The following is a 71,625-nucleotide window of genomic DNA, read 5'->3' on the forward strand; positions in this document are numbered from 1 at the left end:
AGGCTAAGCTGGGGTGAAGCCCATGCGGGGACAGCGTGGTCTTGATGAAGTTCTAGAACATAGGTGAGGTTCAGTGGAGTGAGGTCTGGAGCTGATGACCAAGAAGGAATTCTTGAGACATCTTTGGTGCAAAATGGTGGTTTATTAAAGCACGAGGAGAGGACCCATGGGCAGGAAGAGCTGCTGCCCCACTATCCTGAGGAGTGGCTGATTATATACACAGGAGTTGGGTAGGTGAGGACAAAGAGGGTGTTCAGAAGGGCTGTCACAGTAAAGAAGACTGTCAGGATACTGGAGGCCTGGTTATTGTCAAGCCAAGGCTGTTTTTCCCTCTAATGAGGCGCTAACATGAAGACAGTTGGGAGTTTCCGGCTCGAGTGTCACATTCCTCATATCACACATCCTTGTTAATGAGCTTTAGGTTTAGAAGAAATTTAACTTTATTTACATTTCCTTTCCCCTCAGCCTCCTTCAGTTTTATGGAGGGGAGGGCGATGTTAGGGCTTTAGGAACTGAGTTACTTGTCTCTGGAAGTTAGGCTACTGATAAGATAGCTTCTTTGTTGTAAATCACTAGGACATTTGTAAACTGAAGGAGACTCCTGTCTTGCAGACAAGTTAACTATTTGTTTTTCTTTTAGGGCAGCCAGGAGTGCCTGAGAAAGCCAGCTACAGAGACGGAGATGAGGAGTGAGCTCTCAAGTTGGGGTTACCTTAAATTGTGGTCCATGGCACAGGCCACTGCTCTGTGAGTAGGGTCCCCACAAGATCCAGGGAGACACCCCTGGAAGAGCTCAGGAATCTGCGGGGTTGGGAGACTCCAGGCGGAGCTGTGTGCCAGAGACAGAGTGGCTTGGTCACAGGCTGGGTGAGCTCGGAGCGCAGCTGGAGGCCAGGGAGATGGGAGTGATTGAGCGCTTTTCTCCGATGGCGCACTGCAGAGTGCGGCCCGAGCTTTCGGCCCCCCAGGGCCGGAGATTGGAAGGTCGCCATTTTCATTCCTGTCCTCTGGAACTCTACGGAAAGCATTCAGGGAACAAAAGCTCCCAAAAGCAAACCCCAGCGGATTACTTAGCTGGGCGGTAAGGGCGGTGCAGTTCCACCTCGGGCAAACACTTGAGAATCACAACAGGCCCCTCCCCAGAAGATCAGCAAGAAATCCAGCCAAGACCAAGTTCACTTACCAAGAAGGTTGGAATTCCAGAGAAGGAGAAAGCAAAGCATGGAATTCATGGCTTTCTCCCCATGATTATTTAGTCTTGCAAAGTTAATTAATTTTTTTTAATTTTTTCTTCTGCTAATTATTTCTAACTTTTACCCGTTCCTCTTTTAACATTTTTTTAACTAGTTTATCTTAATACCTTTCATTTAAAAAAATCTTTTTTGAACCTTCATTATTACAGTCATAGTTTATCCTTCATTGTATCTAACTTTATTTTTTGTATACACATAGGGTTTTTTTCTTCTAAAAAATTTGGGATACAACTTCTTCTAATAGATCAAAATATACCCTAAATCTAGCACAGGGCTTTGATCTAGTCTGCAGCCTGAGCAAATTCTCTCCACTTTCTTTTTCTTTACTCTCCCAACCAGCTTATTTTATCAAATCCTTTTTTAGAAATTAAAAAAATTTCATCTTTATAGTCATATTCCATCCCTTCATTGTGTTTATCCTTATAATAATGTTTTTAAAATTTTGGGAGGTAGTTTCTTCTAAGAGACCAAAATACTCCCCAAATTAAGTGGGTGACCCTGTTCTATCTACCAGTCTAATATATATATATATATATATATATATATATATATATATATATATATGGTTTTTTTTCTTTTTTATATCTTTTCCTTTATTTTTTAAAAATTTTTTTTTCTGAACTTTTTACCCCCTTTCTTCCCCCCATGATTTGGGGTCTCTTCTGATTTGGCTAAAGCACATTTTCCTGGGGTCTTTGCCACCCTTTTAGTATTTTATTCTCTCCTTCATATACTTTTTTTTTTTTAAAGATTTTTATTTATTTTGACAGAGAGAGAGAAATCACAAGTAGGGAGAGAGGCAGGCAGAGAGAGAGGAGGAAGCAGGCTCTCCTCGGAGCAGAGAGCCTGACGTGGGGCTCGATCCCAGGATCCTGGGATCATGACCCGAGCCGAAGGCAGAGGCTTTAACCCACTGAGCCACCCAGGCGCCCCATCTCCTTCATACACTCTTATCTGGATAAAATACGAAGCGGAAAAACTCACTACAAAGAAAAAAAGAACAAGAGGCAGCACTGAAGGCTAGGACATTTGTAATACAGACATTGGTAATATGTCAGCTCTAGAGTTCAGAATGATGATTCTCAAGGTGCTAGCTGGGCTTGAAAAAGGCATGGAAGATATTGGAGAAACCCTGTCTGGAGAAATAAAAGAACTAAAATCTAACCAAGTTCAAATAAAAAAAAGCTATTAATGAAGTGCAATAAAAAATGGAGGCTCTTACTTCTAGGATAAATGAGGCAGAAGAGGGAATTAGTGATATAGAAGAACAAATGACAGGGAATAAAGAAGCTGAACAAAAGAGAGACAAACAACTACTGGACCATGAGGGGAGAATTCGAGAGATAAGTGATACCATAAGATGAAACAATATTAGAATAATTGGGATTCCGGAAGAAGAAGAAAGAGAAAGGGGGGCAGAAGGTATATTGGAGAAAATTATTGTACAGAATTTCCCTAATATGGCAAAGGGAACAAGCATCAAAATCCAGGAGGTGCAGAGAAACCCCCTCAAAATCAATAAGAACAGGTCCACACCCCATCATCTAATAGTAAAATTTACAAGTCTTAGCGACAAAGAGAAAATCCTGAGAGCAGCCTTGGGAAAGAAGTCTGTAACATACAATGGTAAAAATATTAGATTGACAGCAGACTTATCCACAGAGACCTGGCAGGCCAGAAAGAACTGGCATGATATATTCAGAGCACTAAACGAGAAAAACATGCAGCCAAGAATACTATATCCAGCTAGGCTATCATTGAAAATAGAAGGAGAGATAAAACAGCTTCCAGGACAAACAAAAACTAAAAGAATTTGTAAACACCAAACCATCTCTACAGGAAATATTGAAAGGGGTCCTCTAAGCAAAGAGAGAGCCTAAAAGTAGTAGATCAGAAAGGAACAGAGACAATATACAGTAATAGTCACCTTACAGGCAATACAATGGCACTAAATTCATATCTCTCAATAGTTACCCTGAATGTAAATGGGCTAAATGCCCCAATCAAAAGACACAGTGTATCAGAATGGATAAAAAAAAAAAACCATCAATATGCTGTCTAAAATTTATATGGAACCAGAAAAGACCTCGAATAGCCAGAGAAATATTGAAAAAGAAAGCCAAAGTTGGTGGCATCACAATTCCAGACTTTAAGCTCTATTACAAAGCTGTCATCATCAAGACAGTATGGTACTGGCATAAAAACAGACACATAGATCAATGGAACAGAATAGAGAGCCCAGAAATAGACCCTCAATTCTATGGTCAACTAATCTTCAACAAAGCAGGAAATAATGTCCAATGGGAAAAAGACAGTCTCTTCAACAAATGGTGTTGGGAAAATTGGACAGCCACATGCAGAAAAATGAAACGGGACCATTTCCTTACACCACACATGAAAATAGACTAAAATGGATGAAGGACCTCAATGTGAGAAAGGAATTCATCAAAATCCTTGAGGAGAACACAGGCAGCAATGTCTTCAACCTCAGCCGCAGCAGCTTCTTCCTAGGAACATTGCCAAAGGCAAGGGAAGCAAGGGCAAAAATGAACTATTGGGACTTCATCAAAATCAAAAGCGTATGCACAGCAAAGGGAACAGTTAACAAAACCAAAAGACAACTGACAGAATGGGAGAGGATATTTGCAAACAACATATAAGATAAAGGGCTAGTATCCAAAATCTATAAAGAGCCTATCAAACTCAACATCCAAAGAACAAATAATCCAATCAAGAAATGGGCAGAGGACATGAACAGACACTTCTGCAAAGACATCCAGATGGCCAACAGATACATGAAAAAGTGCTCCACATCACTCAGCATCAGGGAAATACAAATCAAAACCACAATGAGATCCCACCTCACACGAGTCAGAATGGCTAAAATTAGCAAGTCAGGAAACAATAGATATTGGTGAGAATGCAGAGAAAGGAAAACCCTCCTACACTGTTGGTGGGAATGCAAGCTGGTGCAGCCACTCTGGAAAACAGCATGAAGTTTCCTCAAAAAGTTGAAAATAGAGCTACCCTATGACCCAGTAATTGCACTACTGGGTATTTACCCTAAAGATACAAATGTGATCCAAAGGGGCACGTGCACCAAATGTTTATAGCAGCAATGTCCACAATAGCCCAACTATGGAAAGAACCTAGTTGTCCATCAACAGATGAATGGATAAAGACGACGAGGGGTGTGTTTGTGTGTGTGTATGTGTGTATATATTCATATATATATAGATATATATATGTGTAATATAGATATATATATGAATACACACACACACAGACCTATATTCCTATACACACACACACACACACACAATGCAGCCATCAAAAGAGATCTTGCCATTTGCAATGACGTGGATGGAACTAGAGGGTATTATGCTTAGCGAAATAAGTCAATCGGAGAAAGACAACTATCATATGATCTCCCTGATATGAGGAAGGGGAGATGCAACATGTGGGGTTTGGGGGTAGGAAAAGAATAAATGAAACAAGATGGGATTGGGAGGGAGACAAACCATAAGAGACTCAATCTCACAAAACAAACTGAGGGCTGCTGGGGGAAGGGGGGTAGGGTGGTGGGGTGATGGACATTGGGGAGGATATGTGCTATGATGAGTGCTGTGAAGTGTGAAAACCTGGCGATCCACAGACCTGTACCTCTGGGGCTAATAATACATTATATGTTAATAAAAAATTAAATTAAGTAAAAGCAATATAGCAACTCCTTCTTTTAGTGTCTACATGGTGTGTTCTTCTCCGTCCTTTTAATCTATTTAAATGCATCTTTTTATTTATTTATTTGTACCTTTATATTTAAATTGGGCTTCTTGGGCACCTGGGTGGCTCAATGGGTTAAAGTCTCTGCCTTCAGCTCAGGTCATGATCTCAGGGTCCTAGGATCTAGCCCCGCATCGGGCTCTCTGCTCAGCAGGGAGCCTGCTTCCCCCTCTGTCTCTGCCTGCCTCTCTGCCAACTTGTGATCTCTGTCTGACAAATAAAATCTTAAAAATAAAGTGGGCTTCTTGTAAACAACATATACTTGGGTCTTGTGTTTTGATGCACTCTAACAATCTTTCTTCAGATTGCATTTAGACATTCAAAGTAATTGATGATATAGTTGGATTACTAATCTTGCACAGTGGTTATCATTTTTTGTTACCCTTGTAATTTGTTCCTATTGTTGTCCTCAACCCTTTTCCTTCCTTTTGTAGTTTGAGCATTTTATGGATTCCATTTACTCTCCTTTTCAATGTAACAGTTATTTTTTTACTTTGTTTACTCATTACTGTATAGGTTACAGTACGTATCTACAGCTAACCCAAATCCACTTTCAAATAACACTACCATTTCACAGGTAGTGTGGGTACCTTAATATAACAAAATAATACTGATTCCTCTGTCTCTCCCTTGTGTCGTTGCTGTTATTCATTATATGTGTGTGTGTGTGTGTGTATCCACACACATATATACTTAAGTACATTATTGCTATTTATTTTTTGGACGAACTAATGTGTTAGATCAGTTGTAATGTGTTAGATCAACTGTAATGTGTTAGATCAGTTAAGAATAAGACAAATGTTAATTTGCCTTCATTTATTCCTTTTCTGATGCTTGCTTTCTTTCTTTATAGATCTGAGCTCCTGAGCTATGTCGTTTTCCTTTTCTCTACAGAACTTTTTATATATATATATTTTTGCAGGGCAGGTCTACTAGCAACAAATTCTATCCATTTTTGTTTTTCTGAGAAATCCTTTATTTCTCCTTCACTTTTGAAAGGATAATTTCACAGGGTATAGAATTCTAGGTTGGTAGGGTTCTTATCTCAACATTTTAAATATTGCCCTCCACTCATCTTGCTTGCATGGTTTCTGAAAAGTTGGATGTCATTACATTTACTCTTTTACAGGTGAAGTGTTTCCTTCCTCTGACTTCTTTCAGGATTTTTTTCTTCCATCTGTGATTATCTGTAGTTTGAAAATGATACGCCTAGGTGTAGTTTTTTCTTTTAGCATCTTTCCTGCTTGGTGTTCTCTGAGCTTCTTGGAGTGGTACCTGAATGTTTAAATTTGACTTCCTTTGGGGGAAATTCTCAGTCACTATTGTTTCAAAACTTTCTTCTGTTCCTCTCTTTCATTTCCTTCTGGTATTATTATTTATGTTACATAGTTTCAGTTGTTACATAGTCCTTGGATATTCTTTTTTTTTTTTTAGTATTTTCTGTATGTTTGCTTTTCAGTTTTGACCATTTCTACTTAAATACCCTCAAGCTCATTTCTTTTCTGTCATGTCTGTCTAGTCTACCAACAAGCCCATTAAAGGCATTTTTCATTTTTGTTAGTGCTTTTGACGCTACCCCCCACCCCCCGGCGATTTTCAATCACTTTGTTTACATTACCAATCTGTTCTTCCTGTCTAACAGAGCCCTTAGCATCTTAATGACAATTGTTTTAAATTCCTGGTCTGACAATTCCAACATCCCTGCCTTGTGTGTCTGGTTCTGATGCTCTGTTTCTTCAAATTTTGATTTTAGCCTTTTTAGTATGTATTGTAACTTTTTCTTAACACTTGGGACAGGGTGCACTGGTAAAATGAACTGCTATAAATAGAAGTTTTGCAATGTGGTGGTAACTGGTGTCATGAGAGGAAACATACTATAGGACTAGAATTAGGTCTCTTTCAGTAAGACTTTGCTTCTGGCCTATGAATTTCATACATTTTCCCCAGTTCCAGCACCCTAAGTAGGACAAGATGGCTAGAGTGGTCTGGATTTGGGTATTTCTGAGGCTCTGAAAAATCCCCAGCTGATTCTTCCAAGAGCAGTCCTGTTAAGAACAGAATGTCCAGATATTTTTCAAAATGGCTCCTTTGTCCCTCTCCCTGCACACGAGTGTTTTTCTCTGATATTCAGTGTGAGGAAAATTCCCAGATGTGTGTTGATTTAGGTTCTCCTACCACAGCACTGGGGTTCATGGAGGAGGGCGGAGGGTCAGCTCCTGGGTTTCCTTCATTCTCTGTTCCTGTTGGACTAATCTGGAGAACAGGAGTTTATCTTGCCACCTCACTTGTCTTATAGACTAAGAAGAGTTGTTGATCTTCCATTATTTTCAGCTTTTTACTTGTCAGGATCGAATGGTAATTTCCAGCTTCTTACATGCTAGAACACAAAAGTCCCTGTCTTCTCATATCTTGTTCTAGTCTCTAACTCGTTTCTTACTAAGAATTTAGAATGTGCATGTCTATAATTATCTAAAACTAGGATCATTTCAATATTTTAATATCTTCTCAATCACCCAATCTTAAAATTTTGACTAATGAGCTTTATGAAGTTTTTTTTTAAACTTCAATTTATTTACATTCTAGATAGTTAACATATACATTAAGATTTTTTTCAGGTATAGAACTTAGTGATTCATGAAACAGAAAGTGTTAAATGTAAATATAAATATAATTTTTTCATTAAATATTTTGTGCATGTTGAGATTTGACAAATATAATCAGGGAGTGGAATCGGGAATTGTTTCCCATGTCTCACTCTCCAACTGTTTTCTTTCCATTTCTTATTCTATAATGCTTGTTGCTGCACTTTCTAAATTTCTCAATGAGCCACCTGGTTTGAAGATTACATGACAAAAAGATGACCTCATGCAAGAAGAAATCCTACCAGCAGAATGTCAACACTTCGATTCCCAGCCTGTTGGCCCATCCTGCAGATTTTCTACTTGCCAAGCCATCACAAAAGCTTTAGAGAAGTCTTTAAAAAAACACATATTCCCTTCTCTCTCTACACATACACCCTGATGGTTGTTTCTCTGAGGAACCTGATATACCACAGAACTGAACACTTAGCAATAACAAGTTGATAAACTATGTGTGTTTTATACAATAACAAATGTTTTTTTTTAATACTGTAAGAATTTTTATGATACAGACATAGCTTAAAAACACTGGTAGAAAAAAGGCCAAACAAGAATTTTCTAGAAAGGTGGTTCAGATGGTTCAAAAACTTTTGAAAATGAATTAATATGAAACTGAACTTAAATTTACTTTAAACTTCACTTTCCCATTTTTTTTTTAAGATTTATTTATTTATTTGACAGAGACACAGCAAGAGAGGGAATACAAGCAGGACGAGTGGGAGAGGGAGAAGCAGGTTTCCTGCTGAGCAGGGAGCCTAATGCAAGGCTCAATCCCAGGATCCTTGGATCATGACCTGAGCGGAAGGCAAGCACTGAATGATTGAGCCCCACAGGCGCCCCTTACCCTCCCATTCTAAACAACTCTTTCACTCAGTGATGATCACCTTTGTTGTATAGACAATGTGGCTCTAACATATGCCACAGAGCCTTGCTTGTTATTGAATGCCACGCTTTTGCACACACAACATGGATAATACTAAAAATACATATATGCACTTAGTGAAAACAACTATTTAGGAGTTAACTGTTGGATACCCTTTATATAAAATTCTAGCAAATGCAAACTGAAGTGCCACCCAGGGCTGGCAAGTGGGTAGGGCTGGGAGAGAGAATAGAAATGGGGCTAATGGAAACTACAGGGCCTATGGATCAGTCATGGTGACTCCAGTGATGCTCCCACTGTGCACACATATAAGAAAATATAGTTTGGGGCACCTGGGTGGCTCAGTGGGTTAAAGCCGCTGCCTTCGGCTCAGGTCATGATCTCGGGGTCCTGGGATCGAGTCCCACATCGGGCTCTCTGCTCAGCAGGGAGCCTGCTTCTCTCTCTCTCTCTCTGCCTGCCTCTCCATCTACTTGTGATCTCTCTCTGTCAAATAAATAAATAAAATCTTAAAAAAAAAAAAAGAATATATAGTTTGCACTTTTAATAAATGTAGTTTATGTCAATACCTCCATAAAGCTGTTTAGAAATAAAGATTCCATATAAAATCTGGATCTCCTCTTCCTCTGGAAATCATATAACATCTGGCAAAGTTGTACTGACTCCATCAACACCCTTCCCTGTATCTTAGGTTTGTTAACTCTGATCCCTTCTCAAAACAGAAGGAAATGCTCAGAGAAGGAAATGCTGGATAAATGGAGAAATCCAGCCAAGAAAAACAAGCCAGTCTCAAAAAGACCAATACTGTCTGATTCCACTGACATATAGTATATGGAGCAGTCAAGTTCACAGAGACGGGGTGTAAAACCACAGCTGCCGGGGGTGGTCAGGAGGGGAAGGAGGAGCTGCTCCATGGATACAGTTTCAGTTTTGCCAGATGAAGGGAATTCTGGAAATTAGTTGCATAAATATGTGAATTTTTGAAACTACTAAACTGTGCGATTCAAAGACAGGGTAAACTGCTACATGCACTTTGCCCCAACATAAATGTGAAATGAAGTGTCTTTCAGCAGGACAGGTCAGAGCAGATATTTGGCTGAAGTCTTTCCCCCTCTGCAATGCTCTTTGGCGCACTGTGAACTTCTTGGTGAGGAACAAGGTTGGAGTTTGAGATGAACAAAGGCCTCTGTCTGCTGCACAAATAGGGTCTTTTTCCATCGTGAATTCTCTGATGTGTAATGAGGCTGGAGTTGTGCTAAGGCTACGCACTGACGGCCCTCAGAAGGTCTTCTTCCCATGACCTCTTGATGCCTAATGAGTGGCAAGCTGTACCAAAACCATGCTGCATATCCGCTGTCCTCGTAAGGCGCTCCTCCGGGTACGGAGTTTAGAGTAGTGCCTAAAGCTTCACTCTATTCTCCGCACTCCTGAGTTTGCCAATGGAATTCTCTAGTCAGTGGCTTCAAGTTGTATCTCAAGATTTCCCCATATTTAAAGTGCTCACAGACCTGTTTTCACTGTGGATTTTCTGGTGATGAACGAGGTGGGACTTTCTAATGAAGGCCTTCTGACATTTGCTGCACTCATAGGGCCTTTCCCCAGTGTGGATTTTCTGATGCTCGACAAGTATATGCTTGTGGCTGAAGGCTTTCCCACATTCGCTGCACTCGTAAGGCCTCTCTCCAGTGTGATTTCTCCAATGTTTAATGAGATTGGAGTTATACCGGAAGAATTTCCCGCAGACACTGCACTCATAAGGCCTTTCTCCGGTGTGAACTCTCTTATGTCTAATGAGTCTGCAGTGGTACCTAAAGGATTTCCCGCATTCGCTGCACTCATAAGGCCTCTCTCCAGTGTGACTCTGCCAATGCTTAATGAGCTTGGACTTGTACCTAAAGAATTCGCCACATAAGCTGCACTCATAGGGCCTTTCTCCAGTGTGAACTCTCTGATGTCTAATGAGTGTGGAGGTATACCTAAAGAATTTCCCACACTCACTGCACTCATAAGGCCTTTCTCCAGTGTGAACTCTCTGATGTTTAATGAGTGTGGAATTGTACCTAAAGAATTTTCCACATTCACTGCACTCATAAGGCTTTTCTGCAGTGTGAACTCTCTGGTGTCTAATGAATGTGGAGCTGTACCTGAAAAATTTCCCACATTCGCTGCATTCATAAGGCCTTTCTCCAGTATGAACTCTCTCATGTCGTATCAATCGATAGTTGTACCTAAAGAATTTTCCACATTCTCTGCATTCGTAAGGCCTTTCTCCATCGTGGATTCTCTGATGTTTCACGAAGTTGGCGTTGTACTTAAAGAACTCCCCACATTTGCTACACTCATAAGGGCTTAATCCAGTGTGAACTCTCTGGTGACTAATGAGTGTGGAGTTGTACCTAAAGAGTTTCCCACATTCATTGCACTTAAAAGGCCTTTCTCCGGTGTGAATTTTCTGGTGCTGAACAAGGTGAAACTTTCTAATGAAGGCCATCCCACATTTGCTGCATTCATAAGGTCTTACTCCAGTGTGGATCTTCTGGTGCTTGGCAAGGACCTGTTTTTGGCTGAAGGCTTTCCCACACTCAGTGCACTTGTAATCATTTTGTCCAGCTTCAAAGGTCTCCCCATGCTCAGTGTCCCTGTCTGGTTTCAGCGCATGGTGAGGGGTCAGGTGCTGGAGAAGGCCTTTGCTGCATGTGAAGCTACTCCCTGCCACGCGAATGCTGTCGTTCACTGGAAAGGAAGGACTCCCCTCATCCCTTCTGGAAAATCTGTCTTCAATCTGCTTCTTTTGGTGCTGGTGCAGGTCTGCCCCATGAACAGATAACTTTTGGTCAGGGTTCATTCCACCATGTTCAGCCAAGCGCAAAAGGTCTTTCCAGAGTAGGCCACACATCTCCCAGGGCTGGGACTTCTGGGTGGGTGGGCCTGGAGTTAAAGTCCTGACCTGTGACCCTCCTATAGGATCACCTTGCTCTGAAGGGGACTCCTCGTCCTGGGCTCCGTGCCAGCAACCTGTAAGCAGAGAAATGCTGGTAAATTGCCCCCTGACTTTGGTGAGAGGTGGCGGCCCCATGGGGAATATCTGTCAGACACACCCACGGAGGAGACCACGGGAACAGGGAAAGGAAGGCCTGTGGTGCAGAGCTCAGCCTGGCAAGCCCCCGTGATGGGAGAGCCCTGACTCTGGGGAAGGACACAAGGGAGGGTCCTGTCTTAGTCCATCTGGGTTGACACAACAAAATCCCACAGACTGGGAGGCTTACAAACGACAGAAATTTATTTCTCACAGTCCTGGAGGCTGGAATTCCGAGATCAGGGTGCCAGCACGGCCAGGTGAGGGCCCTCTTCCAGGCTGCCAACTTCTCACCATGTCCTCACCCAGCAGAAGGGGCTAGGGGGCTCTGTGGAGTCTCCTTTACAAGAGCACTAATCCCATTTGTGGGAGCTCTGCCTTCACGACCTAAGCACGCCTCGAAGGCACCATCTCCCAGCACCATCACACTGGGAATGAGGTTGCAACATATGCATTGGTGGTGGGTGGTAGGGCACAAACACTCAAGACAGAGCAGATGCCGTGCAGGGAGGAGACGCAGGGTTTTCGAGTCCCTGCTGTGCAAAGGGCCATAGCTGCTGGTGACCAGTGAGCCTGGTGCAGAAAACTAAACAGACCTAGAAATAATGAACCACGTGGACACACTGCAACTCCAGAACTACTTAAGGGTATGTGTGGACCAGTCCATATCCTCGGTATAGCTCAGACGTTGGTGAACCCTGCCCAGGGAGCAGTGACACAGTCAGGGGCCAAGGCCTGCAGGTGTTGGATTGTGCTAGGAGGAGGATTCAAATTCAGAGTAGACATGAAAGTGGAGAAAAAGGTGGAAATGAGGTGTGGCCCCTGACCTTGGCTTCAATCAGCGGTGAACAAAGGACAGATCCCCAACTCTGACACACCCTTCAACCGTTCCCTCGCACTAGGGCCACACACTTTTGAGTGTCTCTTGCCACTGACACAGTAATATCCACATGGTAGGTACTACTGATGTGACACCTGAGACAGGCCAGTCCTAGATGAAAGAAAGGAAAAGGCAAGGCCAGCGTGACCCCGAGCAACCCAACACAGGATATCCAACATCTTAAAATTACAAGAACTTCGCAGGAGAGGCTATAGAAACAACCCAGTGTACCCCCAAATCAGTAATTAGGTTGATGCCTGAAATTTCTGGCACAGGGAGAACCCAAGAAATGTCAGCAAGAGGAAAAGGGAAAGCCCGGGGCATTATAGTTCCATGCATCTAGACATGGTGACCCAACCAGGGACAAGGGCGGTCTGAGGGATCTCCGAGACAAACTTGAACATCTCTGACTTCTGAGCCCGATCCTGCAAGTGCTCCAAGCAGCAGGGACGGGACTGCATCAGGAGAGTGGGTGCAGGGTGCATGGCCCAGGCCTGGCACCAGTAACACAGATGCCAGGAAACCGCGACAGGAAGTAGTATCCACAGTCTCGTTGTGGAAAGGCAGAGCTGCCTCTCAACCAAAGGGGAAGAGTAGAGCCCAGTTCGGGACGTGGCAGGGGCGGTGCAGGCCTTACCCACGGAGGACAGAAGTGCACAGGTCTCCAGCATCACGGCGTGGTACAGAAAACGCTGAGCTTCATCAAGGAGGCCCCACTCTTCCTGGGAGAAACAGATGGCCACGTCCTCCAAGACCACACGGCTCTGCCGAAGTTGGAACATCTGGTTCACAAGCAGCTTCCTTTGTGAACTGTGCCTCTTGCATTCTCTAGTTAGCTATTCGCCATCCGCTAATCATACACTAAACAAACAGCCAGATGTGCTTCTCCATCTCCCTTGTAATTCGTAGCCCACACTGAACTTGTACCCCAAGCCACACTTGCCCTGCCCAAAATCAAGCAGGACTGGGTACCAGACAGCCAGGGATGCCCCTTCTACCCCACTTAGAGGGAAATTACAGAAAATAGTCGTCACCAAGCTTCTCACCCCACTCTTCCGGCATTTCTCCCAGAAAGCTCAATAAAGGCTCTGACCTTAGGCGTCCCTCTGCTGGCATATATGCCTCCTAACCAAGTCGGGCACTTGGCCACATGGCCCTGTACCTGATGTGCTCCCAACCCCTGAGAAACAGAGTAAGAACCTCCTTTCAGTATCATTGGTCTCCATGTCATCACTCATCCACCTCCATAAATTAAACTCCCGTGGGTGCAAATATGGGATACACTTCTCTCCAGGCCTTTATGTCCTTCCCGCACATATTCCCCGCCCCCGCTTGTCCTCCTCCCTGACTTCCCAGTGCAGAAGAGTTACCAGCTGCTGGTGGCACTGGTGCCTACTCTCGCCTCATTCCCACTGACCAGTTGAGTCCAGAAGGTGGTGTAAAACATGAGGAGCGAGGGGGCAGAAGAACATCATCTAGGTAAAGGGCCCAACAGCCAGTTGCCCTGGGGGTCCCCCCGGTCTTGTCTGAGAGGTGAGACTCAGACACTCAAGTCAAACTTGGACTTGTCCCTCTCCCTTGAGCACCCCGAGCTAACCACTCACACTCTGCCTCACCTGCATGTTGGTCGCTGGACTCAGCCCCTCTACACAACCCTGACTCCTCCACAGTGACAACTCCAGACACCCCCGGCCCATACCACAGGCATCTCCTTCACGAACTAATAGGCAAACACATCCCGGATCTAATTCAGCCCCGGCCCTGCCCCTGAACAACGAAGTCCTCAAGGCACCCAGCACCAGGTCCAGCCCCAAGCCTGGTTTGAAGGTCTCCCTATCGGGCCTGGCTTCCGGCGTCACCACCAGCCACCTGCCCGTGTGAGGACATCACACACTCTCAGCCCTTCCCCACTTCTGTATCACACCAGCTGTCCCCTAAGCAGTTAGAACCTTCCTCTCTCATCTGAAGGCCAGGCACCCGCAACTCCCCACGCCCACTCCACATGAGGTCCAGCACGACGTCAGGCTGGCCGGCTTCCCCTGCAACATCTGTGCAGGTGCAGTCCAGTCTCAGAAGACTTTCTCACTCCTACATCCACTGTCTTTTTCTCTCTCCCCGTGTCCCTCTCTCTCTCTTGCGCGCACACACACACACTCAGCTTCCTCAGCTTTGTGATGCCCCACCACCAACCAGGTGCCCAATCAAGACATGGCAGCTGAGTGGCTCAGTCAGTTAAGCATCTGACTCTTGGTTTCAGCTCAGGTCATGATCTCATGGGTCATGGGATGGAGGCCCTCGCTGGGCTATGCACTCAGCAGGGAGTCAGTCGGTCTGGGATTCTCTCTCCCTCTGCCCCTCCCTGCACTCAGGCACTCTCTCTCTCTCTCAAACAAATCAATCAATCTTTTTTTTTTTTTTTTAAGATTTTACTTATTTATTCAACAAAGAGATCACAAGTAGGCAGAGAGGCAGGCAGAGAGAGGGGGGAAGCAGACTCCCCGCTGAGCAGACAGCCCAATGCAGGGCTCAATCCCAGGACCCTGAGATCATGACCTGAGCCGAAGGCAGAGGCTTTAGCCCACTGAGCCACCCAGGCGCCCCCAATCAATCTTTTAAAAACAAACAAACAAAAAACCCCAGTACTCAGGCCCTTCATTCTCACTCATGCTCTTCAAATGGCGTCACCCCCATAACCTAGAGATGCTCCCTCCTCAATCTGACCCACAGCTTCCACCCAGCCCAGAACCCAGCCACCGTGCTGTGGTTGTCCCCAGCTTGACTCTATCCCCCAAACTCTGTGTTCAGGTGCCTACTTGAGGGGCACCAGGGGGTTCAGTTGGTTAAGCATCTGCCTTCATCTCAGGATATGATCCCAGGGTCCTAGGATGGAGCCCTGTGTCGGGCTCCCTGCTCAGTGCAGAGTCAGCTTCTCTCTCCCCCCTCCACATGCTCACTCTCGCTCAAATAAATATAATCTTTAAAAAGAACATAAAGCACCTACCTGACACCTTTCCTTGGAATTTCTGGGACTTCTGTGACAGACAGAAACTGACTCTTCACGTTCCCCTTGCAAATTCCTACCACGGACTTCCTCCGTTTTAGTTCAAGCATCCATCCTTTCTAACGAGGCCAAAAGCTGGGGGCATCCCTGACTCTTCCCACTAGCCCACTTCCTCATCAACCCGAGTCTCCACATCTCAAAATATGAGGAGTGCTGTTTAACACACATTCAAAAACCAACGGCTCCTTTACATGCATGGCCACTGGTCCTGGGCAGCCGCTGCCACATCGCTTACCTGGACTGCCGCCAGCATTTCACTTACAATCCCCTCCCTGCCCATCTGTCTTCCCCTCTGCAGCCAAAGGGAATTTGTTAAAATCTCCGACACAACACCTTCTCTTCTGTTTCAAACCTTCCCTACTTCCCAGCAACCACAGATTAGAGGTCCAGAGCCCCAGCTGTCACTCAAGGTCTGACACCTGTGCACCCCAGTCAAGCCCAACCTGGCTCCCCATTCTCACCAGCTATAAAAGAGACCTGCGGTTTCCTGAACATCCCAGCTAAGTCTCACCTCCAAGCGTGTGAACATTCTGAATCCTGCGGCCAGGGTTGAGTGCCGCATCTTACATCACGGGTTAGAAACGGGAACTGCTCTGCATGTAATCTAAATACATGATCCTGGACTCGGAGAAAGCACATGGTACTCAGACTTAAGAGAGTGAGAAGGGTAAGAGAAGCTTCAGGACACTATCACTCTCTGAGGGTACATATATCAGTGACAACCACGATGGCTGAAAGGAGGGACCCCCTCCACTCACCTGCACAGGGTCCATAAGCATTTCTGCCACCACCGCTGGACCCTATGGGAGGGAGGAGATCATGAGAAATGAGTAACCATGGAAGGATGAGCTGGACCACCACTTCTCCTGCCCTGCCCTGGAGCAGAGTGATCTCAGCCTGGTGGCCCAAGTCCAGCTCCTCCAGAAAATGGCTGCTTTTATCAGCAGGGTGACAACTGTTCCTGTCCAGAGGATCAATACTTTTGTACACATTTGCAGTGCAAATGAAGTACTAGGGTTTTGAAATTTGAGGTCTTCGTTTTTACCACTTTCTAAGATTTCAGAAGATATCATACATAGGGGCACCTGGGTGGCTCAGTGGGTTGGGCCTCTGCCTTCGGCTCGGGTCATGATCTCAGGGTCCTGGGATCGAGCCCCACATCAGGCTCTCTGCTTGGCAGGGAGCCTGCTTCCCCTTCTCTCTCTGCCTACTTATGATCTCTCTCTGTGCCAAATAAATAAAATCTTAAAAAAAAAAAGATATCATACATAAAATTTTACACTGTAAACAACAGGTAACTTAATGTCAAATCAATTATTAAGTGTTTGTATAAATTTAACTTGCAGAATGAGTTTGTTTGTCTACTTCTGCGTACATATTTAAAATAATATTGATTAATGAGTACTTAAGTCAATGCATTTTGTTACATGTTTTTAAGGTAACGAGTTGTAGGAAAAGGCTGAGCAGAGGGACACGCTCATAGTCCATACAGCAACAAAACCCGCCTGTTACATAATCCTCAGGGAGCTTGTTGGAGGCCCTTAACTGGACAGCAGCTCATCAGTCTTGCCCTGAGGGGTGAGGAAGCAGTCCCCTGTCTGGGACCCTGAGGCTCCATCAGCCTGGCTGACCTTTACTTTGTTCCGTTGGGAGTGGTCCTGAGGGTCAGCTGAGCCGCAAGCACACAGTCAACACTAGCACATAACACCAGCTCCACCCGAGGGAAGTTCCTCACCCCAACACCTCCCTTCCTAAAGACACGGGGACAGACCTCTCCTACAGCACATCTGCTCTTTTTACAAGGAAGCGTCAGGGATGCGGACAACTGCCTCCCATGCCTGCCCACAAACTCTCAGCCTCTGCCTCCCTCACCATCTAGAATCACCTTACGCCTCGCTCCTTGATCTTGCCTTCAGGCCCTGCTCTGCCGCAGTGCACGCCCTCTGCATCCTTGACAGGACAACCCCGCCTGTCCTCCAGACCGTTACCTGCAAGTACTCATGAGTATCTCCATCCGCGGTATCCCAGCATTGGCGAGTCCAAAACCAAACTCAGGATCTCCCGCCTCCTGCTCCCTGGACTCGCTCCCCCACCCCCACCCCCACCCTTTAGATGTTCAGGCCAAGAAGCCTGGACATGGCCCTTCGCTCGCTACCTCTGCTCACAGGTGTGGGTGATGCGGCCCGAAACCCTGTAGGTTCCGTTGTGGACTCCACGCAGGATCTCATCGCATCTCCTGCCAACGCCGCCGCCCTGGCCCAGCAGCCATCAGAACTGCCCCCGGGGGCGGGGGGCTGCAGTGTTTCCTCCGCTGTCTCTGCTCCGTCCCCATCCTGCGCTCCCCTGCCTTAAATTTGTGACTCTGCGCAGGGCCCTCTCCTATCCCCGCCCTTCCGACCTTCCGCGGACCCGGCTGCCCACGCCGCCACTGCAGGCGGCACTCCGCCTCGCCCTCCGCTCCCCGCACCCGCTAGAGGCCCGCCTCCCCCCACCCCGCGGCCCCGACTCAGGAGCACCTGCCGGGCCCTCCCCCGCCACGCCCCACCGCACCGACGGAGCCGGGACCGTACGCCGGGACGCCCTCTGCTCCCACCCCGCGGGCCCGGCTGCGGGGAGCTGCGCGGGCGCCCCTCCATCCGGCTGCTAGCGCTCGGGGCGGGGGGGCGGGCGGCTGGCGGGCCGGGGGTCGCAGCACCCACCTGAGCCGGCTTCATCGGCCCGGCCTCCGCCAACGACCGGCGGGAAGGGCGGGGAGCGGCTGACGGCCGGGCGGAGACAGGAGAGCCTCGTAGCGGCCTCCGCGACGGGGACGACGCCGCTCCCCTCGTTCTCCCGCCCCGTCACCTCCGCAACCGCCAAACGCCTTGGAAGCTTTGAATCCCCGAGACTGAGAGTAACCAACTGACACAGAGTCGGAACGCCGGAAGTCCCGCCTCCCGGCGCGCACGCATGCAGGCGTCGCGCTCTCAAGGCTTCATTGGCTCAGCCGCCGCCGCCGCCGCGCCCCGCAGACTTCTGGGTATCGTAGTTTCCGCTACCGTCGTCACCCTCCTCTCTTAGCCAAAGGTCCCCTCTCCTACCGTCGCGGATTAAGCACGTGAGGCCTCGTCTGGGCCTCTGGGAAATGGAGTCCCGTGGCCCCCAACGGGGCGGGGTCTCGCCCGCTCTTAAAGGGGACCTACAGGATATCTTGGAGAGCAGGCTGGGAAGTCACAGACCGGTGGGGCGCGGTTGCTTCGTGTGCTAAGAAGCACGGGAAGCGCCCCAAGGCCACACGTCCGAAGGGACGCACCGTATCCGGGCACCACGTCCACTCACAGCTGTCTGCGACCTTGTCCCTTTTCAAATACAATCTCTGGAGTCCGTTTTAACCAGCGGTCCGTTTGGACCAGGACGGGAAGAAAAGGCTTCCGACGGAGCTGTGGAGGGGAGACGGGGGCGGGACGACCGGCCCGAAGGAGGTGGAAAGGGTGACGCTGTGCTTCTGATTCCCGGAAAACGTCCTTCCAGCACGCAGAACCACTCAGTGACTGAAACCCCGAGAGTACTGTTTCCTCAAATGCCACGACTCCATAGCCGAACTGTCAATTCCTCCAAGGACTGGAAATCTAGGGCGCCTGGGAGGCTCAGTCATTAAGCGGCTGTCTTCGGCTCAGGTCATGATCCCGGGGTCCTGGGTCCTCCCAGGCTAAGCGGGGAGCCTGCTTCTCCCTCTCTCTCTGCCTTGCCCCTTCCCCTGCTTCTGAGAGCGCGCGCTCTCTCTCTCTCTCTCTGACAAAATTAAAAAAAAAAAAAAAAAAAAAGAAGTTATCAAACTCAACACCCAGAGAACAGACGTCTCTCCAAAGACACACAAATGGCCAACAGGTATATGAGAAAATGCTCATGGTCCCTAATCATCAGGGAAGTGCAAATCAAGACCACAATGAGACATCACCTCACACCCAACAGGAGAACTATTATCCAAAAACCAGAACATGAGTCTTGCCAATGATGTGAGAAACTGGACCCCTTTCACACTGTCGGTGGGAATGCAAAATCGTAGAGGGCTATGGAGCACACCATGGACGTTCCTCAAAAAAACTGGAAATAGAACTGCCACACGATGCAGTAATTCCATTTCCAAGCACACACACAAAAGGACCTGAAAGAGATATTAGCAAGTCCACGTCCACTGCGACACGATTCACGATAGCTAAGATGTGGAGACAAACTGAATGCCCATCAACAGGTGAATGGATGAAAACACAATATACACAAATAACAAAAATATTACTCAGTTTTTTAAAAGGAAGTTTTGCAATACGTGACAACATGATAGACCCTGAGGAGATGATGCCAAGTGAAATAAGCCAGACACAGTATAAAGACGAGTATTGCATGACTCCACTTAGGTGAGGAGGAATCTAGTCAAATTCATAAGAGTGGAATGATGGTGACAGGAGCTAGAGGGAGGGGGAAATGAGAAGTTACTAACCAACAGGCATAAAGTTTCAGTTAGGTAATACAAAATGTTATTTTAATCATTTTCTTTGCTGTTAAAGGAAATCCGACATTTCTCATGTTTAACTGTTAGTATACACTGGTTTTTTACCTGTTGGAAAACGTCACCAAAAAGATAAGACCACCAGTTGACCTGTGAGTTAGACCCCGGGCACTTCACGGCTCCTCACCCCCTCACTGTCCTTGGAATGTGGGTCCTGCTTGTCTTTCTCCCTCCCAGAGACTGCTCCGAGGACACAGCCTTGAGATCATGATGTGGTGTTGAGAACACCTGCACAATGTATGGGACTGAACCCAGTTAAGGCCTCTTCATAAACTTCTCAGATTTGACACACGGTGCAGGGATCCATTCGTCTTGTTGCTGCCCCAGACAAGCCTCATACTACATTCCCTTTGCTTATTAAAACAGCCACCTACCAATCTGGACTGGCCTCTTTCTTTGGTCTCTCCCTACCCTCTGCATACAGGAGTTGGTTTTATTTTTTATTTTTTTAAAAGGGTTTTTATTTATTTATTTGACAAAGAGAGATCACAAGTAGGTAGAGAGGCAGGCATAGAAAGAGAGAGGAGGAAGCAGGCTGGCTGCTATGTAGAGAGCTCAATGGGGCTCGATCCCAGGACCCTGGGATAATGACCTGAGCCAAAGGCAGAGGCTTTAACCCACTGAGCCACCCAGGTGCCCCCAGGAGCTGGTTTTAGACTACACTTGGGAAAGCTCCTGAGAGAAGTGTGAACTTGACTACTCATCATTTTCTTTTTTTTTTTTTAAAGATTTTATTTATTTATTGACAGAGATCACAAGTAGGCAGAGAAGCAGGCAGAGAGGGGGGGGGGGAAGCAGGCTCCCTGGGGAGCAGAGAGCCCGATGCAGGACTCGATCCCACCCTGTGATCATGACCTGAGCCGAAGGCAGAGGTTTAACCCACTGAGCCACCCAGGGGCCCCTACTCATCATTTTCAATATTGAGTGAACAATTGCATACCACCCAAATACCTTTGGAAGGGTAAAGCCAACTCTTCAGAACACTCACCACAAACTGACACATGCATTTTGGCATTTGCTATTCAGTACACATGAAAACAGCATAAACTCCTTGCCTTCTCATTTTGTTGTTTCCTTTGCTGTACAGAAACTTTTTAGTTTGATGTAGTCCCACCCATTTCCTGTGCTTTGGTGTTAATTAAAAATTCTTTTCAATACCAATGTCAGGGAACTTTCCCTTTATGTTTTCTTCTAGCTTTACTGTTTCAGGTCTAATGTCTAAGTCTTTAATTCATCTTTTTCGGGGGAGAGAATGAATGAGAAAGAAAGAAAGTATGAGAGGCAAGAGATCAGAGGGAGAAGCAGACTCCCCACCAAGCAGGGAGCCTGGGACTTGATCCCAGGACTCCAGAATCATGTCCTGAACTGAAGGCCATCGCTGAACCAACTGAGCCACCCAGGTGCCCCCTTTAATTCATCTTTAGTTGATTTTGTCTATGGTGTAAAATATGGGTCCAATTTAATTCTTTTGCATGTGGATATCCAGTTTTTCCAACACTATGTATTAAAAAGACTATCCTTTCCCCCATTGTATATTCCTGATTCCTTTGTCAAAAATTAGCTGCCTTTATATGTGTGGGTTTATTTCCAAGCTCTCTCTTTTTTCCCATTGGTCTTTGTGTCTGTTTTGACGCCAGTACTGTACTAGTTTCATTAGTACAACTTTGTAGTGTAGCTTGAAGACAGAAAGTTTGATACCTCCAGCTTTGTTTCCCTTGTTCAAGATTGAGTTATTCAGTGTCTTTTGTGGTTCCATATAAATTTTAGATTTTTTTTCTATTTCTGTGAAAAGTGTCATTGGAATTTTGACAAGGATTGCATTCAAATATCTGTAGATTATTTTGGGTAGAACAGACATTTTAACATTATTAATTATTCTAATCAATGAAAAATGTAATATCTTCACATTTATTTGTATCTTTGATTTTTTTCATCAATGTTCTATAGCTTTAAGTGTTCAGATCTTTCCCTTCTTTCCTTACATGTATTCTGAACTAATCTTTTTGTCACTGTTATCAAGCAGATTGTTTTATTTATTTTTAAAGATTTATTTATTTATTTATTTGACAGAGAGAAATCACAAGTAGATGGAGAGGCAGGCAGAGAGAGAGAGAGAGGGAAGCAGGCTCCCTGCCGAGCAGAGAGCCCAATGCGGGACTCGACCCCAGACCGAGATCATGACCTGAGCCGAAGGCAACGGCTTAATCCACTGAGCCACCCAGGCGCCCAAGCAGATTGTTTATTAATGTCTTTTCCAGAAAGCTAGTGTGTAGAAATGCAAAACTGATTTTTGTGTATTGATTTTATATTCTGAAATTTCACTGAATCGATTTACTAATTTTTACAGTTTCTTTTGGTACAACCTTTCACGTTTTCAACATGTAAGATCTGCAGACAGACATTACTTCTCCCTTTCCATTTTGGAGGCCTTTCAGTTCTTTTTCTCACCCAGTTGCTCTGGCTAGGACTTCCAGTACTATGTTGAATGAAAGTGGAGAGAATGGGCACCCTTATTCATAATCTTAGAGGAAAAGATTTTGGCTTTTCAACGTTGAGTATGATGTTAGCTATGTGCTTTTTGATATGTCTCTTATTATGCTAACGTATACCCCTCTACTTGTTACCAACTTTTTATCATAAAAGGATGTGGAAATTTGTCAAATGCTCTTTCTGCATTTATTTGAGATGATCACATGATTTTTATCCTGTTAATGTGGAGTATTACATTTATTCTTTTGCATAAGCTGAGTCATTCTTGCAGCCCAGGGAAAAAGCCGATTTCATCATAGTGTAAAACTTTTAAGGTGCCGCTGAATGTGGTTTGCTAGCATTTCTTCGAGGACTTTTGCATTTATGTTCACCAGTTTCCAAATATTTAAAATTCAGAGAAAGTTCTGCCTGCACTGTTGAAATGCTATATTGTACACCCAAAACTAGTACAACACTGTATGTTAACGACACTGGAATTAAGATATTCAAAAACTGAAAATAAAAAAAAGAAGAAGTTCTGTCTGGAAGTGGAAGATGGAAGTGAGTGTTATCAGCAGGACTGGTGTGGGAGGGCTTTATTCTTGCCAGGTTCAACCATACACAAGGGGCAAAAACTAAGGCCTGAACTCAACTGTGGAGTTAATTTTAGAAAATATCCTTTGAACCTCTGGGCATGAGTCCAAGGCATTTGCTGAAACCTCGGCATCAGTTTTGCCTCAACTTACCATACGCAATATTATTTGAAACAAAGCTCTCATGACCCTTACGAGGCTCTAGAGGGTAGGGGTAATTATAGCCAATCTTTTTTCTATACGTACTTTCTGAATAACTGCACATATCCTATAGGTGAGTTAGTAGTTAATGTTTATTTTTAAAAAGTAAACTTAAAAAAAAAAAAAGATTTTATTATTTGAGAGAGAGAGCGCAAGCATGGGTGGGAGGGGAGGGGAGGAGGCAGGGAACCTGACACAGGACTCAATCCTGGGACTCCGGATCATGACCTGAGCCGCAGACAGAGGCTTTAACCCACTGAGCCACCCAGGCGCCCCTGTCTGATAAGATTTTTAATAAAAACCATGTATATGCCTGTGCAGCTGCTGTTCTATTCTGGAGGCAGTCCTGCGCATCTGCTCAGTATTGAGTCTGAGTGTTTTACTTTCAGTGCACGGCAACAGTCAATCCCATCCTCAGCGTATGGCTGGACAGATACCCCCTAGTGGACCATGACCTCATAGGATGTATTTTAGGTACCTGAAGAGTAAAAGCATTATAAGTTTATTGTAAAAATTTAAAATAGTGTGAGTAGGGGCACCTGGGTGGCTCAGTGGGTTAAGGCCTCTGCCTTCGGCTCAAGTCATGATCTCGGGGTCCTGGGATGGAGCCCCACCATCAGGCTCCTGGCTCAGTGGGGAGCCTGCTTCCTTCTCTCCCTCTGCCTGCCTCTCTGCCTACTTGTAATCTCTCTCTCTATCAAATAAATAAAAAAAAAATCTTTAAAAATAGTTTGAGTAAAATAGTTATAAAGCATGCATATGTTTTATTAAAAACTAGAAAGAACAACATTAGAGTCATATAAGTAATGAGGATTTCAACTCAAAATAACTATAAAATACAAAACAAGTGAAAGAGTACATGGGATTGGGATGAATAACATAATGGATACAACTAGCTATGAATTAAAATGCTGTAAATTCATTTCAGAGGATGCTTTAAAAAAATCTAAAACTTTTTTTTTTAATAAGGGACATGAGCATAGAACCTATGAATGAGGAAAATTTAGTGAGACTAATACTTAGAATAATCCATTAACTAGTCACATTAAAATAAAGCACTTTATCACAGAATAAAGAAAATCTTGCAAACTGACAAGAAAAAAAACAGACCACTTTAGAACAACAATGGGACCGAGCTATACATTTTGATCAAACCCGGGGGATACAAGTCTAGAAAAATAGCTCATAAAAAATGAAGAAGTGATAAGCGTTAATTCAAGATTTTTCTGTACAATATGTTTGTAGTCAAAATGTCCAAAATGAAGCTATTATGCTAAATGAAATAAGTGACAGAAGGACAAACGTACGATTTCTCCTATATGAGGTTCTTAGAGTAGTCAAATTCATAGACAATAGAGATACAAAATAGAATGGTGGTTTTTGTGGGCCTGGGGGGAGTGAGGCTGGGAAGATTGTGTTTAATGATACAAAAACATTTCAGTTGGGGAAACTAAAAAAATTCTGAAGACGGACTGCGACGTACTTAATACCACATGTGATGGTTGATTTTGTGGGTCTACTAGGCTAGACCATGGCAACCACATTATTTGGTCAGATATTATTCTGGATGTCTCTTTCAAGTGCTTTTTGAATTAACATTTCAATCAGCAGATTACCCTCCTGTAATGAGGGTAGGCTTCATCCACTGAAAGGCATTAATAGACAAGCAGTAACTTGCATAAGTTTAGAAGGAATTTTGTCTATGACTGCTTTGGGTTTGCACTGAAATTCTTCCCTGAGTCTCCAGTCTGCCAGGTTACCCTGAAGATTCTGGACTTGCTTAGCCGACATAATAGTGTCACCCAATCTTTTTAAAATAAATCTCTCTATATACAGATGTATATGTACAGACATACACCAGTTTAGTGCTGTTTTTCTGGATAATTCTAATATGCAACAGAACCAAATACTTAAAAGTGATTAAAATAATATTTTATATTATTTTTATCACTATAAAAATGATTATTTAAAACGTTTCTAAGAAATTTTACGATGCGGGGCGCCTGGGTGGCTCAGTGGGTTAAAGCCTCTGCCTTCGGCTCAGGTCATGATCCCAACATCCTGGGATTGAGCCCCACATCGGGCTCTCTGCTCAGCAGGGAGCCTGCTTCCTCCTCTCTCTCTGCCTGCCTCTCTGCCTACTTGTGATCTCTGTCTGTCAAATAAATAAATAAAATCTTAAAAAAAAAAAGAAATTTTACGATGCAAAAGTATACTTTGAAAACACTATAAAAAAGTATTCGAGTAAAAAGAGAAAATTATAAAACAATGCCTTGGTGGACATTTGTTTAAAGGCAGATGGTTCATAAAGTTTTATTGGCAATCACTTCATATGCAGCTGAACTTAAATTTGAGTGACTTATTTTAAATTTCACTTTCTTATTCTTTGCTCAGTTATTGCCTACACTTAAAAGTACTTTTGTTGTTGGGACGCCTGGGTGGCTCAGTTGGTTAAGCAGCTGCCTTCGGCTCAGGTCATGATCCCAGCGTCCTGGGACCGAGTCCCACATCGGGCTCCTTGCTCAGTGGGGAGCCTGCTTCTCCCTCTGCCTCTGCCTGCCACTCTGTCTGCCTGTGCTCGCTCTCTCCCCCTCTCTCTCTCTGATAAATAAATAAAAAAAAATCTTAAAAAAAAAAAAAGTACTTTTGTTGTTTATACATTCATACAGCTCTAACACATAATGCAGTCTTGCTCATTTTGGGAGTACTAAAACTTTTTTGTTGGTGTTTTTTATTACAACATTATAGCCAAATGGAGAGTCCCAATGAAATCCCTCAAATTCCATGAGACAATTTATAGTTTTGTGTAATTATTCACAGCAGCCAAATTTTGCTGTATTATTTTATGTCCAGAAGGTAAGTTACTTGCTGCAGTAGAACCCATTAATAGGTGAGATCAGAGGAAATTACACATGAAGATAAGTGTCAAAAAAGCAGCAAAGTCAGTGACATCTCACCACACCACTGAGAAGGATCTGACTGCCTGGGAGGGGGGCAAGTCCGTAAGTAAATTAATTTCTCTACTTTTGAACTTTAACATGAATCCCTAAAAATGTAGTTTAGCCTTACTATAAAATATATTCTTATACAAGATTACATGCTAGGAAATATCTAGACAAGAACTGGACTGGAAAATAACCCAAGGGAGTCATTGCAACTGCTTCATGGTGATTTTGCGCCGCTTCCAGTCAGCGAATGGGAGAAGAATTACGCACAAATAAGTCATCTGCAAGAGATTGGGAGCAGGGGACAACAGTCGAAAAGACTTCTGTCCCGAGCAACTCCACAGTCTCACTTTTATAGAAACAATAGCCAACAGAAGAACCGAAGGTCACACATTAGTCACATGTCTTGTGGAAAAGTGAGAAGGATCAAGTTTATAGTTAACCAAGCACATTAAGTTTATAGTTAACCAAGCACATTCAAAGGGCTCATCTAATAACAACAGCGCTTCTGGGAAGACAAAGGAGCGACAGGAGAAAAGGGAAGCAGGCAATATTTCGGTATTTCGTTCCACCCTGAGCTGACCCGTGCTCTCTAGGTTTCCCTGAAACAGGCTGCATTCCGCCCTGGGTGGGCCAGGCATCCCCAGCTGCCCAGCTTCACGGTCAAACGGTCAAAGACGTGTTGCCAATATGTTTTTCTTAAGGGCGTATCTAAATATGCTTGGTAACTAGTTATAAATTGACTCCTAAAGTGTATCCTCGTACCTCCAGGGGTTATAGTTTAAGTAACACATTGTTCTGAGGGGCAGTTGCAATTTTGCTTTGCTATTTTGTGAAGATTTATATTTAAGAAAGATACCAACTTCTTTCCTAGTTGTAAATCCTGAAGGAATCAAACAATGCCATGAAAAGACTATGGAAGAGTATATATGGAAATAGGGAAAATATATAGAATATGTGCAATATTTTCAAAATAGAGTGAGACAGCAGTCCTCACACGGTACACAGTACCACCACCAACCGGGAACTTGTTAGAAATGTGAATTCTTGGGGCACCTCGGTAGCTTGGTGGGTTAAGCCTCTGCCTTTGACTCAGGTCACAATCTCAGGGTCCTGGGATCGAGCCCTACATCAGGCTCTCTGCCTGGCGGGGAGCCTGCACCCCCGCCCCCCTGTGCCTGCCTCTCTGCCTACTTGTGATCTCTCTCTCTGTCAAATAAATAAATAAAATATTTAAAAAAAAGAAAAGTGAATTCTCAGGGACGCCTGGGTGGCTCAGTCATTTAAGTGTCTGCTTTAGCTCAGGTCATGATGGAGTCCTTGCTTGGGAGGGGGGGCCTGCTTCTCCCTCTGCCTGCTGCTCCCCATGCTTGTGCTCCCTCTCTTTGGCAAATAAATCAAATCTAAAAAAAGAAAAAAGAAAAGAAATGTGAATTCTCCTACTTCTGACTCAATGAGAACCTTTGGGGGTGGAACCCAGCAGTCTGTGTTCATGGGATTCTGATAGAAGCTAAAGTTTGGGAAGCAGAGCAAACGAAAAACAAGGATAATATAAGGACACTGGACATAAGAAAATATTTAAGCTTAAAATTTTGGTGCTAACACTTCAATGGATCCTGAAAATTTTGAATCACCATATGATCCTTATTTCCCAGAACAATGCCAACTCTTTACATACCCACCCTCCCCGAAAGTGAATGTAGGGACTGAGATATTTGCACATCAATGCTCAGAGCATTTCTGCCAGAGGATTTCTGGCAAACGCCAAAAGAGGCCAAAAGAGGGTAACGATTCGTGTCTATCAACAGATGAGTGGAAAATCAAAAGTTGCAAATATATGCAATGAAATATTGTTCAGTCTTAGAAAGGAAGTCTCATGTATATTATTACATTAATGAACCTTGCAAATGTGCTTAAATGAGCCAGACACAAAAGGACAATTATTGTAGGATTTCACTGACATGATGCACCTAGAGTAAGAAAATCAAGGAAGTGGAAAGTATAATACAGATTACAAAGGCTGGAGATGAGGTGAGGAATGGGAATTGTTTACTGGGCAGAGTTCCTCCTTGGAATGATGAAAAGTTCTAGCAATAGTGGAGATGGTAACACAATATTGTGAATGTACTTAAGATCATTTAAATTGTACACTGAATGGGCGCCTGGGTGGCTCAGCGGGTTGGGCCGCTGCCTTCGGCTCGGGTCATGATCTCAGGGTCCTGGGATCGAGGCCCGCATCGGGTTCTCTGCTCAGCGGGGAGCCTGCTTCCCTCTCTCTCTCTCTGCCTGCCTCTCCATCTACTTGTAATTTCTCTCTGTCAAATAAATAAATAAAATCTTTAAAAAAAAAATAAATTGTACACTGAAAAATGGCTAAAAGGATAAATTTTATGTTATATATATTTTATCACATTAATAAAAAACTGTCACCTGGGTGGCACAATAGGCTGAGCGTGTGATTCCTGATTTCTGCTCAGGTGGTCATCTCAGGGTTGTAGGACTGAGCCCCCGCTGGGCTTCACACTCAGTGTGGAGTCTGTTTGGGATGCTCTCTCTACCTCTCTAGCTGCTCCTCCCCCCACTCTCTCTCTAAAATATCTTTTTTTTTTTTTAAGATTTTATTTATTTACTTGAGAGAGAGAGAAAGCATGAGGGGAGAGGGTCAGAGGGAGAAGCAGACTCCCTGGAGCCCAATGCAGGACTCAATCCTGGGACTCTAGGATCATGACCTGAGCTAAAGGCAGTCACTTAACCAACTGAGCCACTCAGGTGTCCCTTCTTTTTTCTTTAATTTAACTTTGCTTATTTATTTGAGACAGAAAGAGAACAGGAGAGAGATCATGAGCAGAGGGGAGGGGTAGAGTGAGAAGCAGGTTTCCCAATGAGCAGGGAGCCTGATACCGGACTTGATCTGAGGACTCTGGAATCATGACCTGAGCTAAAGGCAGATGCTTAACCAACTGAGCAACCCAGGCACCATAAAATAAATCTTAAAAAAACCCCAAACTGTCAAGGTTACTAAAAACAAGGAAACTGTCACAACCATGAGGAACCTAAGAAGACATGGGGGCTAAATGCAATGTGATATCTTAGAAGGAACCCCGGAACAGAAAATGGATTTTGGTAAAAACTAAGTAAATCTCAATCAAGCATGACTCCTGTTACTAATAATGTATGAATATTCATTTATCAATTGCATAAAATGTATCGATATAACATGTTAACGGTTGGGAAAACTGGGTATGGGGTAAATGAGAACTTCCTGTACTATCTTAGTAATTCTGCTTTAAATCTAAAATTGTCTGAAATTAACTGTCTACTGAAATAATTAGATAATAAAGAAGTCAATAAATTTGGACACTTTGCCAAAAGAGCAATAAAGCACATAAAAAATAGTATCACGTGGGGCACCTGGGTGGCTCAGTGGGTTAAGCCTCTGCCTTTGGCTCAGGTCATGATCTCAGGGTCCTGGGATCGAGCCCCACATCGGGCTCTCTGCTCAGCAGGGAGCCTGCTTCCCCCTCTCTCTCTGCTTGCCTCTGCCTGCTTGTGACCTCTGTCAAATAAATAAATAAAATCTTAAAAAAATAGTACCACAAATTATTATAGAATTGCAGGTTAAGTAAGACTATAACACACTTATTTTAACTTAAAAAAGACAGGCTATACCTATTGTTGACAAAGAGGTGTTCCAAATGGAACACTGATAAAGAGCTGGTGGGAGTATAAAATGGCACATTCACACTGGAAACCAATTTGGCCAATTCTTAAAAGTTAAACATTCAGCTGTGAGCGACACCCCCTTCTCAGGTATTTATGTATAACATCCATTCTGGTAGTAGGTCAGCAAGATAAACACACTGTGTCATAACACAGCCAATGGAAGACCACTCAGTGATAAAAAGGAATGGACACAACAGGGATAAATCTCAAATTAGCTGTACGAGGATACACTTTAGGAGTCCATTTATACAAAAATTGAATGAAAAGCAGCTGTGCAAAAGTAGTCTGTAGGATTCCAAGTATATAGAAAAATTAAAGAAATGCAAATTAGTGTAAAATGACATAAATCGCTAGACTCTCCCACATCCACCTCACTCTTAAGGCATTTTTCAGCTGCTGCAAACTTGACAGTGTTTAACGAGGCCAGAGCTGTGAGTGAAGATGTCCCCACATTCGCAGTTCTCGTAAGGACTCTCAAATCCGTGTGAACTCTCCGTTGTGCAGTGAGACTGGAGTCGTAGCACAGAAACTTCCCACACCTGCTACAGTAAGAAGGCCTTTCTCCATTGTGATCTGCCTGACATCCAGTGAGAGTGGAGCTGCAACTGAAGGCCTTCCTCCGTTGCTGCACTCATCAGGCCTTTCTCCAGTGGGCATTCTCTAGTGTCGAATGAGTGTGAAGCAGTACCTAAAGAATTTCCTACATTGGTGGCACTCATAAGGCCTTTCTCCAGTGTGAACTCTCTGATGAATAATGAGGAGCTGTCCATAAAGAATTCCCCACATTCTCTCCACTCAAAAGCCCTCACTCCAGTGTGGATTTTCTGGTGCTCGGCAAGTTTATGTTTGCGGCTGAAGGCTTTTCCACACTCACCGCACTTATAAGGCCTCTCTCCAGTGTGGATTTTCTGGTGTTCAACGACTTTGTCTTTGCGGCTGAAGGCTTTCCCGCATTCACTGCACTCATAAGGCTTTTCGCCACTGTGGATTTTCTGGTGCTCAGCAAGTTTATGCTTGCGGGTGAAAGCTTTCCCACATTCGCTGCACTCATGTGGCCTTTCACCAGTGTGAACTCTCTGGTGTCTAACGAGCGTGGAGCGATTCCTAAAAAATTTTCCACATTGACTACAACCATAAGGTCTTTCTCCCGTGTGGATTTTCTGGTGACCAACAAGTTGGGAAAGTCTAAGGAAACCCTTCCCACATTGGTTGCACTCAAAAGGCCTCGGACTGCTGTGAATACTCTGATGGTCACCGAGGCCAGGTTATCTGTGTGAAGAATCTTCCACATTCCGGGTTCTCATAAAGCCGATCTTCGTCATAGCCCTTCAGGTGCTGACAGGGGTAGGACTTTCGGAGGAAGGCCCTCCCACACTCCTGGTACTCATAAAGCTTTCCTCTTCTGGGGCTTTTCTCACGGTCCACAAATATATGCTTACGGCTAAAGGTTTTCCCACACGGGGTGCACTTACAATAATTCTGCTCATTCAGAAAGGCCTCTCCACCTCCTGTGTCCCAGTATGGCTTTCGTATAACATGAGGAACCTGTGGCTGGAGAAGGCCTGAGCTGGCTGGGATGGCGTTCCCACTATCCCTGCGTATAAAGCCTGTCTCTGTCACGTGACCTCTGCAGTTCTTCACAAACGGACGCCTCCCCTCACCGCTTCCGGAAAGTTTCTCTCTAATTTGTTGCTTTTGGTGCTGCAAATGCTTTCCCCCACAAGTTTGCGGGCCTCGCTCAGGGCGTGTTCCATCACGCTCAGCCCAGCGCAAAAAGTCCTTCCAGAGCAAGCTACACCGCTCCCAAGGCTGGGACTTCTGGGTGGGTGGGCCTGGCTTTGGAGTCCTGACCTGTGACCCTCCTACAGAATCACCTTGCTCCAAAGGGGCCGCCTCCTCCTGGGCTCCGTGCCAGCAACCTGTAAGCAGAGAAATGCTGGGAAAGTGCCAGCTGACTTCAGTGGCAGGAGGTGGCCCCACTGAGGCCACAGGACTGACAGGCTAGGAGGATTCAAGACAGGGAGAGGAAGCCCTGTGGTGCGGAGCTCAGCCTGGCAAGCCCCTGTGATGGGAGAGCCCTGACTCTGGGAAGGACATGAGAGAGAGGAAGTGTGGGGAGGAGAGGAAGGCTCCCCAACCTCCTCCTCTGCAGGTGACTTTCAACAAGGCCAAAGCTGCTGGGGACTGCTGAGCACTGACACAAGACTGGGTCCTACGCAGAAATGGGTCACTGCAACACAGTGGCCGGTGTTCATAGAGTATTTAAAGATATGTGCGGCCATCACAATACCTCAGGATAGGCCATATGTCAAGTGTACTGCAAAGGGACCAAAGGGAAAGGATGACAGACGGAAGCCACAAAAGCAGGGGAACAGGGAAATGCAGGATTGTAAATGATCATGGGAAAGAGGAGGTAGAAATGAGGTATGACCACTGTCCCTGGAAGCATACAGTGGGGAACCCAGCCCCGATACCACACCCATTCCCAGCCCCCAGCCCCCAAGCCCCAGGGCCATGTCTATTGCCACTGATGGAGTAATGGCCACGCTGTCAGGCACCCAGCCCCCCCCCCCACTTCTTCAAGATGAGCACTTCTGTGGGACCTGGAATGGGCCAACCCAGGTGAAACACAGGAAAAGGGAGTGAAAAGCATGCCCCCACAGCGATCCTTCAAACAACATCCACATTCTAAAAGCAAAACAACTTCAAAGGAGGGTCTTGCAGAACCAGCGGTCTGTACAAATAGAGACCACACTAGTGGCTGAAACTGCCGGCACAGGTGTGCCCCAAGGAATGTCAGTGAGGAGGAGGACGGCATGAAGCCAAACACCAGATCGATGATGAGCAAGACCACTGGGATTTCTCAGACAAACTCGGAGCAGAAGTGCACTGGGCCCAGACCTGGCTCCCATAAATGTGTGCTGGGAATCCAGGAGGGAAGCAGTGACTGTGATGTGGGTGGGAACGACAGAGTTACCCCTGGGAAACAGAAAACCAGCGTCCAGCTCAGGACACTGCAGTGGGTGCAAGGGCCTTACCTAACGATGACAAAAGTGCCAAAGTCTCCAGCATCACACTGTAGTACAGGCTTCTCTGAGCCTCATCAAGGAGCCCCCACTCCTCCCGGGAGAAGTGTATGGCCACGTCTGTAAAAACCACAAGCCCCTGCCAAAATGGGGACGGTTCAACCAAGGTGCAGCTTCTCCCCCAGGATCTTCAGCACCGCCCCCCACCCCAACTTCCCGATGTGGAAGAGATGCAAGGTCTGGTAGCACCCGGCCTCTCTGTCACTGCCACTGATCGCCACACCCAGAATGCGGGAGAACAAGTGGCGGAGGGTACAGAAAGCCTCACCTAGGCTCTGGGGCTGCAGGAAGGGGAGGCACTCTGCTCTATCAGTAAATGTGGCTCAGGTCCTCCAGGTATTGCCTGCCAGACAACAAAAGCTGGACTTATCTCTCCTCCATATGCACCACAGCCCAGGACCTGGGGTCAGACACTCCTGTGCTTGTTTGCCCGCGTGTCGCTCTTGCAGCTACGGATCTGGCCCCTCCACTTCGGCCACTCAGTGCTAGGCCCTCCAGCCTGCTCTGCAGGCAACGCCACAGCTGCCCAGCATGCCGCTGTATGGGTGGGGTCTGGGAAGTCGTTTGCAAATGGAATCAACAGCCAATGTGGCCCCATCCTGCCCCAGAAACCCAAGTTCCTTAGAACCAGAGACCACTAGGGTCCCTTTGTGGTTCTCCCCACCTGGCCCTGCCACCTGTGGCACACTCGCCCTCCCAAACCTAACGTCAGTACTGCACAAACTCTTGGTCCTCAGCTACATTGCCGCCGCACACGCTGTCCTGCAGGCAGTCACGAACAGCCTGTGTTCACCTGACCCACATCCAGAGCCCAGCATACTGACCTCCCCACCGCAGGCCTAGCAACGCTGCTGGTTGTTCCATTTTAACCTCAACTCCTCTACCAGCCCGAACGAAACAATCGGGTTTGACCAAGAGTCACCACAACGCTGATGAGTCCAAGAAGAGATAATGAGCCCTGTCCTGAGCTCACCGACATCTGACCGCCTTTGTGCAGATGCTTCAACACCTACCTCCTACCCTTGACCCCGGGAGCCTTTCAGACTCCACCTGCACCCCTCAGAGGCACACCTCCCCGCAACCCTCGTCCCCCATTCTGGTTTCTCGCCTGCCTTTGTGACGTCCACTACCACCACCCAGGCTCCCAAAAAGGATTCAGTTCTTGGCCTCCTTCTGCCCCTTCTCACCTGCACAACCTCATGATCCCCCCTCTCTGAAAACTGAGGCACGGCGACACTTCAGTCCACATTCTGGCCACTGTGCTGTGGCTGTCTGCAATGTGAATGCCTCCCCAAAACTCCAGACCTGTGTGTCCCTCGCCGACTAGGTACCCCTACTCAGGAGTCTCTGGAACATCTGTGACATTGGTGACAAAACCTGACCTCCTATTCCCTCTGAAAAGCCCTGTGACTACTCACTTCCCCATCTCAACTGACAGAACATCCAAACTTCCAGGGAAACCCAAGGGCCTTGGGGCTGTCCCTGACTACCCCCACTTCACAACCCAGACGCCCTCACTTGCTGCATCACTAACCGTGGGCAATTGTGCAGAAGAACTGTCCAGAAGGCACCAGGCCTCTACCTCCCCAGCCACCACCCCCTGTCCAGCCATCAGCAGGACTCGCCTGCAGTGTCACCAGTTCACTATTCCCACCTTCACTTAGCCTCTCATCCACACTGAGGCTAGACAGAGCCCTTTCAGCTCTGAATGGTATCACCAGGCTCTTCTGCTCCAAACCTTCTCTAGCTCCTACTTCCTTCAGATCAGAGGCCCACGACCCAGTGCTGTGATTGCGGATCTGGTAACTGTGTGCCTCCACCCCCAGCACTCCCCTTCCCACCCCATATTCCCACCATACACAGGAGCCTTGCAGTTCCCTGGGCATTCCAACTCTCACCCCATCACCTGAGCAATCCGGAACCTGTGCTCAGGACGCCCTTCCACATCTCACCCCGTCAGCTGCCAGAAATGGGCAACACTCCATAGGATCCAGGGCTCAGTTCAAAACCCTGAGCTTTGGTGAAACCACAGGGATTTTAGGCCCAAGGGAGGAAGAAGTCCAGGTGAACAATCTCAGGATACCACCATTCTTTCTATGGGAGTAGCAAAACCATCAGGGTGACAACTGGGGTGCGTGAAGGTCTGTCACATCCTCCATTCACCCGTACAGGGTCCATAAGCATTTCTGCAAACGCCATGGGAACCTGTGGGAAGAGGGAGGCCATGAGAAAGGTGCAACCATCATAGGATCCTACAGACTGAACTGGACCACCCCTGCCCACGCTGGAGCACAGTGATCTCCGTCTGATCACTAAGCTCTCAGCTCCTCTGACTTCGGTGCCATATCCTTCGGTGCACGTCCTGCAGCTGTGTGACTGCAGAGGGACTGAGCCTCCTGAGCCTCAATTCCTTTCCTCACCTTTCCTCACCTTTCCTCACCGAGCTGATAACAGTATTAAACACGATTAATACACAACTTGGCAGCCACTGTTATCTGTGGGATTAGCAATTCTGTATGTTGTCAGTGCAAATAAAGGGACAGGGTTTTAAAAACATGGGTCTGCACTATTTCTGCTTTTTAAATTTTTCAGAAGATGTGATATATAACATTCTATGGTTGGCAAATACCACAGATAAATTAATTTTGCAATTTTATTAAGTACTGCCATGTTTACCTTATTGAAGGAATTAACTTCTAGTTGCCTCCTTATGTGTACATATAGAGATGACAACTGGTTACCTGATGTCTTAACCGATAAATGTTTCATACATTCACGCACAACACACAATCAGCTGTAGGGAGAGTCTGAGCAGGCAGCTCAGCTACTCTTCCCTTCTGCGAACAACCCCACCTCCTACGTAATCCCCTGAAGGGCGCTCGCAGGACCCCTTTACTGAAGTTCTCCTTCCTTCCTCTGACACTCAGAGGTGGAGGAGAAGACAGTGCCCCTGTCTGGGACACATTTGCTCCCCAAATATGACTATTCCTTGGTCTCACAGGGATCAACTGACCTGCAGGGCTGAGAGTCCATACACCCACCCCCACCCAGGCCAGCAAACTTACAGCCTCCAGGCATGTTTTTCTATGCACAGGCCAGAACACCTTCTATGTCAGCTACGCTCCTTCACGGAGCATTAAGGATGCTGAATCCCCTACACGCTCCGTCTCAGCCCTCCTGACACCACAGAGCCCATCAGCGATAACCACCTTAGGACTCGCTCCTTGATCTTGCCTTCAGGCCCTGCTCTGCCGCAGTGTACAACCTCCGCTTCCTGACAGCCCATCCCCTCCCGTCCTCATGTGTATGAGTACTGTATCTCCATCCGCGGTATCTCAGCATCGCCCAGTCCAAAACCAAACTCAGGATCTCCCGCCTCCTGCTCCCTGGGCTTGCTCCCCACCCTCAACCCTTTAGATGTTCAGGCCAAGAAGCCTGGACATGGCCCTTCGCTCGCTACCTCTACTTACAGGTGTGTGTAATGCGGCCTGAAACCCCGTGGGTTCCGTTGTGGACTCCACGCAGGATCTCATCTCTCCTCCGCTGTCTCCGCTCCGGTCCCCATCCTGCGCTCCCCTGCCTTAAACTTGTGACTCTGCGCAGGGGCCTCTCTCATCCCCGCCCCTTCCGACCCTCCACGGACCCGGCTGCCCACGCCGCCACGGCAGGCGGCACTCCGCCTCGCCCTCCGCTCCCCACACCCGCGAGAGGCCCGCCTCCCCCCACCACCCGGCTGCGACTCAGGAGCACCTGCCGGGCCCTCCCCCGCCACGCCCCACCGCACCGACGGAGCCGGGACCGTACGCCCGGGGCGCCCTCTGCTCCCACCCCGCCCGCCCGGCTGCGGGGAGCTGTGCGGGCGCCCCTCCATCCCGCTGCAGCGCTCGGGGCGGGGGGCGGGCGGCTGGGGGGCTAGGGGTCGCAGCACCCACCTGAGCCGGCTTCATCGGCGCGGCCTCCGCCAACGACCGGCGGGAAGAGTGGGGCGGGGAGCGGCGGGCGACCGGGCGGAGACAGGAGAGCCTCGCAGCGGCCTCCGCGACGGGGACAACGCCTCTCCCCGCGCTTTCCGTGTACTTCAGTCACGACTCTGGTCGCATTAAACCAGAAAAGGTCCCAAGAACAACAGTAGAACCCGACACTACAGGGGCGTCGTCGGAAATCCCGCCCCCGCCCGAAGCGCACGGGTGAACACCTTGGGAGGGGGGCTGTCCCCGCCGCTGCGGCCGCACGGCCTTCTGGGTAATGTAGTTTCCGCGCCGCTACTGCGCAGACGCAGGCCGTAGGTAATTCGGCCTGAGGATAAAGGCTCGGTGAAGTACCCAGAGCTCTGAGAAATGGAGTTCCGGGTTCTGCAGGGGGCGGGGCTTTGCTGGTTCTTAAAGGAGAGATAGGCAGGCGTCACAGAAACCTCCCGAGACCTCTTTATCCAGGTTCCGGGAATCGCAGCGTATTTCCAAAAGCCTGCACACAGAAAGGGACACAGCACACCGTGACGTTACTCGCCGCCTCGAGTAGCTCTCAGCTATCTTGTTGCTTGCCAAAGACCGGAATACTGACCCTTTAGAATCCTTTTTACAGGCTCCAATAGTTTCATAGGAAAAACTTCCAAAGGGCCGCCTGGGTGGCTCAGTGGGTTACGCCTCTGCCTTGGGCTCAGGTCATGATCCCAGGGTCCCAGAATCGAGCCCCATATCGGGCTCTCTGCTCAGCGGGAAGCCTGCTTCCCCATCTCTCTCCCCCTGCCTCTCTACTTGAGATCTCTCTCTCTCTGTGTCAAATAAATAAATAAAACTAAAAAAAAGAAAAGAAAAACTTCCAGGGGTGACTGGGTGGCTCAGTCCTTTAAGTGTGGGGCTCTTGATTTCAACTCAGGCCTTGATCTCGGGGTCATGAGATCCAGCCTTGCCTGGAGATCCATGCTCAGCATACAGAATCTGCTTGAGATTCTCTCCCTTTGCCCCTAACCAACCAGCTAACTAACTAACTAGATAGGGAGGGAGGGAAGACGGGGAGGGGAGGGGAGGGGAGGGGGGAAGGGCCTCCAGACAGGGCTGTGATGGGGAAATTGAAAGAGGGGTTTGAGAAGGCCCTGAAGCAGTTAGAAAGGGTGAGGATGCGCCTCTGATTCCCACTGAAAACATTCCTCCTGTGTGGTCAGGTTGGTGTTCCAACCTAGAGAACAATACTTCAATTCACATAATATTAATTACTGAATATCTGAGATATGTCCCATGTCTTTAAAACTCTGAAACCTATCTGAAAAAAAGACTTCTCACATGCCATCTTCTACCTTAACAGTGTATGCCTTCCTGACAACTTGGCCATGTGTGCAACAGGAGGACATCCTATCCCTGAGATAAAAGAGTTGAGTAGCCATAGTCTCATCTCTTTGCTGGTTAGTGATTATCGTTTCATCTGTAACTGCAGCAACGATGAATGCACAGAGTGGAGATTATCTCTGGAAAAACAATTGTGAAATTGATAATATTGAATGCTATTAAAAATGTTTTTCAAGGGGGGCGCCTGGGTGGCTCAGTGGGTTAAGCCGCTGCCTTCGGCTCAGGTCATGATCTCAGAGTCCTGGGATCAAGCCCCGCATTGGGCTCTCTGCTCAGCAGGGAGCCTGCTTCCTCCTCTCTCTCTGCCTGCCTCTCTGCCTGCTTGTGATCTCTATCTGTCAAATAAATAAATAAAATCTTAAAAAAAAATGTTTTTCAAGGAAAAAAGCAAAAATCGTTCTAGAGAAATATATCTGTGACAAGTGGGGGGAGAGTTAAGATCAGTGAAGTCTGAGCAAGAGTCACCGAGTCTAGGGAGTTAGAGAATGAGGCAGAGACTGCAACCTTGGCTTCATTCTTGGTTTGGTCCCAAAATGTGACTATTTTTAATACCTGAAAACATCGTGCAGTAACGGCCTGTGTAGGGAGAGGAACACACAATACTTACAGAGTTGCCAGAAAGATAAGGAAAAAAGGAAGTTGTTCTGTTGTGTCTTAAGTGATCTGTGACTGGTCAATAAGCACTTACAGAAATTAGAATAATAAACAGTCCCTTTAGAGGAACTCTAGCACATAGCAGCACATTTTGAAAGGGCTCCAGAATAAAAACAGGACAGGACCCACTCTAAATTGTGTCCCTGCAGGTCAAACAGATAATGGCCCACTTCCCAACCAACCACTTACTGACAAAGATACCTGTAGATACTGTATATAGAAGGAACACTGGAAAAAGGATTGTGCCATCTTATGAAACAAAAACCAAGACAAAGAAAACACCTCAAGCAAGGTCAATGAGGGTGCTCTGAGGAAGGAAAAAGTGCCTAATAACCAAGATGAATTAACCGATGGTCATCCTAATCAATTCCTGATAGAGTGGGTTACTCTTTCTACATTAAAAACTGACACCATGGGGTACCTGGGTGGCTCAGTGGGTTAAAGCCTCTGTCTTTGGCTCAGGTCATGATCCCAGGGTCCTGGGATGGAGCCCTGCATTGGGCTCTCTGCGCAGCAGGGAGCCTGCTTCCACCTCTCTCTCTCTGCCTGCCTCTCTGCCTACTTGTAATCTCTGCCTCTCAAATAAATAAAATCTTTAAACACACACACACACACACACACAAAACTGACACCATTGCTCAGTCTCTTTCTCAGAATGTAATATATTTAAAATAACAAATACATTTTCTCTATTTCAAGCCTTAATTTTAACACCTGGGCCCCTGACTGAATGATTAGAAGCATTCCTCCTGCTCTGTGATACCAGCCCTGAAAATTTAATAGGGTTTTATTAAACCACATACTACCAAAGATTCTATGTGTAAATGGAGAAACAAGAGAAAATTTTTAGACGTTGAGTTTGATAAAAGTAAAAATGTTAATATAAAAGTCAATGTGGCACAGCAAAACAAAATGATTAGAGGTAAATGTACAGCTTTAAACAGCTTATTAAAATGAAGACAGATGTCAATAACTTAAACATCTATGTTAAAAAAAAAAAGGAAAAAAAGAAAATGAGACCAAACTAATCCCAAAACAAGGATAAGAAAGAAAAATGAGGGCGCCTGGGTGGCTCAGTGGGTTAAGCCGCTGCCTTCGGCTCAGGTCATGATCTCAGGGTCCTGGGATCGAGTCCCGCATCAGGCTCTCTGCTCAGCGGGGAGCCTGCTTCCTCCTCTCTCTCTGCCTGCCTCTCTGCCTACTTGTGATCTCTCTCTGTCAAATAAATAAATAAAATCTTTAAAAAAAAAAAAGAAAGAAAAATGATAAAGATTAGGAAAAGAAAACTTACTGAAATTAGAAAACAGAAACACACATGCACACACAAAACTTGATAACTAAACCACACAAAAGCACTACCAGAAAGACAATTACAGGCCAGTATCCCTGATGATCACGCATGCAAAAGACTTCAACAAGATATTAGCAAACCGGGGGTGCCTGGGTGGCTCAGTGGGTTAAAGCCTCTGCCTTCAGCTCAGGTCATGATCCCAGGGTCCTAGGATTGAGCCCTGAATCGGGCTCTCTGCTCAGCAGGGAGCCTGCTTCCTCCTCTCTCTGACTGCCTCTCTGTCTACTTGTAATCTCTGTCAAATAAATAAATAAAATCCTTAAAAAAAATATTAGCAAACTGAATTCAATAATACATTAAAAGGATCATAGACCATGATCAAGCGGGATTTATTCTAGGGATGCAAGGAGGGTTCAACATTAGCCAATCAATCAATATGATACACCACATTAACAAAATAAGGTATAAAAACTATATGATCATCTCAATAGGTGCAGAAAAAGCATGTGACAAAATTCAATATCCATTTATGACGAAAACTCTAAAAAAAGGTGAATATAGAAGAAACGTAATTCAATAGAATAAAGGCCATATACGACAAACTCATAGCTAACATCATACTTAATAGTGAAAAGCTGAAAGCTTTTGCTCTAAGATCAGGCACAAAGCAAGGATGCCAGTCTTGCCACTTTAATTAGATCAGTATTGGAAGTCCTAGCCACAGCAAATGAACAAGAAGAAACAAGAGGCATGCAAATTGGAAAGAAGTAAAAGTGTCACTAGTCACAGATGACGACTGCACATATAAAACCTTAAAACCTCCACCCAAAAACTACTGGAACTAATAAATGAATTCAGTAAATTTGCAGGATACATAATCAATATATAGAAATATGTTGCATTTGCATACACTAATAACAAACTATCTGAAAGAAAACTTAAGAAAATAATCCAATTTACAACTGCATCAAAAAGAATAAAATATCAAGTAATAAATTAAACCGAGGTGAAAAGCCTGTCCTCTAAAAACTACCAAGACTATGATGAAAGAAACTAAAGACAACACAAATAAATGGAAAGATAACCCACACTCATGGATTAGAAAAATTAACATTCTTTTAAAAAAGATTTTATTGGGTGCCTGGGTGGCTCAGTGGGTTAAGCCGCTGCCTTCGGCTCAGGTCATGATCTCAGGGTCCTGGGATCGAGTCCCGCAACGGGCTCTCTGCTCAGCAGGGAGTCTGCCTCCTCCTCTCTGCCTCTCTGCCTACTTGGGATCTCTCTCTGTCAAATAAATAAATAAAATCTTTTAAAAAAATAAAAATAAAAAATAAAAAAGATTTTTTTTATTTATTTGACAGACAGAGACCCCAAGTAGGCAGAGAGGCAGGCAGAGAGAGAGAGAGGAGGAGGAAGCAGGCTTCCCCACAGAGCAGAGAGCCCGATACAGGGCTCGATCCCAGGACCCTGGGATCATGACCCGAGCCGAAGACAGAGGCTTTAAATCACTGAGCAACCCAGGCGCCCCAGAAAAATTAACATTTAAAATGTCCATACTACCCAAGGCAATCTACAAATTCAACGCAATCTCTACCAAAATACCAATGGTATCTGTCACAGAATAATCCTAAAATTTGCATGAAACCACAAAGGACCCCAAACAGTCAAAGGAATCCTAAGGAAGAAGAACAAAGCTGGGATACCAGGCTCCCAGATTTCAAACTATATTACGTATCTATAGTAATCAAAATAGTCTGGTACTGACACAGCAACAGACACAGAACAACGTAATAGAACAGAAATCCCACAAATAAACCCACACTTACATGGTCAATTAATCTATGACAAAAAGACAAGAATACAGAATGAAGAGCAGATAACATATTGAATAAACAGTGTTGGGAAAACTGGACAGCTACATGAAAAACAGTGAAATTGGGTCATTTTATTATACCATATACAAAACTGAACTCAGAATGAGCTAAAGACTTAAATATAAGACCTGGAAGTATAAAATTCCCAGAAGAAAACACAGGCAGTATATTTTTGGGTATATGTTTTTGGATGTCTCCTCAGGTAAGGACAACAAAAGCGAAAACACAAATGGGACACCAATGGAAAAGCTTCCGCACAGCCAGCAAATGATCAACAACGAAAAGGCGACCCACTGAATGGGAGAAGATACAAAATTACACATCTGATAAGGGGCTAACATAAAAAATATACGAAGAACTCAGAAATTCAATATAAAAATCTACTCAAAAATAGGCCGAGGAGGGCGCCTGGGTGGCTCAGTGGGTTAAGCCGCTGCCTTCGGCTCAGGTCATGATCTAAGGGTCCTGAGATCGAGTCCCGCATCGGGCTCTCTGCTCAACAGGGAGCCTGCTTCCTCCTCTCTCTCTCTGCCTGCCTCTCTGCCTACTTGTGATCTCTCTCTGTCAAATAAATAAATAAAATCTTAAAAAAAAAAAAAAAAAGGCCGAGGACCTGAACATCTTTCCCAAAGACAACTCACAGATGAACAGCAGGCACATAAAAAGTTGTTCAACACCAGCGTCAGGGAAATCCAAATCCAAACCATAATGAGGCATCACCTCACACTTGTCAGAATAGCCCTTATCAAAAAGATGAGAAGTTGGTATCAGCAAGGATGTGGAGAAAAGGGAACAGTTGTGTACCATGGGTGGGAATGTAAATCAGTGCAGCCACTATGGAAAACATATGAAACTATATGAAATGATCTGGAAATCCCACTTCTAGGCATTTATCTGAAGAAAGTGAAGCACCAAGGACACATTCAAAAACATATATCCAAAAAGCCGTATGTGCGCCTATGTCATCACACCATTACAACAGCCATGACATGGAGGCAACTGGGATGTCCAATGATAAGCAGATGGATAAAGGTGTGGTATGTGTGTGGAGTTACATATCTATTTAGTTCTCTCTCTTATAACTATCTATCTACCTAGCCATATATATATATACACACACACACACACACACAGTGGTTTATGACTCAGCTATAAAAAAGAATGAAATACTGCCATTTGAGACGTGGATGGACCCAGACAGTATGATGCGAAGTGAAATAAATCAAAGACAAATACCCAAATACCGTATGACTTCACTTACGTGTGGAAGCTAAAATGCCAAAAAAAAAAAAAAAAAAAAAAAAGAACAAATGAAACAGAAACAGCCTCACAGATACAGAGAAGGATGGTTGCTCAAGGGAAGGGGGATGGGCATAGATGAAAAAGCCAAAGAGGACCAAGAGGGACGATCTTCCCATTGTGAAATAAGGCACAGGGATGTCATGGGCAGAGCAGCTCAGTAATACTGTAACAACACCATTTCTGGTATGCTAAACACTGTGGTGACCATTCTGTCATGTACACGAATACTGAAGCTGGTTGTACACCTGAGACTTAAATATTGTACGCCAATCATGCTGCAACTAAAAAAACCATGAACTTAAAAATTAGTTCTTTCAAAAAGATCAACAAAATTGACAAAATGTGAGGTAGGCAAAGAAAACAAGTTAACAAAAACAGGAATAAAGACACTACTCACCCTAAAAAAATAGAAGTATCAAAATGGAATATTAAAAAGTCTTTGTCTTCCCAAATTGGACAATTTGGTTGAAATGGAAAAATTCCTTAAAGGACACCAATTATCCAAAACTGACACAAGTACAAAATCTACTTAGTACTACATTAACCAAATTTTGACTAAAAATTTATTGAAAGCCTTCCCACAAGAAAATTCTAAGGTCAAGAGCCTTCACTAAGGAATTCTAGCAAATATTTAAGGAAATCCATCACTAATCTTTCAAAAACTCTTCCATTTTTCCAGAAAATAAAGGAGGAAACACTCCCAACTTTTTCTATGAGATCAGGATCCCTCTGATAGCAAAGTCACACAAAGACAGCACAAGAAATCTACAAAACCAGGGGTGCCTGGGGGGCTCAGTGGGTTAAGCCCCTGCCTTCCGCTCAGGTCATGGTCTCAGGGTCCTGGGATGGAGCCCTACAACGGGCTCTCTGGTCAGCGGGGAGCTTGCTTCCCCTACTCTCTCTGCCTGCCTCTCTATTTGCGTTCTCTCTCTGTGTGTCTCAAATAAATAAATAAAATCTTTTTTTAAAAAAAGAAATCTACAAAACTGTTCTCTCTCATCAATACAGATAAAAAATACACTAACAAAGTATCAGAAAACTGACTTGGCAACACACACAAAGGAGCACAAATCATGACCAAGTGGGATTTGTCCCAGGAAATGCAAGATTAGTGTTACATCTGAAGATCAACTAATGGGTTATACCATATAATCTCCCCCAACCAAAGCCCACCCCATACCCACAGGATTATTTCAATTGATGGAAAAGTCTGGAACAGAGTCTAAGAACAGATCAGCAGAAACAGGCAACTGGCTATTGATAAAGGAGTAAAGGCAATTCAGTAGAGACAGTTTTTTCACCAAATGGTGCTTGAACTAGTGAACATCCTCATGTTTAAAAAAAAAAAAAAAACTGATCTAGGAGCACCTGGAAGGCTCAGTAGATTAAGGGGTAAACACCTGCCTTTGTCACAGGTCATTATCTCAGGGTCCTGGGATTGAGCCCCACATCAGGTGCCCTGCTCATCGGAGAGTCTGCTTCTCCCTTTTCCTCTGCTCCTCTCCTGGCTTGTGTATTCTCTCAGATAAATAAAATCTTTTTTTTTTTTTTAAGATTTTTATTTATTTATTTGACAGACAGAGATTACAAGTAGTCAGAGAGGCAGGCCAAGAGAGAGGAGAAAGCAGGCTCCCCGGTGAGCAGAGAGCCCGACACGAGGCTCGATCCCAGGACCCTGGGATCACGACCTGAGCTGAAGGCAGAGGCTTTACCCCACTGAGCCACCCAGGCGCCCCAAATCTTTTTAAAAATATGATCTAGATATAGAATTTATACTTGCACAAATATTTTCTCAAAATGGATAACAGACCTAAATGCAAAACACAAAACTACAGAACACCTAGACGGTAACGTTGAACAAAATGCAGATGACCTTGGATTTGGCAATGCTTTATATACAACACCAAATACAATCCTTGAGAAAAACTGGGTGATTTGAACTTGACTAAAATTAAAATTCTGCTCTGCAAAAGACAGTTTGATATGAAATATGAATACAAAAATGATACTCGCTTGCCATTAGGGAATTTCAAATTAAAGCAACAATGGCCTACCATTACACACCTATCACAATGGCCGAATTCCAAAACACTGACACCAACCAAATGCTGATGTGGATGGGGAGCAACAGAGACTCTCATTCACTGCTGGTGGGAATGTGAAATGTACTGCCACTGTGCAAGACAGTTTCTTACAGGGGCACCAGGGTGGCTCAGTTGGTTAAGCATCTACCTTCGGCTCACGTCAGGAAGCCAGGGTCCTGGAGTCAAGACCACATCAGGCTTCCTGCTCAGTGGGGGGGTCTTCTTCTCCCTCTGCCCTTCCCCCCACTGTGCACTCTCTCTCAAATAAGTAAAAATCTTTAAAAAAAAAAAGTTTCTTACTAATCTAAACATACTCTTATTACATAATCCAGTAAATCACACTCCTTGGCTAGAACCCAAGAGATGAAAACTTAAATCCACACAAAACCTACACACAATGTACACTGCAGGTTTACTCCTAAGTGCCAAACTTGGAAGCAGCCAGGACGTCCCTCAGTGGGTGAAAAGAGAGACAAACTGGCACATTCATATAGCGACATGTTATCAAGTGGTAACTTGCACAGAGATCTTCAGAGCAGCTTTCTTTGGAACAGTCCCACACCAGGAACAACACAAGCATCCACTGACAGCTGAACGGACGAGAAACAGGGGTGGCCTCTGCATACAACGGAGAAACCCTCCACAGCACAAGTGAACGGCCTACGGAGACAGGCAATGAGACGCAGTCATCTCTAAACTGCTATGGACGGTGAGAAGGGCTACAGCCCCCACTCCCCCCAGTGTATATACTGAATGATTCTGTCCACACAAAAATTCTAGAAAATGCTTGTTGTTCATGAATTATGGGAAAGGGTATTAGAAAGACTGAGATAAAAGCATTATAAAGGGACACAAGGAAGCTTCTGGTTGTGTCGAATACATTCATTATGTTCACTGTGATTATGGTTTCACAGGCATATACACATGCTGAAAATGGCACATTTCACACTTTCATGTGTGCAGTTCATTTCATGTCACTCACACTGCAATGATGTTTTTGAGAACTAAGTGTTGCCCATCAAGTCCCTATTTACCATCGCTCTTAGAAAGTCCCATCTGCCAACTGTCTTGGTTCTCCCACATCCCTCTCCCAATTTAGGAGGATGAACCCCACCTGAATGTCAGCAAAAACCAGAGAGCAATGCAATCCACGTCCTCTCCGGTCACTAGCAATGCTAGCTGGGTCAGAGAAGCCCTACCCTTGGATCTCTCTTTTGTCCATGCTGAGGTTCCTGACTGTGTAGTGATAGCCACAACACCAACAGCCCAGGCAGATACAGGAATCCACAAACCTTTAAACACCGAGAGTGGTCCTGGCCACAGGAGATACAGATGTCTGAGGATCCAGAGAATTTCTACATTCTCATCCCACAAAAATCACAGGGACATCTGCAGATGCCTCTGCTACAAGAGACACATAGCCTCTCATTGGCCACGTTCAGCCCCACTCCACTATCTCAGTGTTTCTGTACCAATTATGAGCCCCGCCTTGCCCTGTGGGCCTTCCAGTCAGTGACACTTGCCTAGGGGATTCTGGACATCAGGGACTGGCTCCTATGCAGATTTAGGAGACAGAAATCCCTCAGAAGTGCTGGGGAATATGGAACATTCCCTAGGAACAAGAGACCCAATTCATGTTTCCAGAAGCACTGGAGATCTTCACACCAACTATGCCCTCCTCAGAAATGAACTCTGGACTCCCAGGAAATCTTGCCTTCCAGACCATATGCTGAGGCACACAAAGTGCTTTGCTTTTTTCTAGCAAGCCTTGAGCACAATACAAATTAGGCTAGCTAGACTGAGAGCTGTTCTCTGCCATCCAGCTAATCCTTCTGAGGCACATGAAGTTGGTGCAGACAAGAGGCACTCTTCCCTTCACGGTGGAAGAACCCAACCTTTTCTTAATCCACTACACACAGCAAACAGACCCCACCACACACACAATGGTAAAGACTGCCACAGCAGGCCTGTGTCACTGCACAGATCAGACCAGCATGAGACAAGCAGTTCTAAAGTTGAGTGACTTAGAAGAAGACAAATGAGTTTGTGGTGGTTGGTTATATTTACAGTCAACCTTGTTCATGAAGAGAAATCTTGTCTGGAAATCCCAGCAGACTCCAGTTCAGATCCTTCTGGCCAGAGCAGGATCATGTCCACTCAGAATCCAGTTATGGAGGAGGAAGTGAGGGCCTCACTGGGCTCAGAACACTCATGATTCCCTCCAGAGAACAGGAGTGACTGACAACACACTGTGGGACCTTGGACAGCTGGGAGCAACTGGATGGCTTCCGCCACAGGCACTGGTGGTGACAGAACTCTGTCAAGAGCCCTGGATGGTTCAGAAAGTACAAAGCGCCTCACAAAAGCTTCCCATCTATGCGGTTCTGACTGGGACTGTCCCATGATACCTGTACGAATGGACGAGGCTCACCTGCTGGCTCCTGGTTCCCTCACAAAGGGTACTTGCAGATATTTTCTCTGGTGTGAATCCTATCAGGCTGAACAAGGAGATGGAACATTTTCTACATTCATAAGGCCTTTCTCTATTGTGAGCTTTCTGGAACTAAACAAGTTTAAGAGATGTAGCTAAAGGACCACCAAAACTGCCGCACTCATAAGACTTTTCTCCAGTGTGAACTTTCTGGTGCCGAACAAGATGGGAACTTCTACTGTAGGCTTTCCCACATTCGCTGCACACGTATGGCTTTTCCCCAGTGTGAACCCGCTGATGTAGAATGAGGCTAGAGTTTCGGCTAAAGAATTTCCCACATTCACTGCATTCATAAGGTCTTGCTCCAGTGTGAACCTTCTTGTGCTGAACAAGGTGGGAGCTACTAATGTAGGCTTTCCCACATTCACTGCACACATAAGGCCTTGCGCCAGTGTGAACTCTCTGGTGTAGAATGAGGCTGGAATTGTGGCTAAAGCATTTTCCGCATTCACTGCACTCATAAGGCTTCGCTCCAGTGTGAATTCTCTGGTGTACAATAAGGTTGGAGCTATGGCTAAAAAATTTCCCACATTCACCACACTCATAAGGCCTTTCTCCAGTGTGGATTTTCTGGTGTTGCACAAGAGTGTCTTTACGGCTGAAGGCTTTCCCACACTCGCTGCACTCATAAGGCCTTGCGCCGGTGTGAATTATCTGGTGCTGAACAAGAGTGTCTTTGCAGCTGAAAGCTTTCCCACATTTGCTGCACACGTAAGACCTTGCTCCTGTGTGCACCCTCCGATGTTTAATGAGGCTCGAGTTATGGCTAAAGAACTTTCCACATTCAATGCACTCGTAAGGCCTTGCCCCAGTGTGAATCCGCCAGTGCTCAATAAGGTGGGAGCTCTGGCTAAAGAATTTCCCACATTCGCTGCACTCGTAAGGTCTCTCTCCCGTGTGAAATCTCTGGTGCTGCACAAGTGTGTCTTTGCGGCTGAAGGCTTTTCCACACTCACTGCACTTATAAGGCCTTTCGCCAGTGTGAATTCTCTGGTGTTGAACAAGGTGGGAACTTCTGCTGTAGGCCTTTCCACACTCATTGCAGTCGTAAGACCTTTCTCCAGTGTGAACTCTCTGGTGCTGAACAAGTGTGTCTTTCCGACTGAAGGCTTTCCCGCACTCACTGCATGTGTAATGTCTTTTTCCAGCGTGAAATTTCTGGTGCATTTTTAAGTGAGACGAGTGAATGAAACCCTTCCCACACTCTTTACACACATGTGATATTTCTCCACTGTGAACTTTCCTGTGATTAATAAGTGCTGATTTCTCCTTGGAGAGATTCCCACACGGTTGGCATCTACAGGGTCTTACTTCAGTACGAATTACCTGGTTGTCACGGAGAGTAAAGGTATTCAGGAAGCCCTTCGCACTGTCAGTGCAGCTGAAAAGCACCAGTCCATCCTGGTCTCCCTGGTGTGGGCCAATCCTGGTGCTGTGTGGGAAAGTTGCCATGAACTCAGTCCTGTTGTGTGGAATCATCCCACTGCCAGCGGTCTGGCAATGGAAGAGACCAGAGATGTCCAGCAAGTCCATCCCTTCCTCCTTGCAAGTAAGGGGTCTCCATAACATGTGGGCTGCACAGTTCTTCCCGTGTGAGGCCCCACCAGCATCCGCTCTGAAGATATCCTCTTCACTGTATCGCTTGTGGTGCTGGTGAAAGTCTGCACTGAACGAGAATCCTCTCCCACATGGGCCACGTGCGTACAGTCTCTGCAAGGGCTGTGATCCCTGGTGTTCAGCCAAGTGCAAGATGTCTTTTAAGAGTGGGTCACACACCTCACATGGGTGGGCTTTCTGGATAAATGCACCCAACTCGGGAGTCCCGAGCTGCGACACTCCCACAGAAATGCTCTGCTCAGAAAGAGTCTCCTCATTATCTGTTTCACGCCAACGACCTGAAAGCAAGAAGATGCTGGTGAGGTACACACTGACTTTAGTGGACAGCAGCAGCCCCCTCACTTACATGTGTGTGAAATGCTGAAGAATGAGAGCACTGGCTTGCTGGTGGGACCAGGGAGCCAGGATCAAGGTGAGGAAAGGCCTCTGAAGGTCACAGTAAGGAGAATAGGTGGGCAGAGACAACGGTGGTACGGCACACAGCACACAGAGGAGGGGAGTCTGGCTCACTCCTCCAGGGAGTAGGGCCTTGGCTGCCAGTGCCAGCTGAGCTCTGCGCAGAAAGACATGTCCAGGCCCAGGAAAATCTGACTGTGAATAAGCAGCTGGTTCTTAAGGACTATGTAAGGATCACTGCACAACTCCTTGCACATTTAAGTAGCTGGTGCTGCAGAGCAGAGAAGAATGAATGAGACACAGAAGCCAGAGAAGAGAGGAAAGAGTCAAGAGATGGAAGACAGAAGAGAATTACAGGTGGACAAAGTGCCAAGAATGGGGAAGGAAAGGCAGAAATGGAATACCGCTATAGGCCTTGGCAAAACAAAACAACAACAACAACAACAACAACAACAAAAAACCATCGGTGAACACAAAGTAGGCTGAACGTATGATCTGAACCCAGTACTAACGCACCACTCCTCCAGCTCCCATTCTGCTGGGCCAGGCCCCTCTGGGTCTCTCTCCCTGCGGCTGGAGTGATGTCAGACACAAAGGGCTTTCTGACCCTCTCCAACTGGGCCACTACATAGGATGTAAAGTTGTCAAGAAAACACAGGGCAGATGAATGGCCCAGGAAGACCCCACACACAGAGAAGAAAATTCAGTGTTAAAGAACAGAACCTCGAAGCAGAACAGCCCGAGACATTCATGAGCAATGACCATGACAGCTTCTGTAACTCCTAGAGTGCTCAGGCCCCAGGAATGTCAACTACGTGACAAGGGCCAGCAGCTGGGACACCGAAGCACCATGGATCCAGACAGTTACGTGGCCAGGCAGTGCACAAGCCACGCCAAACCTGTTGAACAGACCGAAAATGCCGCGAGCCCCAAACCCACTCCTGCCAGACTTTGGGCAGAAAGTGCTGGATCTGCCCTGCAGGCGAGGGGACACTGCACACATCCCAGCCCTGGCATGCACAGCCCTGGCACCCACAGCCCTCCCTACTCTGGGAACCAAAGAAGGGAGGGAGAAGAGTCACTGAGTTGGCTCTAGAGAACAGGGAATAACCAAACCGGGGGACACTGGAGGGAACAAGAGGACCTGTGAAAGGCAGCCTTTAAGATGGCCCCGAGAATGTCCACTTCCCGCTCTGCTGCCCTTGTGTAAGCCTCTTCCTCTGCCTGTAGGCAGGACTGCCTGACCCATATCTAAGGACAATGGGATGTCACTTTGAAGGTCAGGTTTAGAAAAAGGTCAGATTCCATTCTGGGCATTCGCTCTGACTCACTAGCTCAGAGGGAAGGCAGCCTCCCTATTAGGAGCTACACTACAGAAAGGCCAACATGACAAGGAACTGAGGCCACTGGCCAAGCCAGAGAGGAACTAATTCCCACAGTGCAACAAACCACAAGAAACTAAATCTTGCAAGCAACCACATGACTGGATTTGTAAGTGGATTCTTCTTGGCTGGCCTTCAGATGAGAACAGAGCCCTGGCTGGCAGCTTGACTGAAACGGCATGAGTCTAGCAAAAAGTGCCCAGGTAAGTTGTGACCAGGTTCCTGATACTCAAACAATGAATGTTTACTGTTTTAAGCCAGTAAATTTCGGGGTAATTTGCCATATATCAATAGACAAAGCAGGGACTTACCCAGTGAGGCCACAAGTGCAAAGTTCTCCAGCATCACATCACGATACAGGAGTCTCTGGGCTTCCTCAAGGAGCTCCCACTCCTCCCGGGAGAAGTACACAAACACATCCTCGAAGGTCACACAGCCCTGTCACAAGGGGGGACAGTTGAGCTCACAGGCAGCAGGGGCCCCCAGTTGATCCACTCACACAACCACCCCTGGTGCCTCTCCTCTTGGCCTCCCACCTCACACGAGATAGCAGGTTTTGGTGCCACCAGTGCCTGCTCTCCCCTCCTGTCTGTCTGATCACTGCGAGCCACCCAGAGCCAGGCAGGTGGGCAGACAGATACCGTGTAAGATATGGGTCTGCCGGGAAGGGCACCAACTCTCTGGCTAGCCAGTTCTCTTGCTGTCCTCCAGACCATGCCTCCCAGACACAACCTTGAGGCCATCTGTTCACACTTCTCCCAACACGTACACCGTTTTTTGAACCACCCCTTCTTCCCAGCTGGAACCGCCATCATGACCACCAGTCTTCCGGCCCACAACATATGCACCTACAGGGCACAACCCCGGGGAGAGTGCTCTTTTATCTTTGTTACAGGCACCACTGTCACCCAGCACCTAAGCAAGAGACCCAGTCCTTGGTCCCAAGTTTCAACTTTCTTGTTATTAACTGCACTGCTGCCATGACCTAGAGATACTCCCTCCTAAATGTAATCCACAGCTCCACCCCCTTCCACATACTGGCCACCACCTTTGCAACTTCTGCAACCAGTACCTCTGCCAGTATGAAAAACCTGCATCCAGCCCAATGTGTCAACTAAGGAATTTCTGGGACTTTTCAAACTAAACATGAGAAAAACCTACCTCCCAATAGAACCCAAGACAATTACTCCTGCTTCCAGCTTCCCTATCTCAGGTGATGACATTTCCATCACTCAACCAGTAAGGAAAACAAAATAAAAAAACCAGACACCCCCCCCCCCCGACAGGGTCACCCACAACTCATCCCTTTCTCTCATTCACCCTTCACACCAGAAAATCTGGTTACCCTGCTTACAAAACAGATACAAAATCCACCAACATGTCTCCCCTCCTCAGTCACCTCTCTGGGCCAGTCACAGACTACTGCAGACTCACAGACTACTGCAGCAGGTGCCCCCTCACACCCACGGCTCTGTTCTCAGCCAGAGAGCAGCTGAAGGAGGTCCATTAAAATCTGAGTCAGGTCACCTCTCTCTACTGCTCCAAATCTCCCATGCCTTTCAGCACCCTCAGAATGAGGCCCAGCTCCTCAGCCTGCCATGCCTGTCTGCCTTCTGACCCTACTCCCAAGAGACAACTAAGATCTGCAGTTCCTTGAGGACACCCAACTCAATCTTACCTCCCAGCATTTGCACAACGCTGTTCTGGGCCCAATACACCCCTTGGTCCTCATCCAATTGGCTGCCAGAAGTAGTAACCTCTCTACATAACACTCAGCCTGGATTCAGATCCCTGGGCTAGAAATGACCACCCCCCACCCCCACACCCCCAGCTTCGGGTGCCCAGAAAACCAATGCAGACAGAGGCAAAAGTAAAGAGTCCCGGAGTATCACTATGTCTCATCAGAACGCCTAATGGGCCCTACTTTAAAAGTAGATACCAAACTCCTACACTTCCCTAAGCTCCACTGCCCCCACTCTGGTCCACCCACCATTTAACACTCACCCGGTCTATTGAGGTAAGCTCCACTCTGGTCTTCCTGCCCAGACCAATGTCCCCCCACTTTCCACTCTGCAACCAGACGGAGTCTGTTAACACCTGAGCCAGGCCACCTCCGTCTTTGTTCCGAATCTTCCATGGCTCCCACTACCATCAGAACATAAGCCGAGCTCCTCCGGCGGCCATTCCAGGCCCGACGCCTGACCACCCGCTGTGTGTCCTCACCAGATGTCACAGGGACCTCCGGTTCCTGGGACACTCCGAATTCATCTCCACCCCAAATATTTGTGCCAGCTGGCTCCTGCACCTTGGAAACTCTTGCACAAATCACACCATCCACGCGGGCACCAGGGACCCCGCCACATACCTGCCGGAAGTGACCGCCCTTCGCCGCCTTCACGCTCGACAGAAGGAAGCGCTGAAGGCAAAGCGAGGAGGGTCCTGGAACACGCCACCCCCTACATCCGAGTCGGTGAGGCCTGAGGAACCCTCTGCTCACCTGAGCCCCGTCCATAAGCGCCAGGGCCGCCACCGGACCCCGCTAACAGAACCGGGTCGTGAGAAGCGGGCAAACCGAGCAGGCCCTGCGGGCTCAGCCAGAACCCCGGAGGTCCACTAGGCGGGGAGACCTCGGGCCGCCCTCCGAGCCCGTCGTCCCTGAGTGAAGGTAAGCACAGGCTTAGGGCGCCGCGGCCGGGGGCGTACGGGGACAGAGTGCGGACGCGAAGGCCTCGGGAAGGGCGCAGCTCCAGGGGACACTTGCGCGCAAGGCAGCCGGCCCCACGACGGCGCTCTTGGAGGGCAACAAAGGCGCGTATTATCGTCCTTCCTTCCTCGGTTCCGAAGAGCCGCGTGGGAAGCGGACCCGCCCGGGTCCCGGAGCCTTTACCACCCGGCCGGATAGTGCCGGCACAAGCAAAAGACGTCACGATGGCGGCGCCGGAAGTCCCTCCTCAGCCGCGCCGGGCGGCGGGCAACGCATCTTTTCCGGGCAGTCATAGGCGCGGCGTCGATGCGGCGAGCACAGATTTCTGGGTAATGTAGTTGGTACACTGCACCCACCGAGGCAGTGGTCCTTTTCCGGGTTTTTCCTGGTGGCCGCAAAGACACCCGGAGAAGAAAGATAAGGGAGGAATACTGTCCGGAAGTGCCCAAGCTCCTCTTAAAAGGGGACGCACCCACATTTCTGTGGTCACCTGGGACGAAGCCACCTACTCAGAGATCTCCTGCACGCGGTTCAGTCTTTAATCCTGGGGGACCTGCTTCACCTCTCTGAGCTTTGGGGACTGAGGTTTAAATTGAATAATGAAAATGCCTCGCTTGTGGGGCCTTTGTGTAGGATCATTAAATGTTCCCTAATTCGTTGATTCCTCAAATGTAAGCCCCAGACTGGCAGTATCATCATCACCTGTGAACTTAATGAGAATCAGAGTTCTCTGACCCAACCTACAACACAGTAGACACTGCGGGCGGGGCCCTGGTTTAAGCTTGAGAACCCGAACTCTCTTGAAACTGAAAGACCCGCGGATCCCCTTACCCAAGAATCCAACACTGCCACTGGATGCAATCAGCAAGAGGTTCTTTATTGTTACGCAGGCGCCTGCGGGTGGTCAGCAGCTCCTGCTAGCTGAGCACACCTGGCTGGGGTGGTGCCGGTTTTTATAGACAGGTACAAACAAGTTTTGGGTGGGACGCAACTGATTGGTTGACAGTTAGAACTTTTGAAAAAGGCATACGTGGAGTTTGCTGATTGGCTTTGGGGACCCCCGTGCGCAAAGAGAGAGGCGGGAAGGGGGAACAGGCTGATTGGTTCTGAGGGCCCACGAGGGGGAGGAGAGAGGCGGGAAGGGGGAACAAGAAGGGGGAAGGTAGGAATGCCATCATGGCGTCCCTATTATTTCTATAAGCCAAGCAGTTACAGAAGGGCAAAAGAGCAATTAATAAGCAATTAATAACCTAATCTACGCCTAAAAGCCAGCGGTTCACAGAAAAGCAAACAAGCGGTTAGTTATCCTATCTATCTTCTAGGGGAGGGGGCATTCTGGGGGAGGGGCCTTTCAAAACAAGTCTTGACCTGGCACCTGGGTGGCTCAGTCGGTTAAGCTAAGCATCCATCTTCAGCTCACATCATGATCCCAGGGTTCTGGGATCTATCCCGCATTGGGCTCCCTGCTCCGTGAAGAGCCTGCTTCTCCCTCTGCCTGCTGCTCCGCCTGCTTGTGCTCTTTCTCTGTGTCAAATAAATAAAATCTTAAAAAAAAAAAAAAAAAGTCATTGTTGGGCTGGCAGAAAGAAAGGGCTACCTAAGATGGTGAACGTTCCCGCCACAAAACCTGAGCTCCAACAGGAGAACAAAGACCCAAGCAGGAATCTGGAACACGCCCCCCCTCCCAGCCCCCTTCCCCCCGCCCTCGGCCCCCATGGACCAATGGGACCTTGACAAGTGGGAATCTGAGAGCCCTGCTCCGGGCTCCAGTGGACCAATGGGACCCCGACAAGCAGGCGAAAAATCCAAATAAGGGAAACTTGCCAAAAGTCCCCTGAACTCCCTTCGAGACCCCTTAAAAGCCCCCTTCTCCCTGCCTCCTTTGCGACTTTCCCCACTCTGCTTTCCAGAGTTGCGGAACCTCGCCCGAGGGTACCCACCTCCTCCCAGTGAAACTTTCCTGGCTCCCCTTCTTCTGAGCCCTGAAACTTCGCCAGAGAGTGCGTTTAATAAATCTTGCCTTGTGCCTACCTCGCCTGGTGTGTTTATCTCGCTGGAAAAACTTTACAGTCATGACTACCCCCCCCCAAATTTAAAGACTAAAATGGGAAAATAGTACAACCTATATCGTGGGAAATGAGATGATAAGTGCTTAACACAGGGCCTAGGGCTAAATACATACAAGCTGTTATTCTTTTTATTCATCGTCATCACAAAGTTCTCACATACACTGCTGTAGGAGGATGTCAAGGACCCCCTCTTAGCAGGGGTATAGCATCATAGTAGCATCATAGGTGATGGTTAGAATTTTTTTTTTTTTTTTTGACAGAGAGACATCACAAGTAGGCAGAGAGGCAGGCAAAGAGAGAAAGAGAAGGAAGCAGGTTCCCTGCTGAGCAGAGAGCCCCATGCGGGACTCGATCCCAGGACCCTGAGATCATGACCTGAGCCGAAGGCAGCGGCTTAACCCACTGAGCCACCCAGGCGCCCAATGGTTAGAATTTTTACTTAAAACATATGTGTATACCTTTAGGTGCATGTGATTTTTAAAAAGGCACCATGGGGCTCCTGGGTAGCTCAATTAGTTGAGTGACTGCCTTCAAGTCAGGTCATGATGCCGGTGTCGTGGGATAGAGCCCGGTGTCCGGTTCCCTGCTCAGTGGAGGGCCTGCTCCTCCCTTTCCCTCTGCCTGCTGCTCTGCCTACTTGTACTCTCCCTCTATCTCTCTGTAAAATAAAAACCTTTTTTTTTTTTTTTAAAAAAAAAAGGACACTATGTACAAGAAGGTTTCATAATGCACAGGTAGGCCTATTGTTCAACACATTCTTACAGGCCATATAATGCAAAACATAGGACTATCAAGACTAATTGCTCTTGGCCTTAAGTGGGTATGGAATTAACATGGTTTCATATCATTGACTTAAAAACAAATCAGTTGTTTCGCTAAAGAGATCAGTTTATTCTAGAATAGCAGAGAACTGAAATTCAGGACAGGTAAGCTATGACAAAAACCACAGACTAGGGCGCCTGGGTGGCTCAGTGGGTTAAAGCCTCTGCCTTTAGCTCAGGTCATGATCTCAGGGTCCTGGGATCGAGTCCCACATTGGGCTCTCTGCTTGGCGGGTAGCCTGCCTGCCTGCCTCTCTCCCTATTTGTGATCTCCCTCTCTCTGTCAAATTAATAAATAAAATCTTAAAAACAAAACAAAACAAAACAAAAAACACAGACTAGTTCAACAAAGGAACAGAACCGTTCCGTGGAGAAGAAGGAGCAAGTTGGAAAGAATTGTTTTGAACAGAAGTCCATTGGAAAAAAGCAAGAGTTCAGAGTAATGATGGTTTATCTTTGGTAGAGCTGCGGGGGTGGTCGATTTCTTATAGGAGATGCAATGTACATCTCTTCATGTTGGGTCCTGTAATTGATGACTCTTCCCTTGGCCTCTGTGGTTGGCAATTCTTGACTTCCAGTGGTACTGAGTGAGAGCTTCCCCTTCTGGCCTCTCAACTCCATTTTACTGAGGTTTTCTTTTTATCAATTTTCACATTTCCCCCTTTTGATCAAGATCTTTCACTGAACGCATCGCTGATCAAGAGTCAGTTTTTTGGGGATTTCTGGGTGGCTCAGTTGGTTAAGCTCTGCCTTCGGCTCAGGTCATGAACCAGGATTTTGGAATCAACCCCCACGTTGGGCTCCCTCCTCCGTGGGGAACTTGCTTTTCCCTCTCCCTCTACCTGCTGCTTCCCCTGATTGTGCTTCCTCTCTTTCTTTCTGTGTCAAATAAATGAATAAAATATTTTATTTTATTTTATTTTATTTTAGATAATAAATATATTTATTTATTTATATATGGGGCTTGATCCCAGAACCCTGGGATCATGACCTGAAGTGAAGGCAGAGGCTTTAACCCACTGAGACACCCAGGCACCCCATAAATAAAATCTTTTCTTATAAGTGTCCAACAATAGCATGGATACAAGAGACACATCTAAAATATAACATTACAGGGCTCCTGGGTGACTCAGTGGGTTGGGCCTCTGCCTTCGGCTTGGGTCATGATCTCAGGGTCCTGGGATCGAGTCCCACATCAGGCTCTCTGCTTGGTGGGGAGCCTGCTTCCTCCTCCCTCTCTGCCTGTCTCTCTGCCTACTTGCAATCTCTCTCTGTCAAATAAGTAAATAAAATCTTAAAAAATAATCAATAAAACATAACATTACAGAGATATTTGAAACAGGTCTTAAAAAACTCACCTGTTATCTCATTAAAAACACATGAGCACATGTGAACCATGTAATTACATCAGAGAAAAATAATTTCAGGGGAGAAAGTATCACCAAGAAGATAAAATATGTAATTTGTAATACTGACTCATATTACACAGAGCAACAGTTTCAGAATAACAAGGAAAAAGATAACAGTCCATGAATATATCAAGCATTTTTATATCAGCCATCTTAGAAATTATTTTATTGCTGAATAATTATATCCCTGTATATTCTTTTTAAGATTTTCTTTACTTGGGGCACCTGGATGGCTCAGTATGTTAAAGCCTCTGCCTTCAGCTCAGGTCATGATCTCAGGGTCCTGGGATCGAGCCCTGCATCGGGCTCTCTGCTTGGCAGGGAGCCTGCTTCTCCCTCTCTCTCTGCCTGCCGCTCTGCCTACTTGTGATCTCTCTTTCTCTCTCTGTGTCAAATGAATAAATAAAATCTTTTTTTAATAAAAGATTTTATTTGTGGTGCCTGGGTGACTCAGTCGTTAAGCGTCTGCCTTCGGCTCAGGTCATGATTCCAGGGTCCTGGGATCGAGCCCCACCTCGGGCTCCCTGCTCAGCGGGAAGCCTGCTTCTCCTTCTCCTGCTCTCCCTGCTTGTGTTCTCTCTCCCTCTCTCTAATAAATAAAATATTTTTTTTAAAAAAGAGATTTTCTTTATTTATTTGAGAGAGGGAACACAGGTGGGGAGGAGGACCAGAGGAAGAAGAAACAGACCCCCCCCCCCACTGGGCAGGGAGCCTGATGCAAGGCTCTATCCCAGGTCCTGGGATTATGGCCTGAGGTGAAGGCAGATGCCTAATAACTGAGCCATGCAGGCACCCACCCTGACATCCCTAGGTATTCTTTAGAGATGTGTTTAATAAAATTCTGTAGGTACATTTAATAGTTTAAAGCACATATATTGGGGCACCTGGGTGGCTCAGTGGGTTAAAGCCTCTGCCTTCAGCTCAGGTCGTGGTCCCAGAGTCCTGGGATCGAGCCCCGCATCAGGCTCTCTGCTCAGCAGGGAGGCTGCTTCCCCCTCTCTCTCTGCCTGCCTATCTGCCTACTTGTGATCTCTGTCTGTCAAATAAATAAATAAAATCTTTAAAAAAAACACATATTTTAAAGGATGATAAATAACAAGTAATACATTCATCTCACAAATGCTTTTTAAAAATCCACAGCAGGGGCGCCAGGGTGGCTCAGTGGGTTAAGCCTCCGCCTTCGGCTCAGGTCATCTCAGGGTCCTGGGATTGAGCCCCACATCAGGCTCTTTGCTTGGCAGGGAGCTTGCTTCCCCCTCTCTCTCTGCTTGCCTCTCTGGCTACTTGTGATCTCTGTCTGTCAAATAAATAAATAAAATCTTTAAAAGAAATCCACAGCAAAGAAAAGCACACTGATTCCATTCATACAGATTTCAAAATCAAGCATAAAATGTATTTATTATTAGTGATACATATGCAAGGTGTCCAACTATGAATTTAAAAGAATTAGTAAAGCAAACTTTCTGGACAAAGGATTCCTCTGAGGTGTAGAATGGGATGTGTAAGCTGTGAGGTTCATAACGAAATTCCAGTCTTGCTTATGCTCTTTTTTATGCTGTGGGCTGTGCACCGGTATTTATCTATCTTTTTTTCTACATGTGTAATTTCGAGAAGATAAAATGGACACACCTTAAGTGTGTGGCTTGACAAGTATTTGCCTGTCAACACACGTATAAACCGCACCCACACAAAGACATAGGGCGCTCTCGGCAGCCCTGCACAAAGAGGACCATGACTGTCCTTTCCCACCACATACTAGGTTCATCTGTTTTTTGACCTTCCTACAAGGTCACGGCACATACTACTTTATCTCTGATGGGTATTACTGCCACTCACTGTCTTTTTCTAGGAGATTCACCCACACTGTAGAGTGAAGCAGTAGTTTTCATTGCTGTGTTTTCCTTCAGTTTGTGGCATGTAATTTGTTCAGGCATGTCCCTATCAAGAGCTATGTGCGTGGTGTCAGGGTCTTGGTTATCATCAGTAAAGTTGCTTGTAAACCGATAATCCTACAGTTGACCCTCGAACAACACGCGGGCTGGGTGTGCCGACCTAAAGTTAAAAATCCATGTATAACCTCTGACCCTTCCAAAACCTAACTAGAAATAGTCTACTATTGAGCAAACTGAGAAAATAAACAGTTGATTAACATATTTGGTGACCTCCCGTATCCTTACAATAAAGTAAGCTAGAGAAAAGAAAATGCTACACAGAAAATCATGAGGGAGGTGCCTGGGTGGTTCAGGGCATGATTTCGGGGTCCTGGGTGGGGCACCCTGCTCAGTGGGGAGTGTGCTTCTCCCTCTGCCTCTGCCCCTCTGCTCCCTGCTTGTTCTCTCTCTCTCCCAAATAAAATAAAATATTAAAAAAGGGAAAACTATAAAGAAGAGAAAATATATTCACAGTACTGTATTTTTTTTTTAAAAATGCACATTTAATGGACCCATGCAGTTCAAATGCGGGTTGTTCAAGGATCAACTGTGTATATTTTGAAGGAAAAATGCCCTCATTTCTATTGGGCATACACACAGAACTGGATTTGCTTGGTTGCAGTATACAAATATGTTGAAATTTTATACAAATCTTGACACATCAGAGTTTAAGCCAAAATGAACGAGAGCATTCTTCAAGAATCAGCTGGCTATGTGAAGCTGACAGCAGAGACCACTGTCTGTGTTACCATCTGTAAGTTGCATGCTGTACATCCTTTGTATCGGTGAAGTGTGTAATGAACTTCTATAATCCCGTGCATTCTTCTTCTCTGGAGCAGATGTTCCACATTTACCTGCACACTCTTGTGGATACAGATCCGCTCATCTGCATTAGGGGATTTCATTGTGAATGTGTGTCTGTGTGAGTGCATGAGATCCTGGGTGTGCGCCTCTCTTTGGATGGCTCTATCTATCCATATACAACCGTTTGTACATGTGTGTCTGTCACTGCGACTGTATCCATTAGTCTACCCTTGGCTACATACCTGTCTCTGTTGTCCTTGTGTTCTCGTGTCCGGGACTTCCTTTCTGTGGATGCATGCACAGTCCTTCTGCATGTGCGTGTCCCAGCGTGAACCTGCGTATCTGCAGGTATGCATTTGTGCCAATGGGTCCATCTGCCTGCTACCCATAGGGAGCACTGTTCTGGAAGCACTGGTCGTGACACATGTGGGACTTGTACCTGGGTGTCCTTCTATGTCTGTGTCTGTCTTGTGGGTGCACGCGTCTTCAGTTAATAGAAATACACCAGTGCCCAACTCCCAGGTCTGTGTCCTGGTGGGTATCCATGTGTGCACCTGCATAGGACTTTGTATCTTGTGTGTGTGTCTCTGGGTGTGCATGTCTGCCAACACTTTTGTGCTAGTTCTCTGTGATGGTGTTGTAGGGTCTGTTCCCAGACTGTTTGTGCTCCATGGCGGGTCCGAGGGTACTCTGCCTGCATCTCCCTCTGGGTGCTCCTTACCAGCTGCTCAAATGGGACCCAGGTCCCTTGCTCTGCCACAGCCCAGTCACCTCTAAAGGGACTCTCTGGGTGCCACTAGGGCTTCACCAGCAATGGGGCACTCTGGAACAACGTCCCCACTGGCATCTCTGGGAGCTCGGCTTGTCCCAACTCAGAAGTCGCCTCCTCCAGGAGGCCTCCCCGACCAGCCTCTCGGGTGGGCTGGTCCCCAGGCCCTGGGCACAGCTCTCCCCACTCTAAACTTCCACTTTCTCTAATGCACAGAATCCGCATATGTGCAGAGTTTTGTGTGTGAGGCTTCCTCTTCCTAAAGCTATGTGGGGCTAATTTCTGTCTGTAGGATGGGTGGATATTTGCCATGATTGGAAAGGAAAAGTAGAGCTCAGGGGGGTCCTGGAGGTCAGGTCATGGCATAATTAGCTGGCCTGGCACTCGGTTAAACTCTGGGATTCCCCTGTCGGACATAAACAAGTTCACAGAACACCAAACTCAGTCAAGGCCACTCAGTGACCATGACAGACTGAGACAAAGACAAAACCATCCCATCATCATGTCAGAGCATGAACAAAACCAAGAATTCTGTGTGAACAATGGAAATGACCAGGTATCAACCCTCTCTTTGGTGACCTAAGTGACAGCTATGTCATCTCCCAGCTGCTGCTGGAGTGACACTTCCATCCCTGCTTTGTAGAATAAACATTTCAGGATATCCCATCATAGGAGCAACCCTGCCTCCTGGTAATGTCCAGTTCCGACCAAATCTCTTCCTTCCTCCCTTCCTTCCGTCCTTTCTCTCTCTCTCTCTCTTTTTTTTTTTTTAAGCGAGAGAGAGAGCGCGAGCACACAGTGGGGAGCAGCAGGCAGAGGGAGAGGCAGACTCCCTGCTGAATGGGGAGCCCAAGGTGGGACTCAGTTCCAGGACCCTGAGATCACGAGCAGAACCGAAGGCAGGCGCCCAATCGACTGAGCCATCCAGGTGCCCCCCAAATCTCTACACTCTTAAACCCTCCTACACGTCACTGAGCACAAGCGCAGAGCCTGGAAGACACCCTAACACCCTGAGTGTTGCCCATCTCCAGGAGCGCAATATCCCCTGCAGTGCAGCAACACGTCACTCTGGTCCGCGACGGGCGTCAGGTGCACTTACAGTGCCAGAGGGCACTGGCGCCAACCACCCCGAGACCCAAACACAGCTCTGGATTCTAGCCTTGCTTGCCCAGCTGCTCACCAGCGCCTCCTGCCAGACGGCTGGTAGAAACCTCAAAACTAGTGAGCGCAAACGCCAGTTCCTCATCCCACCCTGCCCCACTCCATGGTGCCCACCTTAGCCACAGGGACAGGCCCCGCTCGCCGCCCCGAAACACTGACACTTGGCAGAAGCTCCCAACTCCAGCCCCGCCTGCGCGTCGCGAGCTTCCAGGGGCAGCTCTGCTTTCTGTGTTTCAGTTCAGCTTCCCATTTTATGCAAGAACAGGGAACTCCAGCGGCGAGGGACAGGACGAGTCCTGCGGGGCAGACAGGCTGGAATCCCGACGCCTCCAAGCTCTCGGCTGCTAGGCCTCCCCGTCCCCCTCCTGGTCCTCGGGGCCCGACGTTCCACCCTTCCCTCCCACTTCTGGGGTTCCAGACATGCGGTGTCAAAGCGAGTGTCCCCTTTTCCACCTGTTTAATGCAACCCCGTGTGAGCTCAAGGCCAAGGCTCCGGGAGCTCCCAGGCAGCGAGGGACGTGCTCTCTGCACAGGGTGTCTCCAGCCCTCGCAGACCCAAAGGCTTTGCGGCCTGTGCGGCCACAGCCTCGAGTCTGTGTGACGGGTGGAGGAGCCTCAAGGGGCAGCTCTCTCTCCTACGTGACAGGAAGCGATACACTGGGTCGTTCATAACTGGAAGTGTTGTGACGGCAGAGAACGAGGAAGTGCAGTAGAGGCCATAGAGTGGGTCGGCCGCAGCCGGCAGCGACACCACGCCTGCGCTCGCTGACCCGGTGTTGAGCAGCGCTCAAAGTGAGCAATTCTATTTATATTAAAAACTACAGATTTTTTTAATTAACAATTTTATTTACTTATCTGACAGAGACAGAGATCACAAGTAGGCAGAGAGAGAGACAGAGGGAAGCAGGCTCCCTGCGGAGCAGAGAGCCCTATGTGGGACCCCATCCCAGGACCCTGAGATCATGACCTGAGCTGAAGGCAGAAGCTTTAACCACTGAGCCACCCAGGCGCCCATAAAATTGCAGATGCTTTTATCATGAGAGAACAATCACCTCATATAGTTCAGCATTTGTCCTCAAAGACAGTCCCAAAGGAAGGAGGTATTCCCAAATGCCCCACCTGATGAGAGCACAAAGGAAGTCTGTTCATGGGCGACTGTGAAAATCACATGCACCTGCACGAATTCCGCTTCATCTGGTGAATTCCGGTCACCTTTCTTTGTAACAACGCTGGACACATTCTCATAAGATTAAACGAGATTCCTTATCTGTGTTTGTTTTTTCAGTTTATCATGAATTTAAGTGGCATGTGTGTTTACCTGTTTGTTTTAGCCCTAATTTGACCCCCAGAAAACTACTGAGATGGACTTGGAGAAGACCCTAAAGGGATTTAAGAAAGTGAAAAACCCAGTCAGAGGAAAAGTTTGACTCACCTGGGAAGACTGCACAGCTATCACCATCCTGTTTCAGAGAAAATAAAGAAAACGCAGATCTGGATCAAGGAAAAGTGAGCAGAATGGATGTCTAAAATGACAGGAAGAAAAGGCTTGCTTTTTAAATCAAAGACTTCTCTCACCGCTCTTGCTCAGCGTAGCACTGGCATCCTAGCTGGAGCAACTAGGCAAGACAAATTAAAAGGTACCCAAATTGAAAAGAAAGAACTAAAACTGCTGTTTTACTTATATATTTTTACTTTACTATATATTTTAAATTTAATTTAATATATATAATTTGATATATATTTTACTTAATTATTTACTTATATATTCTTATAAACTGAAAATCCAAAGACTTAAGTAAAAACTGTTGGATCTCAGTGAATTCAGTAAAGTCGCAGGATATGAAACCTATACACACAAATCAGCTGCATTTGCACACACTAACAATGAAACATCTGGGGAAAGAAAAAACTATCTCATTCAAAATTGCATCAAAAACAGCAAAATACCTAGGAATGAATTTAACCAAGGAAGTGAAAGATCTGTATAATGAAAAATGTGAAATTCTGGTGGAAGAAGTAAGACACAAACAAGTGGAAGGATACGTTATGTTCACAGGCTGAAAGTAATAATGTCAAAATACCCATGCCATGCACAGCTGTCCGCAGATTAAACACAATCCCTATCAAAATGCCAATGGCACTTTTCACAGGAATAGAAGAAACAGAACTGCAAGGCCCCTAACAGCCAAAACAACCAGGAGAAAGAACAGGTAGCATCACATTCCTGATTTCGACTATACTACAAAGTTACAGTAACCAAAACAGTATAGTACTGGCTAAAAATAGACACAGACCAATGGAACAGAATAAAGAGACAGAATTAAAACCTCGTATACACAGTCACCCAGTATTTGATGAGAACCAAGGACATCAAATGGGGGAAAGTCTCTCCAGTGAAAGGTGTTGGAAAACTGCATAACCCATGCAGAGAAACAAAATCGGATCACCTCCTTATAGCACTCACAAACATTAACTCAAAACGGATCAAGGACTTAAACACAGGCCTGATGCTATAAAACTCCTAGAAGAAAACAAGGGAAGCTCCAGGACAATGGCTTTTAGGACAGGACATCAAAGGTACAAACAAAAGAAAAAATCAACAAGTGGGACTACATCAAACTTAAGTGTCTGCATTGCAAAAGAAATAATTAAGAAAAATGAGAAGACAACCTATGGAGTAGGAGAGAATATTTGCAAACCATGTTACCAGATAAGCGGCTAATACTCAAAATTTTATTAAGAACTCATACACATCAATAACAACAATAAAAATCTGGTTAAACCAGGGGCAGACGAACTACCCAGACATCTTAAAGACATCCAAATGGCCAACAGGTACACGAAGAGGTCCTCAGTACCACTAACCATCAGGGCAATGCAAATCTAAACCACAGTGAGAGCTCACCTCACACTTGTTGGAATGGCTAGTATCAAGAAGATGAGAGAAATGTCACCAAAGATGTGGAGAAAAAGGAACATTTGTGCACAGTTGGTGGGACTGTTAACTGCCAGTCATTTTTGAGAACAGTATGGAGGTTCTTCGAAAACTTAAAATAGGGTCAACCCTCTCAGGTCCTCTCCCTCCTTGGGAGATTTGTACTATCACTTTGCTATTGCTCAATAAGCCTTGCTTTGCTGCCCACCAAAAAAATTTTTAAATAAAGAAAAGGGCGCCTGGTGGCTCAGTGAGGTAAGCATCTGCCTCCAGCTCAGGTCATGATCCCAGGGTCCTAGATCGAGCCCCCAGTCAGGCTCCCTGCTCAGTGGGGAGCCTGCTTCTCCATCTCCCTGCTGCTCCCCCTGCTTGTGCTTGCTCTCTCTCTCACATAAATAAATATTCTTTAAAAAAATTGAAAACAGAACCATCATATGGTCCAATAATCCTGCTTCTGGGTATATAGATGGCTAAAGGAAATGAAAACAGGATCTCAGAGGTATGCACACTCCAGGTTTATTGAAGCAACGTACACAAGAGACACGATGTGGTAACAACTGAAGTGTCTATCAAGGGAGAAGACGCGGTCTATACACAATGGACTATTATTCAGTCACGAGAAAAAAGGAAATGCTGTAATTTGCGACAATATGGATAGTCCTTAAGGAAATTATGCTAAGTGAGGTAAGTCAAACGCAGAAAAACAAATACTATATATTTTTATATGTGGAATCTTAAGAGCAAAACAAAAAACCAAACTCAAATTCGAGAGTGGAATGATGGTCACCAAAGGCTTGGGTGGGGGGATGTTGTTTAAGGATTTCTACTTGCAACTGGTAGATAAATAAATCCTGAAGATCTAATATACAGCACGGGGAAGAAAAGAAACAAAACTGTATTACAAACATTGAACTGGACAAGAGACTAGATCTTAACTGTTCCTACCATGAGGAACACTGGATACCACGAGGATACAGGTGCTAGTGCTACAATGGCAATCATACTAGAGTGTAAATTCATCAGCTCAATGCTGTACACCTTAAACTCGCATGGGGTTATATGTCAATCATATCTCAATGAAGAAAAAATTAGTGAATGAATAACTGAAGCCTTAAATGGTCTTAAAATGGTGCAAAAAAAGTACCCATTCATATCTATGAACTTAGCTCCTTAGATATGAAATGACTTTAGGTGACAATATTTTTAGTGTTCTAACTTCTTTTAAATTTTGAGTGCTTCATCAATCGGCTTCACATTTATCACAAAGACTTACGACCCTGACTGGCTAAGTCAGTGTTTTTTTAACAAAGAAGGATTTGGGTAAATACCCACAGAGGCTATCAAGTGCCCAGCTCTCCTGACATAGAAAGGAAGTGACTGTGCGCAGGCCGGTTGAAAGGGATGAGGCCCCCTCGCGCCTACCTGCCACCCCAAACAGAAATAACTGAAAACAAACTGTCGTGAGTTTGCCTGGGACACTGGAAATAAACCAAGAAAGTAGTCCTTCTTCTGTCACGTCTACTTCTTTCCTTCCTCCTCCTATGCCTTCTCTCTTTTTTAAATAATCTTCCATGATTGCTTCTCAGCACATACTAAGACTGAGTGCTAGCTCAAGGTTTTGTTAACTGCACCATAACCACAAGTTTTCTCTCCTTTTTCCACTAGCTTTCTCCTTTCTCATTTGGAGAGTAAGGTCCTTGTAGAGTCAACTTCCAACAGGACCCTTTCGAAGACAGTAAGCGACGATCTGTTTTGGAAGATTTTCTCACAACGATGACACTTACAGGATTTCTCTTTGGTATAACTTCTCAGCTGCCAAGTGAGATGTTTCCTCAGGCAAACATTTTCCTCAGGAGTTACATTCTTCCCAGTATGAGTTCTTAGCTGTTGACTGAGCTAAGTCCACCTGCAAAAGGCCTTCCCACATCTCTTCCACTCACAGGGTTTCTCCCTAGTAAGAATACTTCAGGGGCAGGTGAGGGATGAATGAAGGCGGAGAGTGTGTCCACAGTCGCTGTATCCACGAGGTTTTCCCCACTGTGACTCCTCGTGCCAAGCTAGGGAAGAGCGGGCACAAAAGGCTCTCTGATCTTTATACTCAAAGGATTCTCCCCCAGCACAGATGCTCTTAATGCCAGGAATAAAAATGGTGAATGAAGGCCTTCCCACCTCACTGCCCTCAAGCCTTCTCTCCTGGGGGAACCCTTACATGATGAGTGAGAAAACAGCTGACACAAAAGGCTTAGCCCACATATTCTGTACTTGAAGAGACTCTCTCGGGCGGGGGAAGTTATTTTGGACAAAAGCAGAGCCATCCCCCACTTTCCTGCATTCCTTGCATTCACAAGGCCTTTCCCAGTGTGAGTCCACTGTGCTGCAGGTCTGACCTGCAGCTGGAGGCCTTCCTACACTTGGAAGTACTCCCCTGGCTTCACTCGGTGCAAATCCTCCCATGCTGACCTAGGCCTGCCCTCTCAAGAAAGGCTTTCTCACATTCACCGTGGTCACAGGCTTCCCTTCAGCATGATCTACTGATGTCGAACAACCACGCCAATATTTGTTAAACTTCCACTTGTACGAGTTCTGCCCATAGACCATGGAAGCTTTCTGTGGGGTGAGTGGTTCACAGAAAGCACCCTCCCCAAGAGACTCCCATGAAAGTGTTGAAGGCAGATTAGCAGTTCCCACACCCATGTGCTCAGAGCTCACCTTCCTGGGAGGACTCTCCTTGTGGGAAAGTGTCCCAGGCTCAGGAGCCTTTCCTGAATCTCCAATGGCCCTTGTTGTTCCCAGGTTCACCACAGCCAAGAGTCCCTTGAGATGCTCTGAGTCAACCAACCCAGGAGCGAGGTTGCCTCCTAACAAGTGGAAGGCTTTATGGTCTCAGATTATGGTCTCTTACCTAAAGGAAATCTGATACGCAAAAGGCCTCCCCACACTCAGGGCCTCTGTGTGGTTTCTCCCCACTGCTAGAGGCCTGCAGGTGGTAAGTCCAGAACTGACCACAAAGTTTTTCCAACCCTCCCTGCAAGTAAAGGCCTTCTCCAACACCTGGGATCTGTAGATCTTCACAAATCAGGCCTGGCTCCTTTCCTTTCTGAAGAAATTCTCTCCACTCTGCGGCCTCTGCATCTGGTCAAGGTTTATACTACCCCAGGAGTCTCTCCCACAGTGATGCACATGGCGGTGTTTGGGTACTGCTCAGATGGTGTTTCCTGTGGCTCAGCCGGGTGCAAAGATGTCTTTCAAGACCGGGTCACACATGTCACAGGGATGAGCCTTTTGGGTGGAAGGACCTGCCTTGGGAGTTCCCATCTGTGACACTCACAGAAACACCCTGCTCAGAAGGTGCAGCCTCATCCCTCACACCATGCCATCAACCTGAAGAAAGATAAAGGTGGGGAAGTGCATGTTTAATGGGTGGCAAGTGGCAGGCCATGACACATGCGTGTCTGATACAACCAGGAAGGAGTCCATGGGACAGCAGAACATGGGAGCTAGCATCAGGATCAGGAAGGGAAGGCTGCAGGCCTCTACAAGTCAGGGAATGACAGAGACCTCACAGGAAGAGGGTACAAGGGCGGAATACAGTACAAGGAGGGGCAGGGTCTCCAAATCACTCCTCTGGCCAATGATCTCCCAACAAGGCCTTGTGGTAGATAAGTGCTGTGCAAAAGGGTCTGTCCAGGGCCAGAAAAATCTGGCTGGAATGGAATACTTCGTTTTCAAGGAAAATTGAAGGACGTGAGTACAACTCATGACAGTGTTAAATGAAACCCAATGCTGCAGAGTACCAAGAGAAGATGGGGGGCAGAGGGAAGGGACTAACAGGTACCTGAGATCAGAGTACAAAGACAGTGGGCAGAGCATCCAGATGGGGAAGGAAAAGGAGGGAGGTCAGCCACAGGTACCAGCGTCTGAATACCAAGAGACACAGCACGGGCTGCTGGTATAACGTGAAACCAGCCCCAATGCGACCATTCCCTCAGCTTCCACTCACCAGGCCCAGGTTCCTCCAAGTCTTCTTTGCTGTAGCTATAGCTGTGTTTACCTTCTCAGGCACCCTGGGCTCCCCTCCGGCTCCAGCTGGGTAACTACGTGGGACCTGGAAACGGCAAGTCCTAAAAGGAAAGAAGAGCTGCTGAGTGGCTGGCAGCATCCCAGGGCAACGTTCTCCAAAAAGAATATTAAATATTTAAAAAAGAATCTTGGAAAAGCGTCTTGTAGGAACAGCTCACTGTTCTTCACGAGGAATGACCATGTCAGTGCCTGCAATTCCTGGCACAGTCAGGCCCCAGAAAAAGTCAATTAGAAGAAGGGGTAAAAATGTAGGCAGAGAGGAGGTGTTTGGACACCCAGTCGAGGTGTGGCCAGGCCATCTGGGATCCGCTGGGCAGACCGCAAGACGCCTGACCCCCAAACTCTTCATTTGAAAGCTTTGGGACAGGAGAGATTGGGGCTGCAGCAGAACAGGAGCCAGTGCCCACTGCCCAGCCCCTGGACCCACACCACCTACCCCAGGGAGCCAAGGAAAATGGTCAGTCGTGCCATGACAGTACTGTAAGACTGAGAGCTACCCTTTGAGGAAGAAAGGGAAGAACAAAATTCAGCCCAGGAAACTGGCAATCATACTATCCCCTCCTGTCCATGTTCTTGAATGTGGACTGAACTGAAAACTCCTTTTTAATGAAAAGAATATGGCCCAAATGACAGGATGTCACTTCTGAGAACAGATTATGAAAACACCAGCCTCTACGTTGGGTGCTGTCTCTTCCTCGTGCTCGTGGAAATCAGCTGCCTTGTTGTGATCTGCTTATGGAGAAGACACATGGCAAGAGCCTGAGGGAAGGCTCTGGCCAAAAGCCAGCAAGCAAATGACTATTTAGTCCAATAGCCTCCTGCACAGGTGCATGACCTTGAAAAGAGATTGACCTCCAGCTGAGCCTTCCCATGAGAGAGCAAACGTGGACAGCTTGTCTCAAGGTTATGAAAGACCTTGAGCTAAAGGTACCTGAATAAGATATGCCTGATTCTTGACCCACAGAAACCGTGAGACAGTAAGTGTTTGTCTTCACTCCACTAAGCTTTGGGATAATTTGTCAGGTAGCAATAGGTAACTAAAACAGGGCCTTACCCAGTGAGGACACAAGTGCAAAGTTCTCCAGCATCACATCACGATACAGGAGTCTCTGGGCTTCCTCAAGGAGCTCCCACTCCTCCCGGGAGAAGTACACGAACACATCCTCGAAGGTCACACAGCCCTGTCACAAGGGGGGACAGTTGAGCTCACAGGCAGCAGGGGCCCCCAGTTGATCCACTCACACAACCACCCCTGGTGCCTCTCCTCTTGGCCTCCCACCTCACACGAGATAGCAGGCTTTGGCGCCACCAGTGCCTGCTCTGCCCTCCTGTCTCTTTGATCACTGTGAGCAGCCCAGAGCCAGGCAGGTG

The 71,625-nt window shown here is 46.6% G+C and overlaps 2 protein-coding genes across 19 annotated transcripts; both read right to left on the reverse strand.

Annotated features, from left to right (window-relative positions):
• Positions 1-7,585: 7,585 nt before the first annotated feature.
• LOC309852595 (uncharacterized protein) lies at positions 7,586-18,607 on the reverse strand. 2 transcript variants are annotated; one of them, XM_082709556.1, is made up of 5 exons: positions 18,275-18,607; positions 16,334-16,375; positions 16,087-16,193; positions 13,152-13,278; positions 7,586-11,573 (listed from the first exon to the last, which is right to left on the reverse strand). In XM_082709556.1, exons 3-5 carry the CDS (start codon positions 16,135-16,137, stop codon positions 10,033-10,035), a joined length of 1,719 nt encoding a protein of 572 aa, XP_082565682.1. In that variant the 5' UTR covers positions 16,138-16,193; positions 16,334-16,375; positions 18,275-18,607; the 3' UTR covers positions 7,586-10,032. The 2 variants fall into 2 exon arrangements, with proteins under 2 accessions (XP_082565682.1, XP_082565681.1); XM_082709555.1 differs by lacking the exon at positions 16,087-16,193 and having other exon boundaries at positions 18,275-18,605.
• An 11,465-nt stretch (positions 18,608-30,072) lies between these two features.
• On the reverse strand, positions 30,073-55,076 carry ZNF304 (zinc finger protein 304). Of its 17 annotated transcripts, none has more exons than XR_014305264.1 (8): positions 54,069-55,076; positions 51,883-52,009; positions 47,760-50,071; positions 37,071-37,602; positions 35,091-35,343; positions 33,091-33,217; positions 30,941-31,971; positions 30,253-30,856 (listed from the first exon to the last, which is right to left on the reverse strand). XR_014305264.1 is itself a non-coding variant. In XM_082709524.1 (3 exons), the coding sequence occupies exons 1-3, from the start codon at positions 54,081-54,083 to the stop codon at positions 48,249-48,251; spliced, it is 1,965 nt and encodes a 654-aa protein (XP_082565650.1). In that variant the 5' UTR covers positions 54,084-55,076; the 3' UTR covers positions 46,460-48,248. The 17 variants fall into 17 exon arrangements, 1 of the variants encoding a protein (XP_082565650.1); XR_014305268.1 differs by having other exon boundaries at positions 35,037-35,343; XR_014305258.1 differs by lacking the exon at positions 47,760-50,071.
• Positions 55,077-71,625: the final 16,549 nt, after the last annotated feature.

This window comes from Mustela nivalis (genome assembly GCF_964662115.1).
Source record: "Mustela nivalis genome assembly, chromosome: 18".
Lineage (NCBI taxonomy): Eukaryota > Metazoa > Chordata > Mammalia > Carnivora > Mustelidae > Mustela > Mustela nivalis.

Bases quoted from the DNA above. Each gene is read 5' to 3' on its own strand.
- LOC309852595 (XM_082709555.1), bottom strand. The intron at 13,279-16,333 runs GTGAGTGGAGGG...CAACTTCGGCAG, and splicing joins TGCTTATGGACCCTGTGCAG to AGCCGTGTGGTCTTGGAGGA. The intron at 11,574-13,151 runs GTAAGGCCTGCA...CTCTGCTTACAG, and splicing joins TGCACTTCTGTCCTCCGTGG to GTTGCTGGCACGGAGCCCAG.
- ZNF304 (XM_082709524.1), bottom strand. The intron at 50,072-51,882 runs GTAAGTCCCTGC...TCTTGCTTTCAG, and splicing joins TGCACTTGTGGCCTCACTGG to GTCGTTGGCGTGAAACAGAT.